The sequence below is a fragment of the Schistocerca serialis genome, chromosome 5 (genome assembly GCF_023864345.2).
Source record: "Schistocerca serialis cubense isolate TAMUIC-IGC-003099 chromosome 5, iqSchSeri2.2, whole genome shotgun sequence".
Lineage (NCBI taxonomy): Eukaryota > Metazoa > Arthropoda > Insecta > Orthoptera > Acrididae > Schistocerca > Schistocerca serialis.
This window is the reverse complement of record NC_064642.1, coordinates 745,564,429-745,636,517: the sequence shown is the minus strand read 5'-3', so window position 1 is coordinate 745,636,517 and position 72,089 is coordinate 745,564,429. Positions and strand designations below refer to the sequence as shown.

The 72,089-nt window shown below is 41.4% G+C and overlaps 1 protein-coding gene across 1 annotated transcript; it reads left to right on the top strand.

Moving 5' to 3' along the window:
- The first annotated feature begins 27,124 nt into the window (after nucleotides 1-27,124).
- LOC126482204 (uncharacterized) lies at nucleotides 27,125-71,687 on the top strand. The gene is made up of 4 exons (XM_050106183.1): nucleotides 27,125-27,143; nucleotides 35,347-35,529; nucleotides 36,265-36,438; nucleotides 71,491-71,687. Exons 1-4 carry the CDS (start codon nucleotides 27,125-27,127, stop codon nucleotides 71,685-71,687), a joined length of 573 nt encoding a protein of 190 aa, XP_049962140.1.
- Nucleotides 71,688-72,089: the final 402 nt, after the last annotated feature.

Genomic DNA, 72,089 nt, shown 5'->3' with positions numbered 1-72,089 from the left:
AGACTCTTGTGACATTATCCTGACTGCCTTGTCCGAGAATTACTTCGAGCAGATAGTTAGAGAACCAACTCGTGAAGCTAACGTTTTAGACCTCATAGCAACAAATAGACCGGAACTTTTCGACTCCGTGAATGTAGAAGAGGGTATCAGTGATCATAAGTCAGTGGTTGCATCAATGACTACAAGTGTAATAAGAAATGCCAAGAAAGGAAGGAAAATATATTTGCTTAACAAGAGTGATAGGGCACAAATCGCAGAATATCTGAGTGACCACCATCAAACGTTCATTTCTGAGGAAGAGGATGTGGAACAAAAATGGAAAAAATTCAGAAACATCGTCCAGTACGCCTTAGATAAGTTCGTACCGACTAAGGTCCAAAGCGAGGGGAAAGATCCACCGTGGTATAACAATCATGTACGAAAGGTACTACGGAAACAAAGAAAGCTTCATCATAGGTTTAAGAGTAGTCGAATCATAGCTGATAAGGAAAAGCTGAACGAAGCGAAAAAGAGCGTAAAGAGAGCAATGAGAGAAGCATTCAACGAATTCGAACATAAAACATTGGCAAACAATCTAAACAAGAACCCTAAAAAGTTTTGGTCATATGTAAAATCGGTAAGCGGATCTAAATCCCCTATTCAGTCACTCGTTGACCACGATGGCACCGAAACAGAGGACGACCGAAGAAAGGCAGAAATACTGAATTCAGTGTTCCGAAACTGTTTCACTGCGGAAAATCGTAACACGGTCCCTGACTTCAGCCGTCGCACGGACGCCAAAATGGAAAATATTGAAATAAACGATATCGGAATTGAAAAACAACTGCTATCACTTAGTAGCGGAAAAGCATCCGGACCAGACGAGATACCCTTAAGATTCTACAGTGATTATGCTAAAGAACTTGCCCCCTTTCTATCAGCAATTTATCGTAGATCGCTGGAAGAACGTAAAGTACCTAGCGACTGGAAGAAAGCGCAGGTCGTTCCCATTTTCAAGAAGGGTCATAAATCAGATGCGAATAATTATAGGCCTATTTCGCTTACGTCAATCTGTTGTAGAATAATGGAACATGTTTTGTGTTCTCGTATTATGACATTCTTAGATAATACAAATCTCCTTCATCATAACCAACATGGATTCCGCAAACAGAGATCATGTGAAACTCAGCTCGCCCTATTTGCCCAAGAAATTCACAGTGCCGTAGACACTGGCGAGCAGATTGATGCCGTATTCCTGGACTTCAGGAAGGCATTTGATACGGTTCCGCACTTACGTTTAGTGAAAAAAATACGAGCTTACGGAATATCGGACCAGGTTTGTGATTGGATTCAGGATTTCCTAGAAGAAAGAACACAACATGTCATTCTTAACGGTTCAAAATCTGCAGATGTAGAGGTAATTTCGGGAGTACCGCAGGGAAGCGTGATAGGACCTTTATTGTTTACAATATACATAAATGACTTAGTTGACAACATCGGTAGCTCCGTGAGGCTATTTGCAGATGACACGGTTGTCTACAAGAAAGTAGCAACATCAGAAGCCTCGTACGTACTCCAGGAGGACCTGCAGAGGATTAATGCATGGTGCGACAGCTGGCAGCTTTCCCTAAACGTAGATAAATGTAATATAATGCGCATACATAGGGGCAGAAATCCATTCCAGTACGATTATGCCATAGGTGGTAAATCATTGGATGCGGTAACGACCGTAAAATACTTAGGAGTTACTATCCGGAGCGATCTGAAGTGGAATGATCACATAAAACAAATAGTGGGAAAAGCAGGCGCCAGGTTGAGATTCATAGGAAGAATTCTAAGAAAATGTGACTCATCGACGAAAGAAGTAGCTTACAAAACGCTTGTTCGTCCGATTCTTGAGTATTGCTCATCAGTATGGGACCCTTACCAGGTTGGATTAATAGAAGAGATAGACATGATCCAGCGAAAAGCAGCGCGATTCGTCATGGGGACATTTAGTCAGCGCGAGAGCGTTACGGAGATGCTGAACAAGCTCCAGTGGCGGACACTTCAAGAAAGGCGTTACGCAATACGGAGAGGTTTATTATCGAAATTACGAGAGAGCACATTCCGGGAAGAGATGGGCAACATATTACTACCGCCCACATATATCTCGCGTAATGATCACAACGAAAAGATCCGAGAAATTAGAGCAAATACGGAGACTTACAAGCAGTCGTTCTTCCCACGCACAATTCGTGAATGGAACAGGGAAGGGGGGATCAGAAAGTGGTACAATAAGTACCCTCCGCCACACACCGTAAGGTGGCTCGCGGAGTATAGATGTAGATGTAGATGTAGATATACAACAACTTGTGTCAAAAGAAAAACGAAAAGAGAAATAGGTTCAGAAAGAACAATAACATTCTCCCATTTCCGAACAGCAACATTCAGAAATACATTCAAATACGCAGTAGAGTGATACGCCAGGCAAAAAGAAAGGTCAATAATAATTTCATGACAGACTCAGCAAATAAAAGCCAAACATTATGGAAAGTAATAAAGAAGAAAGCAAATAATGTCGCCTAAAATGTAAAATCACTCTGAACCATGGGAACAAGAGTGGAACTGATCCCCAACACATTGTAAACCTTTTTAGATATTACTTTGCTGATATCATAAATAATTTAATAGTCAGAGACAAAACGGATATTAGAAAGAAGCAGAAAAACAAACTGCAGTCATGTTCTTTTTCAATCGGTGTTTGTCGAGCAACTCCAGATGAAATCGTCCATGTTGTATCAACCCTTAAGGAAATATCATCCTGACTGCATCGTAAAGCAGTGTATCAACACTGCCTCTTGCAGACATTGTCGTTTGATCTTTTCTGGCAGCCACATTCCCAGACTGTTTAAAAGTTGCTAGAAAGGCCCCTGTTGATAAGGAAGGAGACAAATCAAATACAAAAAACTATATACCAACTGCCTTATTATCAGGCTTTAGTAAAATCATACAAATGGTAACGTATAATAAGTTAATAAATGTTTTAGAGAAAAACGAAATTCTCGCTGATACTCAGCATGGATTCGGGAGGAATAAATCAACTACCATGTACGATTTTATACACAATTCCCTGCAAACAATAGACAAAAGAAAGTGCCACTCTAATTTTTTAGACTTACATAAAGCCTTTGACATTCTGGACCACAACATACTGTTGGACAAGCTTCAAGTACATGGCATTAGAGGCAATCCACTAAAATGGTTGACATCGCAAACGACAAACGGGAAACAGAAGGTACAAAGAAAACATTAACTAAAGGAAAATACTAGGATATGTTTCTCAGAGACAGAAATTCTTAAAAAAATGGAGTCTCTCAGGATACACTATTGGGCCGATCGTCTTTCTCCTGTATACACGATTTAAATCAAAACATTCAGTCACAAACACTTGTTTTTGCAGATGACACAAGCATCCTTATTGCAGGAAATACTCCGCGCCAGCTATAAGTAGCTGTAAATATAACTACATCACAGCTAAATAGATGGATTGAGGGGAATAAAGTACTGATAAACACCAAAAAGTTCCTATATTTTTGTTTAAAAGGTGATGCATGCAAAATCAATGTGACAAAGTCCAACAAAATTTCACCTTCCCTGGAAACTAAATTTTCAGGCATTCTGCTTCAAAATAACTTCAAATGGCATGCACATATAAACGAAATAAGTGGAACACTAAATAAAATATGTTACACTCTACGATTACTCTCTGTTAAAGCAAGTTTTAGCACTGTCCGAATTGCCAACTTTGCTCAATTCCATAGCATCCTACTGTATGTAATTACATGCTGGGGTAATACACCACCTAGTTCACTCGTTTTCCTAACCGAGAAAAGAACTGTAAGAGCAATGCAATGTGCTCGACAAACAGATCCTTGCAAACCCCTCTTTGAAATGTCGTCAATCCTCCCACTTCTCTGTATGTACATACTAGAAATCTGTAACTATGTTAGAAAGAATATGAAACACATAAATGAAAATTTTAATATCCAAGTGCTAGATGCAAGACAAAAAGCTTCATGTCCAGTCACTACGGACATCAGCCTATAAAACTTCCACAATAGTTAGTTAGTTGCTTTCATGTTCTGTGGATCATTTTGCATGATAAATCGTCATGATGTGGAACGAGTCATTTTACATTCATATTGCAAATTAATTTGTACATTTGTTTGTATTCTAAATATCACTTAGCTTTTAAATAGTTTTTCTGGGAAAACCTAGCGTAGTTTTCGCGTCTCGTATTTCAGTGAGTGTTTCTTGATTATCAGAGTAGCTCATCAGAAGATTATCTTGGGAATTTGTCACCGTATAGAGTAGGGTAAACAGTCATGTGTAGGGACTGTGGTTGTTGTGAGCGGACGCAAGGAGAATTGGCCACTCTTCGGGGGCAGGTGGAGGCTTTGTCTGTTAGGCTCATCGAGCTCGAGGCGCAGGCGTCGGCTCGTAGTGGCGTTGGGGCAACTGTGGTGAGACCTATGCCTACTTCGGTGGCCTTGGAATCACATGGAACCCCTGATGTCGCTGCGTCTTCCGGCAGTGAGCATCTTACCGGTCAGCCATCACTCCAGGGTGAATGGCGGACAGTGGTGGGCTCGCGCGTGCCTGGCCGAAAGGCAAAGGTGGGATCTGGCCGCGTGGCAGCTGCCTTACCCCTTTCCAACAGGTACGGGGTGCTTCCTAGTGGTGATGACATCGTTTCTGAGCCACCACAGGATGCCTCGCCTGTTGGGCCAGTGGCCGATTCTCCGGCAAGGTCCCGACAGTCACAGAGGGCGGGCCTATTAGTTATAGGGAGCTCCAACGTTAGGCGGGTTATGGAGCCCCTCAGGAAAATAGCGGGTAGGTCGGGGAAGAATGCCAGTGTGCACTCGGTGTGCTTGCCGGGGGGTCTCGTCCGTAATGTGGAGGAGGCCCTTCCGGCAGCTATTGAACGCACTGGGTGTGACCGGCTGCAGATAGTAGCACATGTCGGAACGAATGACGCCTGCCGCTTGGGTTCTGAGGCCATCCTTGGTTCCTTCCGGCGGCTGGCTGATTTGGTGAAGACAACCAGCATCGCACGCGGAGTGCAAGCTGAGCTTAATATCTGCAGCATAGTGCCCAGAGTCGATCGCGGTCCTCTGGTTTGGAGCCGTGTGGAGGGTCTAAACCAGAGGCTCAGACGACTCTGCGACTATAATGGTTGCAAATTCATCGACCTCCGTTATTGGGTGGAGAACTGTAGGGCCCCCCTAGACAGGTCAGGCGTGCACTACACACCGGAAGCAGCTACTAGGGTAGCAGAGTACGTGTGGCGTGCACACGGGGGTTTTTTAGGTTAGAGGGACCCCCCCTTGGGCGAAACGATAAAATACCTGACGGCTTACCAGAGAGGACATTATCATCGTTGATAAAGAACGTCCGTCCTCAGAGACCAAAAACAGGAAAAGTTAACGTAATATTGGTAAACTGCAGGAGTATCCAGGGCAAGGTTCCTGAATTAGTCTCTCTTATTGAAGGAAATAGTGCGCATATAGTATTAGGAACGGAAAGTTGGTTAAAACCGGAAGTGAACAGTAACGAAATTCTAGACACAGAATGGAATATATACCGCAAGGATAGGATAAACGCCAATGGTGGAGGAGTATTTATAGCAGTAAAGAATTCAATAATATCCAGTGAAGTTATTAGCGAATGCGAATGTGAAATAATCTGGGTTAAGTTAAGTATCAAAGGTGGGTCAGATATGATAGTCGGATGCTTCTATAGACCACCTGCATCAGCAACCGTAGTAGTTGAGCGCCTCAGAGAGAACCTGCAGAACGTCGTGAAGAAGTTTCGTGATCATACTATTGTAATAGGGGGAGACTTCAATCTACCAGGTATAGAATGGGATAGTCACACAATCAGAACTGGAGCCAGGGACAGAGACTCTTGTGACATTATCCTGACTGCCTTGTCCGAGAATTACTTCGAGCAGATAGTTAGAGAACCAACTCGTGAAGCTAACGTTTTAGACCTCATAGCAACAAATAGACCGGAACTTTTCGACTCCGTGAATGTAGAAGAGGGTATCAGTGATCATAAGTCAGTGGTTGCATCAATGACTACAAGTGTAATAAGAAATGCCAAGAAAGGAAGGAAAATATATTTGCTTAACAAGAGTGATAGGGCACAAATCGCAGAATATCTGAGTGACCACCATCAAACGTTCATTTCTGAGGAAGAGGATGTGGAACAAAAATGGAAAAAATTCAGAAACATCGTCCAGTACGCCTTAGATAAGTTCGTACCGACTAAGGTCCAAAGCGAGGGGAAAGATCCACCGTGGTATAACAATCATGTACGAAAGGTACTACGGAAACAAAGAAAGCTTCATCATAGGTTTAAGAGTAGTCGAATCATAGCTGATAAGGAAAAGCTGAACGAAGCGAAAAAGAGCGTAAAGAGAGCAATGAGAGAAGCATTCAACGAATTCGAACATAAAACATTGGCAAACAATCTAAACAAGAACCCTAAAAAGTTTTGGTCATATGTAAAATCGGTAAGCGGATCTAAATCCCCTATTCAGTCACTCGTTGACCACGATGGCACCGAAACAGAGGACGACCGAAGAAAGGCAGAAATACTGAATTCAGTGTTCCGAAACTGTTTCACTGCGGAAAATCGTAACACGGTCCCTGACTTCAGCCGTCGCACGGACGCCAAAATGGAAAATATTGAAATAAACGATATCGGAATTGAAAAACAACTGCTATCACTTAGTAGCGGAAAAGCATCCGGACCAGACGAGATACCCTTAAGATTCTACAGTGATTATGCTAAAGAACTTGCCCCCTTTCTATCAGCAATTTATCGTAGATCGCTGGAAGAACGTAAAGTACCTAGCGACTGGAAGAAAGCGCAGGTCGTTCCCATTTTCAAGAAGGGTCATAAATCAGATGCGAATAATTATAGGCCTATTTCGCTTACGTCAATCTGTTGTAGAATAATGGAACATGTTTTGTGTTCTCGTATTATGACGTTCTTAGATAATACAAATCTCCTTCATCATAACCAACATGGATTCCGCAAACAGAGATCATGTGAAACTCAGCTCGCCCTATTTGCCCAAGAAATTCACAGTGCCGTAGACACTGGCGAGCAGATTGATGCCGTATTCCTGGACTTCAGGAAGGCATTTGATACGGTTCCGCACTTACGTTTAGTGAAAAAAATACGAGCTTACGGAATATCGGACCAGGTTTGTGATTGGATTCAGGATTTCCTAGAAGAAAGAACACAACATGTTATTCTTAACGGTTCAAAATCTGCAGATGTAGAGGTAATTTCGGGAGTACCGCAGGGAAGCGTGATAGGACCTTTATTGTTTACAATATACATAAATGACTTAGTTGACAACATCGGTAGCTCCGTGAGGCTATTTGCAGATGACACGGTTGTCTACAAGAAAGTAGCAACATCAGAAGACTCGTACGTACTCCAGGAGGACCTGCAGAGGATTAATGCATGGTGCGACAGCTGGCAGCTTTCCCTAAACGTAGATAAATGTAATATAATGCGCATACATAGGGGCAGAAATCCATTCCAGTACGATTATGCCATAGGTGGTAAATCATTGGATGCGGTAACGACCGTAAAATACTTAGGAGTTACTATCCGGAGCGATCTGAAGTGGAATGATCACATAAAACAAATAGTGGGAAAAGCAGGCGCCAGGTTGAGATTCATAGGAAGAATTCTAAGAAAATGTGACTCATCGACGAAAGAAGTAGCTTACAAAACGCTTGTTCGTCCGATTCTTGAGTATTGCTCATCAGTATGGGACCCTTACCAGGTTGGATTAATAGAAGAGATAGACATGATCCAGCGAAAAGCAGCGCGATTCGTCATGGGGACATTTAGTCAGCGCGAGAGCGTTACGGAGATGCTGAACAAGCTCCAGTGGCGGACACTTCAAGAAAGGCGTTACGCAATACGGAGAGGTTTATTATCGAAATTACGAGAGAGCACATTCCGGGAAGAGATGGGCAACATATTACTACCGCCCACATATATCTCGCGTAATGATCACAACGAAAAGATCCGAGAAATTAGAGCAAATACGGAGACTTACAAGCAGTCGTTCTTCCCACGCACAATTCGTGAATGGAACAGGGAAGGGGGGATCAGATAGTGGTACAATAAGTACCCTCCGCCACACACCGTAAGGTGGCTCGCGGAGTATAGATGTAGATGTAGATGTAATGATCCCCCCCCCCCCCCCTCCCTTCCCCGGGAAATGAAAACAAGATGTAGAGATTCAGTTAGCAATTCCTACCCACCACCTTTTACACATTACAAACATAGCAATTCTTCTACAAACAGTTTGTTCCTCAATAAACAGCGGTATACAAATTTACGATAGTCTTTCACATAAGGTAAAAGTCATATCTTTCACGCTCTTTTGTAAAATCCCAAGGGCTTCTTATAAGATCATTGCTTCTATTCAGTAGCAGAATTTTTAGAACATTTTAGATACAAGAGACTTGAAACAAGACAGTGCAGCTACAACAAGCAGTGCAAGCTCTTTTGTAAAAAAGCTAAAATTGATGCATCTACTGAAATAATACTTTATTTTTCATGTGTTGCGTTGTGTTACTGTTTAGTTTTGTGTTTGTCCTGTGTCCCTCACTCTGGAAAGATTATTTGGATGAATAAATAAAAAATGAGGAACTTCGCTGCAGAAACGAGGACGAAAGAAATTCGTAGATACTTTTGAGAAAACATGGTAACAGAACACGTTAACACAGGAGAAAACATCTATGGTACTAGAGTCGTAGAGGGCAAAAACTCTAGGGGAAGACAGATATTAAAATACAAGCATCGCATACTGTAACTGATAACGTTTAGTGGTAATGGAGAGGCTTACACGAGAGAGAAAGTTATGAGGTACATCAAATCAGTGACAAGGCCGGAGAGCAAAAAAACACCCCATTAGAGAATTATTTATATGTTGTTACAGTTATGGTTTTCATTCCGAAGTTGGGTTTGCTGCAGTTCTCTACGCTAATCCAATATGTGCATTATCTCTACATAAATGTTGGTTGAAATCTCGCTAGAGATATTTTTACATCTTTTGTGACAAAATTACCCGCAAGCAGATTGATAATCTGCAAAGAAATCTGTAGAAACCTCATAAGTGTTTTTGCTACCTTGATTCAGTACCCTGTAGTTATAAAAGTGAAATATTTACAGATTTGCACGCATGTTACCCCTGCTTTATCTGCTTCTGCGAAGAGTTTTTAGGTGTTTCTAAAGAAACAGTTGTAGTGACTTAACTGTGTCACTGCATAATCTTTTAACTGGATTTCGTTATGTGTCCGACCACTCTGCTACATTTACATACTTCTGTGGTACTCCTGTAACGCTGCTTCAGTATGACCATAAGCTGCACAGTCAAAGACGATTTTTATGCCAAAAATGGATATCATCTTCCGAATTCGTGACGATTTGCGTTCAAAAAAAAATGGTTCAAATGGCTCTGAGCACTATGGGACTTAACAGCTGTGGTCATCAGTCCCCTAGAACTTAGAACTACTTAAACCTAACTAACCTAAGGACATCACACACATCCATGCCCGAGGCAGGATTCGAACCTGCGACCGCAGCAGTCGCGCGGTTCCGGACTGCGCGCCTAGAACCGCGAGACCACCGCGGCCGGCCGATTTGCGTCGTTTGTGGTTAGGAGACTTCGTTTTATTGTAGAAGACAAATTTTGTAAGCTTGACATGGTAAACAGCAATTCGTTCGTATTAATAAAGTGTGTACTTCATGGAGTTTTTTCTTTAGTTTCTTGAACACAGCAGATAAACATACGCTGATATTGCAGCTCTGTACTTAATAATCACATAAGCCGCTCGCTCGATGAAAGACCCGTACCTATAGACTAGAAAGTCGCACAGGTCACACCAGTACCCAAGAAAGGAAATAGGAGTAATCCGATGAATTATAGACCCATGCCATTGACGTCGATTTCCTGTATGGGTTTGGAACATATACTGTGTTGGAATATTATGAATGACCTCAAGGAAAACGATTTGTTGACACACAGTCAGCAGGGATTCAGAAAATATATTGTTTATGGAGCAACTATTCTCACGAAGACAACCTTGTCGGTGGGGCAACCTCAGCTTGGAGTATTCATCTTGGGTATTGATAACCGCTTCAGCTGTATTTATTTCTTTATTATTGGGTCACTACCGGTTTCTTGGCACTAAAAGCCACATCATCAGGTGGACGTCTGTATAACAATAAATCCAGGAAGAATAACAGCCGTGAGGCCTACAATGGTATTGTAAATTATTTTAAGATTTAATTTTTTTTTAATATCAAAAACTTTTACGTGAGGATAGCAAAATGTTAATACCCACATGACTAAAACATTAGAATGGAAAAGCTCAGAATCTTTTTATCCAACATTCGTTGTCCATCAAAACAAAACACTACTATTGTTGTTATTGTTGTTGATGTTCTTGTGGTCTTCAGTCCTGAGACTGGTTTGATGCAGCTCTCCCTGCTACTCTATCCAGTGCAGCCTACATCCTTCTGAATCTGCTTAGTGTATTCATCTCTTCGTATCCATCTACGATTTTTACCCTCCACGCTGCCCTCCAATACTAAATTGGTGATCCCTTGATGCCTTAGAACATGTCCTACCAACCGAGCCCTTCTTCTAGTCGAGTTGTGCCACAAACTCCTCTTCTCCCCAATTCTATTCAATAACTCCTTATTAGTTATGTGATCTACCATCAAATCTTCAGTATTCTTCTGTAGCACCACATTTCGAAAGCTTCTATTCTCTTCTTGTCTGAACTACTTATCGTCCATGTTTCACTTCCATACATGGCTACACTCGATACAAATACTCTCAGAAACGACTTCCTGACGCTTAAATCTATCCTCGATGTTAACAAATTTCTCTTCTTCAGAAACGCTTTCCTTGCCATTGCCAACCTACATTTTATATCCTCTCTACTTCGACCATCATCAGTTATTTTGCTCCCCAAATAACAAAACTCCTTTACTACTTTAAGTGTCTCATTCCCTAATCTAATTCCCTCAGCATCACCCATCGACTACATTCCATTATCCTCGTTTTGCTTTTGTTGATGTTCATCTTATATCCTCCTTTCAAGACACTGTCCATTCCGTTCAACTGCTTTTCCAAGTCCTTTGCTGTCTCTGACAGAATTACTACGTCATCGGCGAATCTCAAAGTTTTTATTTCTTCTCCATGGATTTTAATATCTACTCCGGATTTTTCTTTTGTTTCCCTTATTGCTTGCTCAATATACTAATTGAATAACATCGGGGAGAGGCTACAACCCTGTCTCACTCCCTTCCCAACCGCTGCTTCCCTTTCATGTCCCTCGACTCTTATAACTGCCATCTGGTTTCTGTACAAATTGTAAATAGCCTTTCGCTCTCTGTATTTTACCTTTAGAATTTGAAAGAGAGTATTCCAGTCAACATTGTCAAAAACTTTCTATAAGTCTACAAATGCTAGAAATGTAGGTTTGCCTTTCCTTAACCTATTTTCTAAGATAAGTCGTAGGGTCAGTATTGCCTCACTTGTTCCAACATTTCTATGGAATCCAAACTGATCTGCCCCGATGTCGGCTTCTACCAGTTTTTCCATTCGTCTATAAAGAATTCGTGTTAGTATTTTGCAGCCGTGGCTTATTAAACTGATAGTTCGGTAATTTTCACATCTGTCAACACCTGCTTTCTTTGGGATTGGACTTATTATATTCTTCTCGAAATCTGAGGGTATTTCGCCTGTCTCATACATCTTGCTGACCAGATGGTAGAGTTTTGTCAGGACTGGCTCTCCCAAGGCTGTCAGTAGTTCTCATGGAATGTTGTCTACTCCCGGGGACTTGTTTCGACTCAGGTCTTTCAGTGCTCTCTCAAACTCTTCACGCAGTATCATATCTCCCATTTCATTTTCATCTACATCCTCTTCCATTTCCATAATATTGTCTTCAAGTCCATCGCCCTTGTATAGACCCCCTACATACTCATTCCACCTTCTTCTTTCCCTTCTTTGGTTAGAACTGGGTTTCCATCTGAGCTCTTGATATTCATACAAGTGGTTCTCTTTTCTCCAAAGGTCTGTTTAATTTTCCTGTAGGTAGTATCCATCTTACCCCTACTAAAAGACGGCATTTCATAGAAAAAAACACTCAGATTCCTACACAGTGGATCAGTCCTAAACAAATCGTACCATAGTGATCTATTAGTAAGGAGAAAACAAATGAAAACTATTAATACCTATTTATGAGCCAGAATGAAAAGCCAAGAAGTGATCTATTAGTAAGGAGAAAACAAATGAAAACTATTAATACCTATTTATGAGCCAGAATGAAAAGCCAAGAAGTGGTTGCCACACAATGGAGGCATGTTCTACCTAGAGTGTTATACTGACGGCAAGAAAGTAAATAGCTTGCCTGTGGACGGCTCGCTCATGCAGTGATGCGCGGGCTCGGCCGAATGATTGGTGGCCTTTTAGCGATTACACGAATGGCGAATTAGAACAATGAGTATTGGGACAAAAAGTACCATATTTTTTTGAAAAACAATCTGTAGAATATCAATGTGATAGTGACAGATGACCTTTTTCGTTAATAACGCCCATAAGATGTGCTAAAACTAGAGTGCAAAAGTGGAACATCGTGTAATGGTCCGACTTACGGTGGTAAATATCCAAACTGGTGTCCGTCTATCGCAGTACACCGTCGACAACGACTTAGGACTGAGCGACATGACAACTTTATTGTTTCCAACGGAATAACATCACAGGATTGCTCAATTTGCTCTCTAAGACCATCCAGTGCGTGTGGTCTCGCAGCGTAAACAGTGTTCTTGAGAGAACCCCACAGAAAGAAGTCTAGAGTAGTTAAATCTAGAGATCGAGAGGGATACTCCACACTCCCTCTTCGTCCTATCCATCTGGCAGGGAACGTACGATTGAGAAATACCCTCACATCCAAGTGATAGTGAGGTGGCGCCCCATCGTGTTGCAAGTAATAATCTTCATTTCCAAAGACAACGCTAAGACCAGGAGTTATCATTTCCAACATTTCCGAGTACTTTCGCCCGTGACAGTGTTGTCAAAGAAGTATGGCCCGATTAGACCGCCCGGTTGGCCGTGCGGTCTAACGCACGGCTTTCCGGACGGGACGGAGCGCCTGGTCCCGGCACGATTCTGTCCGGGCGGATTTGTGTCGAGGCGCGGTGAACCGGCCAGTCTGTGAATGGTTTTTAGGCGGTTTTCCATCTGCCTCGGCGAATGCGGGCTGGTTCCCCTTATTCCGCCTCAGTTACACTATGTCGGCGATTGCTGCGCAAAGAAGATCTCCACGTGCGCGTACACCACCATTGCTCTACCTCGCAAATATCGGGGTTACACTCGTCTGGTGTGAGACGTTCCTTGGGGGGTCCGCCGGGGGCCGAACCGCACAATAACCCTGGGTTCGGTGCGGGGCGGCGGAGGGGTGAAGTGAACTGCGGTAGTCATCGTGGGGTTGTGGACCACTGCGGCTGCGGCGGGAACGGAGCCTCTCCGTCGTTTCTAGGTCCCCAGTTAACACACAATACGATACAATACAATACAATGGCCCGATTAACCCTCTGGAAGGCAGACCACACTAGACTGTTACTCCTGGTAGATTAACATCCAGTACACGCAATTACGGCGGTCCCATCACGTTTAAACGTCGCCTCATCTGACCAAATAATTCGATCTTGGAAACGTTGCTCCTTCTTCACATCTGTTAGTGAACTACTCACAAAATTAGCTTGGCCTATCAGGATCATCCACGTTAAGAGCATGGAGAAGTCTTGGAATGTAAGGCTTAAAGTTCTGAGACCGCAAAATTGTATGAACACTGCTTCTGCAGATCCCAGTCTCACAAGAGCATTGCCTGACAGATTTCTTCGGCGATCGTGTGTGTGCCTGGATTAGTGCATCAACGCTCTCATTGTCTGTTGAACTTCTCTTTCGTTCACTATGTCCCTTATTCATATCGGGCACCGTTCCTTCGGCTTCAAACTTTTCTCCGATTCTTGTAATTGTTACTCTCGTCGGTGGTGGTGTTCCAAATTCAACTCTCCAACGTCGGCGTACCGCACTCACATTCTCTGTTTTCCTGTAACACTGTAACACCCATTTCAGTTGTTCAAACGATAACGCCATGTTTGCTGACTATCCTGAAACAAAATAAAGCATTGTTATGTTTTTTCTTCGTAAAAATTCATTAAAAATATTCTTCACTTTCATAGATGAAACAATCCAAGCCTGTGTGAATTCTGATTCTTATTAACAGAAGATAAAATTTTAGGACGTTTACAAAAACTTTAAAAACATACTTGAAACGAAAACGCGGAAAACCTAAGATAGACGGATGCGTGGGAGGTGGAGAGGTGAGGTGAGGAAACTGGAAAGGCCGAGGAGGAACAGAGGGGACTAAGTGAAGAAAGTACAGAGTACTAACTTAGGAGGTCGAATTTTGCCAAAATGCAACGGTGTCTCAACTCCGTTTGTCCACTCAGGATTTGGTGTGGAAAACGACTAATTGATCTCATAATTTCTACCTCCTCCATGATGCTTAAAGTGTGTCCCTTATTTTCTCGATGTAAAATACTTAAGTTACTAGTGAGAACGGTAGCGGAACGCCTCTGCTCACGAATGTGGCTACTCAAGGCAGATTCTGAGATGGAAACCCTAAGATGTTCTCTAAGCCTAGTGCTAAGGCTCCTGGCTGCATTACATTTGGGACAAGTGGCATGTTCTTTGTGCCTGTACCTTGCGCCAATGATGCTGGGGATGAAGAAAGCCTGGTAAATGTTTTTAGACCTCAACTGCCTGCCGATCCTTCCGGAAATATTGCCGAAATATGGAATTTTATGATACATGAATGATACCAATGGTCTTCCGACTATCGACTATCGGCATTGATAAGGGTGCTATCCGTTCCTGTGGTTTTTCTTGTTTTTCTGAGTACGATTAATACCACTGACAAACTCTCTGTCATAACCGCTTTTGTAGGCCATGTAGTGAATGATTCGAAACTCTCCACCAAAGGCTTCCTTTGACAACTGCACACGATGGAGCCTATATGGAAACGACCTGAAGGCCGACATTTTGTACTTGATAGGGTGATTGGAGGAGCTATGAATCACTACATCGGTGTTGGTTGCTTTTCTGTAAATATCGAATCCGACTTTAGTACCACATAAGGTAATTTAAGGTCCAGATGCGGTAATGTCATCCTTCATTGTGATGAGCAGAAAATTATATGCTCTCGTGTAAGCCATTTAACGAACTGACAACATTCCTCCCGTGTCCCATTGAAAAGAAAGACAATGCCATCTACATATCTATACCAAGTTACGATCTTGCTGGCATATATTGGAAACTGAGTCATAGCATCCGACTCGAAAGCTGTCATGAATATATCGGCAAGACAGTATGACAAGTGGGACCCCATTGCAGGACCTTGTTTTTGTAAAAAGATATCGTCCCCAAATGTGAAGTAATTGAACCTTAGAACCAATTCCGACAACTTGAATACATCATTGATTTCGTTGCTGCGTTGTCCGCCATACGGTCTTAAATTATCACCCACAATACCCTGCACCTGATCTGTTGGACTACTGGTATACACGTTCTTGACCTCCAGAGAGAGTTCCTGAGGGGGTGGTTAAGCTAGAAAGTTTTTCAATTGGTTGTCCCCTATTGCGGATGTTGAAGCGAACTGGGTGGTAGCAGTGCCAGTCGAGGTACCTTGCAATCAACTTCTCAGTGTCGTAGCCGTTGCCCACTACGTGCGTTAACAACTGGACGAGCTGGAAAGTCGTCTTTATGTGGGTTAATCAAAGCTTGGAGTCTTCATGCTACTGGGTTCATAGGAACAATATTTTTCTTTTTTAACGGATTTGGAAAGGTAGTGGTCGTATTAATGGTCTTTTTAGAATAGCCAAATATCTGTTCGTAGGGTCTACATTAGACTTAACAATTCCATTATCTACAAACAGGGATTGCACTTTATTCACATACTGATCTTCATTTAAGATAACAGCTGTTTTTCCCTTGATCGACTGGACTATTAGCGGTTAATGTTCATCAGACTTTTTTGTTAATACTGCCCGAAACAGCCTTGTCACTGTAAAGTCGTTCCTTGACTAAACCAGACCCATCGTAGTCTGTACGGCCTCGCTCGATTTTTATTGACGGCAATCTCTACTTCACTGCCGTGGTTAGGTTGGCACCATGTAGCGCAGAGACGGTGTGGGAGAGCAACGAACTAATCTGTTGTTGATTGGCCACATGATTGATCCCGTACGATGATCCTTCCTCTAAAATCATGTTTCTATCTCATTAAAAGTGATGTCAGAAAGGTTGCACACTCTAAGACAAAAGTCAAGACCACGTTCTATGACACCCTGACGAACAATCTGGTGGCCCTTATTATGTAACCTGCTTACTTTATCTTGATGTATAGCACTAGTACAATCTCGAAACTGTCCCACTATATCCTCAAGGTACTCGTGCTCCCAGTCATATTGCTGCTGTCTTACTAACTTAGAAAATACTAATTGGGCTAAATACAGTCCCTTATTTACGTGATCCTATTTTGCAGACAAACATCGTATTTCACATCGGATACAATATGTCATAACTTTGCGAACATAGTGTTCAGGCATATCCACTTTTTGTCGGAACAAATGTTTTATGTAATTTGGAACGCAACCATTCTTGAGACTCATCATATTGAACTGGACATGTGATTTAACTAAGGCTTTACTCTTATTTGAAAGTCTAAAGAAGGCTCTTTTTGCCTCGCTTGGCATGCTTCTACAGACAACCTTGTAGGTTGGGCAACCACAGCTATGAGTATTCGTCTTGGGCATTGATAACCGCTTCAGATGTATTTACCCCTCTATTATTGGATCGCTACCGGTTTCGTGGCACTAAAAGCCACATCTTCAGGTGAACATCAGTATAATAATAAATCCAGCAGGAATAACAACCCTGAGACATAGACTGGCATGATAAATTATTTTAAGATTTTTAAAAATATTAAACACTTTTGCATGAGAATATCCAAAAAGTTTGTACTCACGTGACTAAAACAATAGAGCAGAAAAGCATGTCCCAGTTTAAATTTTCATTGATTATTATCCCAAGGAATTTTGTGTATTTGGAATTTTCTGCTAGGCGGCTATCTATACAAATCTATATCTTCAATGTGTTGGTTTTTTAGTTAAAAATTTAAACAAAGTGTTTTAGAAATGTTGTTATGCAGATTTATTTGAGTAAAGCTTTGGATAACATTACTTATTTCCAAGTTGGCTTTTATTTCCAGATTTTCTGTGTTATTTTTCTTGAGTAGCAGAGTTATATCATCTGCATAAGTAATTATATTTCCATAATTTACAGTATTTGGGATATGATTTGTATATAAAATGAAGAGAAATGGGCCAGTATGGATCCCTGTGGAACAGAGAAGTGTAAAATTGTTGCTTCAGATCAGATGGCAAGTGTTTTTTCCGTACCAAAATACTTGAAGTAGTAAGAGTGCTGTGTTCGTTATTTTCTGTGTTCTTGTAGCTAGAATACACTGTCGATGAGTAGGATCGTTTTTCACTTGATACGTGTGTGGTTGCTTTTTGCAATCGGTTGTCCCATTTTTCTTCTTATGACATGGAAACTCTATTCAAACTTTGGCGCAACAACAGACAGGCTGTGCCGGTGTCGTTCTCTTCCCCTGCGTCTCCGGCTACGTTTCCCCCTCCGTTTGCGCAGTTTGACGAGCCGGCGGAAGACTGGAGGATACAAGATGACTTGGACAGGATTTGTGATTGGTGTAAAGAATGGCAGGTAACTCTAGATATAGATAAATGTAAATTAATGCGGATGAATAGGAAAAAGGAAAAAGAATCCTGTAATGTTTGAATACTCCATTAGTAGTGTAGCGCTTGACACAGTCACGTCGATTAAATATTTGGGCGTAACAATGCAGAGCGATATGAAGTGGGACAAGCATGTAATGGCAGAATTTTGGGAAGATGTGGTTCATCTGTAAAGAAGACCGCTTATAAAGCACTAATACGACCTATTCTTGAGTACTGCTCGAGCGTTTGGGATCCCTATCAGGTCGGATTGAGGGAGGACATAAAAGCAATTCAGAGGCGGGCTGCTAGATTTGTTACTGGTGGGTTTGATCATCACGCGAGTGTTACGGAAATGCTTCAGGAACTCGGGTGGGAGTCTGTAGAGGAAAGGACGCGTTTTTTTTTTTTTGTTTTTTTTTCGTGAATCGCTACTGAGAAAATTTAGAGAACCAGCATTTAAGTCTGACTGCAGTACAATTTTACTGCCGCCAACTTACATTTCGCGGAAAGACGCCAAAGATAAGATAAGGGAGATTAGGGCTCGTACAGAAGCAGTCATTTTTCCCTCGTTCTGTTTGGGAGTGGAACAGGGAGAGAAGATGCTAGTTGTGGTACGAGATACCCTCCGCCACGAACCGTACGGTGGATTGCGGAGTATGTATGTAGATGTAGACGTAGATGTAGACTGGGAGGCGTACGGACACCGCATATAGCAACACTTCCGTGCCATCCACGTGACGGATGTGGAGGTATGTCGTGCACTGTTTTTTGTCCTGTACTTTCCCGCCTCGTATCAGGTGTTGCGGCAGGTGGCCCCATTACAGGAACCTTCTCCGTTGTCTTTTGATGATTTACGCTCGTTGTTGTCCTCGTATTATCGCCGCTGCACACACGTTGTGGCCGCTAGGGTAGAATTCTACCAATGCGAGGAGCAGCCACATCAGTCTTATCCCGCCTAGGTCGCGACTCTCCACAGCCTTAGCCGCAAGTGCCGTTTCGTCACGTCCAAGTCAAAAGGGTCGTATGTCGATGTCACGGTCTGCGATGTTATCATCCGCTCTACACCGTATAAGGGGTTTGCGATGTTATCATCCGCTCTACACCGTATAAGGAAGTCCGGCAACGGTCCCGCCAATCGGGAAATCCTCCCTCGAAGAGGTTTTGTTCATTGCCCGGTCGAACGAGGTCTCGCACGCCGTTGGTCGGCAGCTGGAAGCGACGCCACAGCAGGGCAGCGTGTCTGGCGGCGCGAGCCAGCCGATCCGCCGGTTTCCGCACAGCACGTAAACACTGTTAAGGCCGGTTCCCACTAGGGCTGCCGCGCGTCAAAACGGCGCGTCAGCGGCGTGGTTGCCATGGAAATGGCGTCAGCGGCAAGGCGCGGCGGGCTCTGCGTCGCGGTTTGACCATGTCGAACCGCTTCCGCTGCCACGTGCCGAGCTCCAGGTGCGCGCCGCCAATCACAGAACGCGCTGAGCGTGACGTCAGGTACGGACCCCCGGGCCACACGAACTTTCGCCGAACCGCTGGCGCGGACGCGGCGGCAGCTATGAAATACTTATCATCCGATTCCAAGGAAACTATTCGGTAGAAAAATTTGATTCTTGGGCATGTTACAGCCTGATATCTTCTCTCGATAAAGGACCGAATTTCCTTTCGTTATTCGTCGTGGTTACTTGCTGTGTCGCATTTACGTAAACCTTTACACGAAATTTGAATGAGTGTGCAGAGGTAAAAACGCATTGCGTGGAATTTGCGTACAGTTCATTTTAGGTAATACATTATTGCGTATGAAATTTAGTCAACATATCGAAATTGTTTTTAAAGCTGAGAGCAGAACGATAGCTATCACCGTTCTCGAGATATTGGATGATATGTCGACGGACGGGCTGTGCGGTGACCGCGCGCGGGTCGCTCGCTACGCGACCGATACTTTCGTCCTGCTCGTCGTAAACCATGTGGTTGTATCAACTGCAAATTTCGTAAACGGTTCAAGAAATCGAAACGTGTTTTTTTTGCAAACGATAACTTGTAAAAACTCATGTATTTCGTCGCATGATAAATATCCAAAATCTGTTTAACTACCAAGATATGAAAGAAACTACAGTTTTTTCGGAAGGGATAGATGAATTTTTTTAAACAGCATTTAATAGCATGTGTAATGAGAACTTAAACCGAGACTAATTTGCTGGTATGTCATAAGATGTAATTTGCTAATTATCTACAGCTATTGATTATTTCCTTTGGAAGTAACAAACGTTTTTTTCTTTATCCAGTGTGCTTGATTGGTTCAAGACGCGTTTCGCCTTTTACTTTAAGGCATCTTCGGTGGAATCTAGAATGATTCAGTTTTGTTTTGATATGTGATACTTGCAGATCATAAAACAGTTCACATCTTTTTTTACGTGAATAACTGATTACTTACAGTGAATCGAGTTTTTGGCGGACATCTGCATTTCCCCTCACCTGGTCACATGCTGGAGGTTGAACTAAAACTTAGGTTATGGAACATAAGCACATTTTCATGTTCTTTTTTTTTTTTTTCTTCTGTGACTAGCTGTAGACATTTTACCGAAAACACTGATTTGAAGTCGTAACTACAGTGTGTTCACCTCATGTCCCTTCCTGTTTGGTTTGTTTATGTACATGTTGCCACCCTAAAGAATTATATGCTGAAAACTAATGTTTGTTTATTTTTGTTCTCCTTATATCTGTATGTGTGTGTGGCTAGCCAGTGATAGTTATAGAAAGTTGAAAGTGAATCCAGTAGTTGTCAGACAGTGGTTGAAAGATTTGGTGTTCAGCTGATTTCAGTTTTGGTTTAAATGTTTTGTGCAGTAGTGCATGGAAGAGTAAATTCACTGCTTACATTAATAGATAAAATAGTCGAATAGCATTTCAACAGATGATTATTATCATAATACTATCACCCAACCCCTTTTGTCCTCAATCTTTGATGCCTCATAATATGTCCTGTCAACTTACCCCTCTTCCTCCTCTATTTAATTCCGTACCTCTTCTTTAGTTACATGATCCTCTTATCTAATCTTCAGGATTCTTATTGATCACCACGTTTTGAAAGCGTCCATTGTCTTCTTGACAGAACTGTTCATCGCCCACGTTTCACTTACATTCAAGGCTGCACTCCACACAAATACCGCACTCTACACAAATACCTTTGTAAAATAGTACCCAGTCATTAGAATTTATATTCGATGTGAACAAATTTTCTTTTTCAGAACGCTTTTGTTGCTATTCACAGTCTTCATTTTATATCCTCTCTACTTCTGCCTTCTCAATTACTGCTTCCCTTTCAAGTCACTCAAGTTTCAGGAATGCAATTTGGTTTCTGTACAAGTTGTAGATAATCTTGTGGCCCTGTGTTTTGTCGATGACATCTCCAGAGGTTCAAGGAATGTTTTAATTAAGATTGTCAAAACCTTTCTCTTAACATGCAAATGCTATAAACACAGTTTCGCAGTTCTTCAGTGTGTCTACTTAGCTAAGTGGTAGGATCAGTATTGCCTTGCATGTTCAGACATCTCACAGGAATCTAACATCGTGCTTATGTTAGTTTGTACAACCCCTCCCCCTCTCCTCTCTACATATTCCTTCCACTTTCTAGCCTTCTCTTATTTGCTTAGTTCTGACTTGCCAAATGAGTTCTTGGCAGTTGCTTCTCCTTTGAGCAAAGTTTACTTTGTTCTTTCTCATTTTCATTCTCTCATGTTTTCCAAGTGCAAAATCGCATTGCAATTTTGGACTTTCTGTCAGCGTCATGTTTAGACATTTCTATTTCCTATGGCCTACTTTATTTGCTGCATTTTTATACTTTTCCCTCGTATCAAATTTAATATATCACGTTTTATCTAACGATTTCTACTGTACCTTCTTCCCGTTCACATACTCTGCTGCACTGACCACTTCTTCTCTCAAAGATATCCATTCGTATTCTAGCGGATTCCTCCCTCTGTTTCAGTCAGTCGTTGCATTACGGTAACTTTAAGATTATCGAATAACTGTGGGTCTTGACTTATTCAAGTTCCATTTCCTTAATTTGCCACCGTTTACTGTTTCTTTAGTTGTAAACCGCAGCTCGTAACCAATAAATTATTGTAGGTTTGCGTCTGCACCAGGAAATGTCTTATAATTTAAAATCTGGTTTCGAAAACTTTGTTCCAAATATGTATTATTCTTTCATGATTCTTAAGCAAGGTGCTGGCGATGATTACATTATGCTCTGTGCGAAATTCTATCAGGTGGCTTCCACTTTCATCCCTTCCCCCCAAGCCTTTGTGTTCTTACTGTTTTCCTGTACCTGCTACCGTATCACATTTTAAATTGTTGTCTCGCTTAACTATCTGAATAATCTCTTTTGTCGTACATTGTTTCAACGTGTTAGGAGATAGTGAACAATCATGAACGGTAGTCATGAAATATGTTTATGTTGAAATGAGAAAACACGAATAATGAAATATGTGAAAGAGTACATTGTACAGAAAATGAAAAATTGGTATGTCTTCACTCAACTTCGTCTTTCCTTCATGTAGGTGTAAGATATCGTTATTCAAACACACCGGTCGTTTCGGTGGGTCCCAGCCCGTACCTCAGTGGCTGTCCGTCATTGGCTACCGCTAGCGGCTGCTGCTTCCAGGTGGGAACGCCAATTCCGCGAGCCGCCGCGTCAAAGCGGAAAACGCTTGCCGCTGCCGTTGCCGCACGCCGCGCTGCCGCGCTCTAGTGGGAACCGGCCTTTAAGGCCAGTTCCCACTAGAGCGCGGCAGCGCGGCGTGCGGCAACGGCAGCGGCAAGCGTTTTCCGCGTTGACGCGCCGGCTCGCGGAATTGGCGTTCCCATCTGGAAGCGGCAGACGCTAGCGGTAGCCAGTGACGGACAGCCACTGAGGTACGGGGCAGGACCCACTGAAACGCGCGGTGCGTTTGATTAACTATATCTTACACCTACATGAAGGAAAGACGAAGTTGGGTGAAGACATACCAATTTTTCATTTTCTGTACAATGTACTCTTTCACATATTTCATTATTCATGTTTTCTCATTTCACCATAAACAGATTTCATGACTACCGTTCACGATTGTTCACTATCTCCTAACACATTGAAACAATGTACGACAAAAGAGATTATTCAGATAGTTAAGCGAGACAAAAATTTAAAATGTGATACGGTAGCAGGTACACGAAAACAGTAAGAACACAAAGGCTAGGTGGAAGGGATGAAAGTGGAAGCCACCTGATAGAATTTTCCACAGAGCATAATGTAATCATCGCCAGCACCTTGCTTAAGAATCACGAAAGAATAATATATATTTGGAACAGTTTTCGAAACAAGATTTTAAATTGTAAGGCATTTCCTGGTGCAGACGCAAACCTGACTGAAGCCTGTCAATAGGAAGAAAAGCGTTCTGAAAAAGAAAATTTGTTGACGCCGAATATAAATTCTAATGGTGGGATACTATTTTAAAAAGGTATTTGTGTGGAGTGCAGCCTTGTATGTAAGTGAAACCTGGAAGATGAACAGTTCTGTCAAGAAGACAATGGACGCTTTCAAAACGTGGTGATTCATAAGAATGCTGAACATTAGATACGAGGATCGTGTGACCAAAGAAGAGGTACGGAATTAAATAGAGGAGGAAGAGGAAATTATTGCACAACTTTGACAACAATAGGGGTTAGTTGACAGGACGTATTATGGGGCGCCAAAGAGTGAGGACAAAGGGGTTGGGTGATACTATTCTGATAATAATCATCTGTTGAAATACTATTCTACTATTTTATCTATTAATGTAAGCAGTGAATCTACTCTTCCATGCACTCCTCCACAAAACATTTAAACCAAAACTGAAATCAGCTGAACACCAAATCTTTCAACCACTGTCTGACAACTACTGGATTCACTTTCAACTTTCTATAACTATCACTGGCTAGCCACATACACATACAGATATAAGGAGAACAAAAGTAAACAAACATTAGTTTTCAGCATATAATTCTGCAGTTTGGCAACATGTAGATAAACAAACCAGACAGGAAGGGACATGAGGTGAACACACTGTAGTTACGACTTCAAATCAGAGTTTTCGGTAAAACGTCTACTGCCAGTGACAGAAGAAAAAAGAGCGAACATGAAAATGTGCTTATGTTCCATAATGTAAGTTTTAATTCAACCTCCAGCATGTGACCAGGCGAGGGGAAACGTATATGTCCGCCAAAAACTCGATTCACTGTAAGTAATCAATCATTCACGTAAAAAAAAGATGTGAACTGTTTTATAATCTGCAAGTATCACATATCAAAACAAAACTGAATCATTCTAGATTCCACTGAAGATGCCTTAAAGTAAAAGGCAAAAAGCGTCTTTAATCAATAAAGTACACTGGATAAAGAAAGAAAAGTTTGTTACTTACCAAAGGAAAACCGAACGAGGTGGCGCAGTGGTTAGCACACTGGACTCGCATTCGGGAGGACGACGGTTCAATCCCACGTCCGGCCATCCTGATTTAGGTTTTCCGTGATTTCCCTAAATCCCTCAAGGCAAATGCTGGGATGGTTCCTTTGAAAGGGCACGGCCGACTTCCTTACCCGTCCTTCCCTAATCCGATGAGACTGATGACCTCGCTGTCTGGTCTCCTCCCCCAAAACAACCCAACCAAAGGAAATAATCAATAGCTCTAGATATTTAGTAAATTACATCTTATGACATACCAGCAAATTAGTTTCGGTTTAACTTCTCATTCGACATGCTATTAAATGCCGTTTAAAAAAATTCATCTATCCCTTCTGAAAAACTGTAGTTACTTTCATATCTCGGTAGATAAACAGATTTAGGATATTTATCATGCGACGAAATACATGACTTTTCACAAGTTATCGTTTGCAAAAAAACACGTTTCGATTTCTTGAAACGTTTACGAAATTTGCGGTTGATACAACCATATGGTTTACGACGAGCAGGACCAAGTGTCGGTCGCGTCGCGAGCGACCCGCGCGGGGTTCACGGCACAGCCCGTTCGCCGACATATCATTCAATATCTCGAGAACGGTGATAGCTATCGATCTGCTCTCAGCTTTAAAAACAATTTCGATGTGTTGGCTAAATTTCATACGCAATAATGTATTACCTAAAATGAACTCTACGCAAAGTCCACGCAATGCGTTTTTACCCCTGCACATTCATTAAAATTTCGTGTAAAAGTTTACGTAAATGCGATACATCAAGTAACCACCACGAATAACGAAAAGAAATTCGGTTCTTTATCGAGAGAAGATATCAGGCTGTAACATGCCCAAGAATCAAATTTTTCTACCGAATAGTTTCCTTGGAATCGGATGATAAGTATTCCATAGCTGCCGCCGCGTCCGCGCCAGCGGTTCGGCGAAAGTTCGTGTGGCCCGGGGTTCCGTACCTGACGTCACGCTCAGCGCGTTCTGTGATTGGCGGCGCGCACCTGGAGCGCGGCACGCGGCAGCGGAAGCGGTTCGACATGGTCAAACCGTGACGCAGAGCCCGCCGCGCCTTGCCGCTGACGCCATTTCCATGGCAACCACGCCGCTGACGCGCGGTTTTGACGCGCGGCGGCCCTAGTGGGAACCGGCCTTTACAGCCTCCGCTTCCTGTTGCTGCCGCCTGCGTCTCGTTACTCCCCAGCTGTGCCCTGTCAGGCGTCCGACAGACGTTTCATCGAAGTTTCGGTTCTCTCGGGGCAGTTGCGCCTGCCGGTGGCCATCGGCGCGGCAGTTTCGCTGCTTAGTGCCCGGACATATTCAGACCTCTGGTCTCCTCTGCTGCTCCAGTAAACAGGCGCCTACGGGGATATGATTAACAGCAAATTCCCTTGCTCAGTCAGTCCACAGCTGATGTTACCTACAGATCACTAACTCGGCCTATTACCTTTATTGTTCTTCATAATGCTAGCTGTTGTGTTGGCAGAAGAGCCAACACCGTGTTACTAGAGGAGGCCAAAATGGACGCATTTTAGCTCACGCAGGCTGGTGTGAGGAGGGAAGAACGATACTGACGTGAGGTCTGGAACATGACAAGGAATTAGAATTCAGAAAGCGGACATACTAAGTTTGATACTTAACTTCAATCCATTAATGATGAACGTCGCTCTTGACAGTACATGATTCACAATGTTATCTGTTCAGAAGACACAGTAACTGAATATGGCGCCTTGCTAGGTCGTAGCCAATGACATAGCTGAAGGCTATGCTAAACTGTCGTCTCTGCAAATGAGAGCGTATGTAGGCAGTGAACCATTGATAGCAAAGTCGGCTGTCCAACTGGGGCGAGCGCTAGGGAGTCTCTAGACTAGACCCGCCGTGTGGCGGCGCTCGGTCTGTAATCACTGATAGTGGCGACTCGCGGGTCCGACGTATACTAACGGACCACGGCCGATTTAAAGGCTACCACCTAGCAAGTGTGGTGTCTGGCGGTGACACCACACTAGCTCAGCAAACCTTTCCGGATTTGATGCCTTTCAGGCCCTTGGATTTTCCTCACGAACTTAGAGATATCTTTACGGAAGTCCTAGGGTGCACCACAGGCTTTAAAGCCTACATAACCTTGAAGCAGGCGGCTCGGTAGATTCCAATAGCCCTCTGCTCCCAAATCGAGGCAGAGTTTGTCTGGCTCGCATCTCTCGGGGTCGTGGTTCCTGTTTCACTTGTTATCGTTATTAAACCCTGAGGTAAACTGCGACGTTGCGGTCATTTTAAGGTCATTGTGAATTCACTGTTCACGGTCGACATGTCTCCATTGACACGTGTCGCATCCACAGGATCTGTTCACATCGTTAGCAGTGGATCAGTTCTCCTCCAAACTCGATCTTTTCCGAAGTATATTACCAGTCACCCTCGGATGAGTCGTCGCAGCATATCGTGATTTGTAATAGGCCTTTCGGCCTACTTCGATACCGACGGTTAATGTTTGCCCCTGCAATTTTTCGATGCAATCTGCAACAGGACACGTCCATTATTCTGCAATGTATCAACTACCTGGATGACACTGTAGCTACCAGATGTACTACGACTGACCACCTGCGCAACCTCCAGGCCTGTTTTGAAAAATTTTGGCCTTCAGATGTGGTTGCAATCTACAGAATTGTAAATTTTTCCAACCCCCTCTTGAGTATCTGGGCCACAGTGTATCATGGCACAGTGTCCGACAATGGGTGGATCTGGTCAAGGTGATTACATATTTGCTACATCCCTCATCGTTGCTTAAACTGCAGGCTTTTCTGACTCAAACTGGCTATTACCACTGCTTCATACCCGTGGGATCCACCATTGCGCACCCTCTCTACCAGCCGGTCGGGGTGGCCGAGTGGCTCTAGGCACTTCAGTCCAGAACCGTGTGACTGCTATGGTCACAGGTTCGAATCCTGCCTCGGGCATGGATGTGTGTGATGTCAGGGTAGTTAGGTTTAAGTAGTTCTAAGTTCTAGGGGACTGATGACCTCAGATGTTAAGTCCCATAGTGCTAGAGCCATTTGAACCTCTCTACCTCCTTCTCGACAAGGGTGCCTCCATTATCCGGTCTCTGGCGTACAATCAGGCCTTTTCCACGCTGAAGGACCGCCTCAGGTCGGCGCCACGCCAAGCTACTTTTGATCATAGCAAACCGACAGTTTCAGCTGTGGACACCTTGCAGTACAGCAAGGGGACCACCCTCGCCCATCGGAATGCAGACGGCTTGGCGCAGCCACTGGTGTCTGCACCCAAAACTCCCAATCCGGCACAGATCTGTTAGGTCAAGAAGAAAGTTCTGGCCATTGTGTATAGGCACCAAATTTCACGTATTCTCATATGGCGCCAGATTCCAGCTCATTAAGGACCAAAATCTGTTACTTTCGTTATTATGTCCACCCATGTCTCCGATAAGGTAGCCCATAGGCTGCAGAGCTAGGCATTATTCCTCTCCAAATATCACTATTTTCGCCCACTTGGCGCCATGCCAATGCGGACACCTTATCCAGGCTGCCTGTGGGTTCAGACTGTGAGTTTGATAGAGAGGAGCTTGTGTGTTTGTGTGTTCCCAACTGGATACAGCCTCTCACCAGATGGTAGACGGCTTTCTGATCACTAGTACCCGAGTCACCAGGGCCGCAGCTTCTGACCCCGACCTCAAGCAAGTCATCCACCTCGTCCAGCAGCGTTGGCCATCTCGTCCTCCAGGGATGCTTCTTATTCGTTTTGTGACTGTTTTGTCATGCACAATCGTGTCTCATTCTTAGACAGGATCCTCCTCCTCTCCACAGATGACGCAGCTCCCAGAGTGGTCATTCAGGATTTGCAACAGGAGGTTTTATAGCTGTTGTATTAGGATCACTGGGGCTTTCCCAACCAAAACCTTGGCTTGCAGATATGTATACTGACCCGCCATTGACCAGCAGCAGAAGCATTTGGTGGCTGCGTGTCCCCAGTGTGCTAGTCAGCAAGCAGCTCATAAGGCTTTGCTTTCCCCACAGGCTTCAGCAACCCATCCCTGGGAACACATCCATGTGGAATTTGCAGGTCCATTTCTGAATGTGTTTTAGCTGTCACTGGTGTGTTTTCTCATTATCCATGTGTGGTCCAGTGCTCCTTGGCCATTATGAAGATTACTATTCAGGCTCTTTAAAAAAAAATTTCTGTGGACAGTCTTCCAGTTACTCTCATTTCTAAAAACAAGTCTCAGTTCCTGTCCCAGACATTCTGTGATTTCTGTGTGCATTTGGGCATTCACCATATTCGCTCCCCTCCCTTTCACCGAATTTAATGGGGAGGCTGAGCACATAGTTCACGCCTTTAAGACCCAAAGGAAAAAATATCTGCAGGACTTTCTTACCAAGGAGGCGCCACCGTTTTTTCTGATGGTGGCCTGCATAAGATCCCACAGCCACAATCTGGGCATGCAGCTGTAGGCACACCACAGAAGCTGTATGACTCCAGCACCAGCAGAAGCCCCCCCCCCCCCACTCTTTGATGCACACGTGGCCTCTCTGTAGTGCACTCTACTGACTGGCTGGCGGCTTATAGAGTCAGGCCCGGCCAGCCTCGCTCTCAGTCTGTTGTTCAATTAAGCTCATGTGACGAGGACTAGTTGGGCAGCCACTCAGTGGCAAGTTATTTTTCTGTACCAAAGTACTAGATACAATAAAGTGTTGTGTTTGTGTGACATGGGCCCCCTTGCCCTCTGGACATGGATACCCTAGGAATCACTAAATGTGGAAAATTGAAGGTAAATTACGAGAGAAGCAGTTTCATTTTAGGACGTATGATGGCACTCAAAAAACAGTTTAGCACACCATTAACGACAGAGAGCAGATTTGTGGAAAACAAGGAAATGTATTCTGAATTTGTAGATTTGGAGAAGGCTTGTCACAAAGTCAGCTAGAATTTTAATTCTTGAGTAGTGTAGAAGGGTAGGCCACTTTCTTTGTGCAATGTAGACAGAACTAGTCAGTAGTGATGAAATAAATACTAGAGGCCAAATTCAGAAATTACGTGATGTCGGGCAGAGCAGATTATGGTCATAGTCACCACTATCACTTAATTTTTTAACAGATGAGGCAATGAGGGAAGTAAAGGACTGTCTTAATAATCCCTAAACAGGCAGCATGCATACATAAAAAAATCAAATCATAGATAAATAGCCTATATACCAAAGAAACTGTGCAAATGGTCTGTTAACTGAGGAATTAATTATTTCGTATGTCGTGAAATGACAATAACTTTGTTTAAAAAGAGAAACAGCAGTATGTTTAGTTATGCATGATCAGACCTGTAACACACTGGTACATCAAATGTTATACAGTGATGATGATGATGATGATGTTTCGTTTGTGGGGCACTCAACTGCACAGTCATCAGTGCCCGTACAACGTCCCAATTTTTACACAGTCCATTTTCGTTTCACAATCCAGTCACAAATGATGATGATGCTGATGATGATGATGATGATGAAATGATGAGGACAACGCAAATACCCAGTCCCCTGGCAGAGAAAATCCCCAACCCAGCCAGGAACTGAATCTGGGACGTGTGATCCGGAGGCAGCAATGCTAGCCCATAGACCATGAGCTGCAGACTATATAGCAATGGATAAACGTGTGTGCTCCACAGTGGTGGATAAATATGGAAGGCATACAAGGCTCGCCCCCCCCCCCCCCCCTTGTGGGGTTGCCATCATTGCCACCCGCGCTGCCCCCACCAGTCAGTCCGCACGGTATTCGTTCATTTCTTTCGTCAGTCAACTCTACTGGATCAAGTTATTGAGCAGCTGTAATTTTCTATGTAGCACATGTCGCCATCATAGTATTTTAAACGTTTCTGTCTTGCACATAGATAGCTAACACATACCTACAAGAAGTCGCGGCCATTATAGTGATCTTAATACATTATTCTGTGTGGTATTTGTTCAAGAAAAGTTGCGAATGTTCTACTGTTTTGTGATTAAAAAGAGACTAATGGGAGAGATTCTTCAATACAAGCAAACGAACATAAACACCCTTAATGGTTGTGATTCTGTTATGCAAGCATTGTCTGTTTATCCTAGATCTGACTATCCTACTTTGCACATGACGTACAAAATATTTTCGTGTCTGCCTGCATCTACTACTACAGCAAAAAGAAGTTTTTCAACATTGCAGCATACAAAGATATGGCTGAGGTCAACAATGAAGGAGAATCGACTTCATGGCTTAGGTCTGTTGAACACTAACCCTGACATTGATTGTCCTAGTGACAATGTAATTAACCAATTTGCCAGGAGGAAGAGGCACATAGAATTCATCATTTAAGGAAGAGAATCACAATTGTAACCTTTTTATATCATAAGATGGCATTGTGTTGTGTGTGTGTATAATCAGTTTAAATAAAACTTTCTTAAACTTTGCATGTGACTTGATTATTTTTTATTACGGTAAAAGTAAAGGTAGCTGAAGATATCTTTAGCGCCCCCTCCTTGTGGTTTTTCTGTATCTGCCACTGGTGCCCCGGGACTGTTGCATTTGTTACTAGTAGGTTCAGACATCTCGCAAGTGTTATCGAGATGCTTCAGGAGCTCAAATGCGACTCCCTGGATGGAAAGTGACGTTCATTTTGAGAACCATTATTGAGAAAATTTAGAATACTCGCATTTGAAGCTGACTGCAGAATGATTCTGTTGCCTCATAAATTGCATGTAAGGAACATGAAGATAAGATATAAGAAATTAGGGCTCATATGAAGGTGTATAGATAGTAATTTTTCTCTTGTTCTATTTGCAAGTGGGACAGGAAAGCAAATGGTTAGTAGTGGTATGGGGTACCCTCTCCCATGTGCCACAAGGTGGACTGTGGAGTATGGATGTAGATGTAGGTATAGATGGAGACCAAGTAACTGGATGAGTAAAGACAACACTCAAAGTGTAGTGGGTTTGTTGAATGGATAGGCACACATGCAAAAACATTTAAGATTGATGCCAGTTGTAGAAGGAAACACACTCTCAAGGTGTGTCTTTTTGCATTTACTACTGTCTTGTGCCTCTTTTTATAGTAGTGTCCTCATATACATGGAAAAGTTAATGAAAAAGCTCAGTTCTGCCTACTTTGCACTCACAAGTCTCTATTGCTTTGTTCACCTGCAGATATTGTTGTCAGCATACTTTGCATACTTTAACATAGTTGTTCCCTATGGCATAAGCTCATGGGTCATTACACCTAAGGAGAAAAAAAGTGTTCATTTGCAGAAGCATGTGATAATGACATTGTGTAAAGTTAATAATTAGACATCTTGCTGAAGTCTTTTCAGGGACTTACATGTTCTTAGAATTACATGCCAATGTGTATACTCCCTATCGGTGTTTGTGGTTGATAACTATTACTCCAGAAGTTTTTAGTGATGTCAGTACCAGCCACAAAAGCTTACATTGTATGAACTACAGTAAATTTAGGATGAACCCAGTAATTCACAACTGCCGTACACAAAGAAATACTTTCCATGTAAACTATGCACCCCTCTCTAGAGTTCACAATAGAGTTTTAACAGATTGCCAGTGGCCATCAGGGAGGAAACTGAAAATTCCCAAAGATTTCAACACAACATAAAGGATTACATCATTAGCCACTTCATCTAGAATGTGTCTGAATACTTGGGAGTTAGGAATGTAAGTTCTGCCTGACTCTAATGTTTGTGTCGGATAGATCTAGATTTTACCAGTATGTAGATTGTTGGTAGTGGTCTGTGTAAAGTTGAAATGGTTTGTTTGAAGCAGGATGTCAGATAATAATGGAAACTGCATAGTATAGAAGAAGCAACAGTGGCTTTGTTTTCAGAATAGCTGTTTTTCTCCTAGTTTACATATATAAAGTAATTATCTTAATTATCAGTTTGAGTGTATTAGCACTGGTCATAATTGGTTACTAACCTCCACCCCAAACTTTCCACCCTCTGACACCCTCAGAACACAGTTTATCCCTTATTACAGTTCTAGTGCACTTAGTTGTGGTACAAACATTTAAAATTTGTTCTTAACCCACTTAGGTTAATAATATATGTTAATTTTATACCATTAAGACACAATTTTTAACAATCTGCAATTTTTCCATCCCCTGCAGTGTGGAAATTATTAATTCTAGAGAAACTATGATTAGGACCTTTTTGCAGGAAATTTAATGTAGTTTTATTTTGTATTGGGTAAGATTTTTGCTAGAAGCTGCAATCTTTTAGATAATCAAGAAAAACATGTAGAAAAAGGCTTTTAAATGCCCATCTCCCCCTCCCACTTCCTCACCTCCCACAGCCCCTCAAAACCCCTCCACACTCATACCCATACAGTCAGGATTTTTGGTACATTGTTTACTGCCACTGTCGCTACACAAACTTTTTCCTCCAGTTGATATGAAGAACAGAAACGTACAATTTGGTGTAGGGAAGGAAGGACTTAGGTGTCTCAGTTTCTATGTATATCAGTTTCTATGCATATCAGTTTCTATGTATATGTGAATTGCATTGAGGTACACTTAACATATTTGCCTTACCATTAGGCCAAAACTTTGTATAGATGTTGATTGGCAATTTTTGCTGGCTGCTCATGACAGCTAATGTAATTTAAAAGTAGAACACCAATTCCCAATGACTAACATAATGTGAAGAAAGACTAGCATTTACACTCTGGTTATTAGCAATTGGAGAAATTTACATTAGTGATTGTTTTACCTTTTAATAGCTGCTATATATTAGACAATTTCTAATTCTGCAGTGACATGTGTTAAGTGCTTCATGGATTTTATTAAAGTACATACACTATCTGGTCACATTTTACCCAATCAAATTAATGTACTCACCTGTCAAAAGCCTGAACAACTACCTTCTGCAGTACAGACTGCAACAAGATGTGCAGGAAGAGAGTCGGTGAGTTTCCAGAAGGTACCAGCAGGGATGTTGAGTTATTCTGACTCCAGTTCCATGGCCAGATGCACAATGTTACTCAGTTGAGGATCTGTGGCACATATAACCCAACTGAGGTGGCCCCACAGATTCTTGATTTGGTTTAAATTTGGGGGGTTTGGTGGCCATGGGACTATGGTAAACTCATCCTGGTGCTCTTCAGACCATGCACATACACTGTGAGCTATGTAACAGATTGCAGTGTCCTGTTGGTAAGTGCCATCATAAGAAAAATAAACTGAATGTAGGTATGTACACTGTTCCCAAGGATAGATGCATACTTGTGTTGATCCACTGTGTCTTCCAGAATGACAAGATTAACCATGGAATGCCACAAAAATATTCCCCAGACCATAATGCTCTCTCCTCCAGCCTGAACCCTTTCAGTAATTGTTGCAGTGTGTTTGCTTTCAGTCCTATGGAGCATAAAACATGACTCATCTGAAAATGCCACCTGTTGCCATTCAACGGACGTTCAGTTACTATATTGGTGTGCAAATTTCAGCCATCATTACCAATGTATAGCAATCAGCATGGGTGCAAGAACCAAGCATCTGCTGTGGATGCCCATACAAAGCAAAGTTCGCTGAACTGTTGTTGAGGAGATGCTGTTGGTAGCCCTTGTTTCATGTGGGTGGTCAGTTACTCTACAGTTGCACATCTGTTCACCTTAGACATCTCCACAGCTGTCATTTACCCTTGTCATCTGTGGCCCATGGTGTACTGCAATTGCCTTGCACCAGTTTCGGATAGTGCAATTTTGTGATGCACAGTATACTTTGTGCATGGCAGCACAAGAAAAGGTTTAAAAACTAAGCAATTTTGGAAATGCTTCCATCCTTGGCCCAAAAGCCAATGATTACGCTCCTTTGGATGTCAGATAAATTGCTCCATTTCCGCAATAAGACAATGACTGCACTGTGTTCCTCATCCCCTGACAGGCTTTATATGCCCTACACAGATAGTGCTGCCACCTGCCATCTGTGAGTGGTTATTGCATGTTGATGCTGAAAATAGGCAATGATCACATCAGTGTGACTGGATCATGTATAAGGAAGATAATGTCAATAAAAAATTATTAATGAAATGTGGCATACATATATGAGCTGTCACACAGGTTAAATGATAAAATCTTCTGTGGTATATAGTTTGCTACAGAACAGATAGTACGATGTAGTGTAAACCACTTTTATTTATCATCAAAAATATGTAACATAGCAGTGATGCATCTGCCATGAAATTATAGACACTGTGAATGTGAACCGTAAGATGATAAGGTCTTTCTATATGTTTAATCAGGGTAATAGATGCATGTTCACACATATTTACTTTCAAGGAAATTTATTGTGCTTTTTCTTTTTAATAAAAATGATTACTAAGCTTGTACTTATTCACTCTGTTCCAGCAAGATGAAGAGGACTAATGAATTTAGCCCCTTTCTCGCATTCTCACTAGATGCTCTCAATTTTTTTCCAGTTTTCTACTAATTACATTTCTTTTCATTTGAGATTAGTGCTGGGGATCTTGTTGGATCTCTGATGCATGTATGATATCTACATTCTCCTAAGTATTTGATTGGTGTACATATTTCCTACTGTGGTGTTCCTTTCAGTGTTTATTCTATCAATTTCTAGTACTCAGTAAAGTATTGAATAAACTAATTCTGAGTATTAAGGTGGCACCTTTAATGTAAAAATATTAAATTTATACAGATAAATAAAATATAGCTTTCTTCTTCTTTGTCATCACCAAGATGAAAGTGCCACCCATTGCACTGTCATAAAATCAGTGTCTCTCACCTTCCAATAAGGCCTCTTTTTACATAGCTACACAACAACATTTCTGTATATTTTAATGTTACTTAACAACTAGAGAACTTAGTTTAGTTATAAAATCATTTTATGAATGTTAATAAAATGATCACCTTGTCAGGGGCTGTCTTGTGCTTACCAATGAAAATATTCTCCTTTTATGTTTCAGAACAGACCAACAACACTACCAGTCTAATATGTCCCTCTGCAACCACCAATATACCTCTATTCAGTCTTCCATGCAAAAATGATGGTGACTGTAAAGCATTCAAACTACAATGCTGTGAGGTACAAGGTAAAAGACGATGTCTGAAGGGAATTCCTAGACCAAAGCCAGAGCCTATTCATAAACGTAAGTGGCTTTAAACCTCTTACTCACAAACATTTTAGGAAAAAAACTGTTGAACATTTTATGTAAGATGCTCATTGTCTTACATTTTGTATTATTTACTTCAGTTGTTTTAGATTTTCATCATTCAAATATTAATATCACAGTCACCAAAAACTATTCTGCATGGTTCCAAATAGTTGTGTGTTAAAGAATGTTTCTTTGTTTTGTGTCCAGCATATGGAACATGGTGATGCAATTTCCATGACTGTAGTATTACTTGGAACCAAATGACAGCACCACTTGCACTTTTTGTTTTAGATTACCAAAATCAATCTTGACCACCAAGGGCATTTTCTGGTGGTTATACATCTATTTTATTTATTGTTGCAGAAGTATATGGAGATACAAACATGTACTCCCACAATGATATAATGCCTGGAAAATGGCCTTGGTCACAGAAACTGGTCACAGTAATCAAACCTAGAAGTAAAAAGGCAGCTGGTCGTATCATTTGATTGCAAATGTTTCTTTGTGTTTCTAATGCCAGTAAGGTTACCTATAGTACCAGTCACATTACCTTGTGTTTAGGTGTGCATAAATAAGAGACACAAAGTAGAAAAGAGTCACAGTTTTAACAAAGACTCATTTAATAATTTTCAATTGCATTTTATATTAATCCTTAACCCCCACAAACTGTATGATGCTCATGTACCAAACAAGAAACAGGATTCAAGATCTGAATGCATTGTCTTTCAGCTTTTCGTAATGGTGTGCCACGAAATTGCCCCAAAGAACAAATGGTTGAGCCTTTTCCAATTAAAAACTGTACCACTGATGAAGACTGCTGGCCCCGTATATGTTGCCCAGATGGGCAGGTCAATTACTGCCGTATTCCTTTACCTGAATGGAGCCAAGTTCCTCAACTATCAGGTAATAGCATAACAGTAAAAGCAATATAAATTAAGTGTATAGTGAATTTTTAATTTTCCCCAGTGAATTTTCCTTTTGATAAATGATGAAGTAATGAGACTCAACATACGTAAATGCTTATGGTATTATTTGATTGAAATGGCAATTGAAATTTTGAAAAATTAAAGCTGTTTGAGATGCACACACAAGCTAAACTATTGCCTGACAACAGTGAGAAGATTAAAATATTATTAAAACTACTGAAACAATGTCTTAGAGACAGATTTAAGAGGAATGGCAATCATGCAAATTAGTCCATAAAGGTACTATAAAAATTAAACAAACTGCAATTGTAAATTACAGATCTGCAATAATAAATGGATTAATATACGTTAAAATGAAAAATAAAAATGCTACAAGGGCTATTCAGAAAACAGGACATAATTTTGTATTCCACATAGATGCTCTTACATTAAGGCATGAGTTTTCCATGTTTTCATTATAGAATTTTGCCACCTGTGAGCTAGCCCATGTTCTGACACTCTCCTTTATCTCCTCATCACTTTCAAAAAACTGCGACCCTAGCCATTTTTATATCTTTGGAAACAGGTAAAAATCACTCAGTAACAAATAAGGGTTACATAGAACATGATCAAACTATTCCAAGTTGAAACTGTTAAGCAATGTTTATGTGTGTGCATCTAGTGGTATTCTGCACAAAAATAATGCCAGAATTCAGCATCTAACATCTTTCATTCTGGACTGCTCTTCTGAGATTGTTCAGCGTTTTGCAATAAATGTTAGAGTTTTCTGTAGTGGCTCTTCCCATAAAAGCTCCCAAAAAATTGTCATCACCGATTTTTGTGCAGAAAATGTTTGGCTACACTTTAGTAGAGGCCTGTGTGGCAAGCTTGTGTGACCACACTTCACTGACTGGATTCTGACATACCAGTATGTAACCTATTTTTCATCCACTGTCATGATGTGATAGAAAAATTCATTTTCATCTGCTCTGTACCACATCAGAAATGTTATTGCAGCTCCCAACAGCTTCACTTTGTAGACATCAGCCAGAATCTTCGGGACCCCATATGCACAAAATTTGTGATAACCAAGCTTAAAAGTCACACAGTTCATACCATGCTGTCCTTATAGAAAACTGGCTGATTATTCTGTAATCATGAACTGAATCATGCAATATCCAGTATTTGGGGCATTTGGATGTGACAGTAGTCTGATGTTGGACTGCACAGGAACGTGCAAGTGAGCATATTTGTCATCAATGCTCCTGTCAAACCTGTCTGACCACCACAAGGGAAGGTCGTCATATTGTACACCAAGCACATCAAAACCCCTTCCCATTTGCATGTGCAATGGACTCCAAACAACATTCTGTATCATTGCACACCATTAGTAGGAGAACAGCAGCAGCCAGTGACCATTTTCCAACAGAACACTGTTCACTCACCTGTAGCACTGGTCTCTTTCAACTGCCTGCATGATGTCTGGGTACTCCCATTGCGAGTGAGTTCCCCAGACCAGAGCCCAATAGAACATGTGTGGGACCATCTTGGATGTCAACTCCATCCAAGTGCCAGTAACCAGGATATGAAGGACCATTTATAACAGTTGTGGGAATGTTCACTCTGGAAGAGAATACAACACTCATAAGTTAGTTTCTTTCTAAATTTGACATATTTTATAATCACTGAAATAACTTTGCACATCTCAACCCGTGAGGTTTCATTTCATTCTGTCCTTCCTTTCTGGGTGCTTCACATTTTTATCAGGCAGTATATTTTTGAATGTTAACTGTTATTTCCCAACTATGATTGATTTTTGTCATTTTTCCCATAAGGGATTAATGTACTGTGAGAATGTTGCCAGTAAGTCCCACTCTTTAAAGAGCTGTCTACAAGAAGTTCTGGAGTCAAATCACATATTATCCTTATTACACCCTTCTCTGTAAGAAACATGCTTTTCTTCAGTGACAAATTGCCTTGGAGTATGATGCCATAAGACACCATAAGACATTAGTGAAATACGTAGCAAAAATGAGCTTACTTTTAGACATTTTCATCTCTAAAATCTGATGTTATCTGTAACACAAAAGCTACAGAGTTTAAATCTTTAAGAATATTGTAATATGTGACTTCCAGTACTGGATTTTATTACTGTAAACACTTAAGACTCTACAATATTCTGTTTCACTTATTGATTTACTCTCATGCATTATTTCGAAAGGTGTGATCAAACTTTGTGCAGTGCTGAATTGCACGTATTGAGTTTTATCTAAATTCAGTGACAGCCTATTTGCAGAGAACCAGTTATTTATTTTAAAGAAAATATTATTTGCATTTTCAAGTGTTGAAGTTGCTCCCTTAGGCTTGATTCAAATACTTGGATCATTAGCAAAGGGAACCATTTGTGCTTCTCAAAAGTACAATGTACAATGATATAATAGTCATGAAAGGTTCCACAACTTTGTTAAAATTTGAAATTTATAGTTTATTTCTCCAGCTGAATTACACATTTATTTTCATTACATCATACATTCCGAAGATGCTGTTTCATTGCATACACTCCTTTAGTTTCTTAACGCAACCTTCCGCACCCTTTTAGTTAGACAGGATGAAAAGCAGTTATCCAAGATCTCTAGTGTTTTAATATTGGAGATTCTGTAGCAAGGTACTGCTAACTGAACAGTCAAATGCTTTAGACAAGTCAGAGAAAATTCAGCTGGCAATATTTTGTCATTTGAATTTTGTATAATTTTATTTATGAATTAAAAAATAGCATGTCCAGTAGAAAGGCCCTTTTGAAATTCAAATTGAGATTAAGTATCTTATTTTGAATGTGGTGTATTATCATTCATACATACATAATTTTTCCCAGTATCTTTAACAAGAAGGTAAGTAGTGATACTGGTCAGAAGTATCTGTCTTACTATTTTTCTCAGTAAACAATCTAACAAAAGCATATTTCAGTGTGCCAGGCAACATCCCCTGTGATAGTGACATGTTGCGTACATTGTACATATGTTAAGAACATGATTTTAGGCCCTTACATGAAATATGGTGAATTATTCTTTTGGTTTTATTGGGTGAATTTTCGTTTTGATATATGGTGACTCAATTAGACTCAACATACAATTTTTATGACAATATTTGGTGAAAGTGAAATTTTCAGATTCACACACAAGCTACATTTCCTGACAGCAATGGGAAGGTTAAAAAATTATTAAAACTATTGAAACAATGTCTTAGGAACAAATTTAAAGTGAAAGGTGACCGCACATCATGGTCCGTAAAAGCAATATGAAAAACTGAACACATTGCAGTTGTAAATTACAGATTTGCAATAATAATGGAGTTAATAATTTAAAATACAAAACAATAATATTATATTATGTCATGCTTCATAGTCCAGTAATTAGTTCTAGGTAAGTAGATAGATATATGTAAATTTTTAAAGTAAACAAGACTGAGTATCAGTGAAATTCATTTTTAATCTCTTCAGGGATATTGGCACAATTGTGATCATTAACCTAGTGCTGAATATATTGAAGAAAATGAGGTCCTGTAATGGGCAGTGGTTACATTTGTAGCCATTGTGTTCCTGTAAGTTGGCTACCTTGTCCGTAGTTCATTACCTTCGACTGTTATGGGGAGAGATGTTTTTATACCTGTAGATAGTCAGTGGCAGCCTGTTGTTCAGTACGTGCATCATAATTTACACTTTTCTGCAAGAGAATTTTTCGTCTACAATTTTTTATTGTGTGCTTTGAACATTTATTATCATAATGTTGTTGGTAAGGCGGGTACCAGGTTGAGATTCATTGGGAGAGTGCTTAGAAAATGTAGTCCATCAACAAAGGAGGTGGCTTACAAAACACTCGTTCGACCTATACTTGAGTATTGCTCATCAGTGTGGGATCCGTACCAGGTCGGGTTGACGGAGGAGATAGAGAAGATCCAAAGAAGAGCGGCGCGTTTCGTCACTGGGTTATTTGGTAACCGTGATAGCGTTACGGAGATGTTTTATAAACTCAAGTGGCAGACTCTGCAAGAGAGGCGCTCTGCATCGCGGTGTAGCTTGCTCGCCAGGTTTCGAGAGGGTGCGTTTCTGGATGAGGTATCGAATATATTGCTTCCCCCTACTTATACTTCCCGAGGAGATCACGAATGTAAAATTAGAGAGATTAGAGCGCGCACGGAGGCTTTCAGACAGTCGTTCTTCCCGCGAACCATACGCGACTGGAACAGGAAAGGGAGGTAATGACAGTGGCACGTAAAGTGCCCTCCGCCACACACCGTTGGGTGGCTTGCGGAGTATCAATGTAGATGTAGATGTAGATGTGATATCTGGGAACTATTTTGTATAAATTGACTGTTTACAAACATACACATTTGTGGACACAGTGCAATAGGTAACATAACCTGAAATACAACATAACCACCAGTGTCTCAATTATAAAATACCGTTTTTGTCATTTTGTTACTTTCATTTATGTTACAGTTTCTCTTACAACATTATTAAAAATGAATCAAAGGAAAGCATTGATCCCAGAGGAAATTTTACTCATTTTAGATTCTGTTGATGATGCCAATTGTTCTGATTTGGACATAATTACAATTGATGAAGACAGTAATATTCCTGATGATGATTCTGATGATGATAGTGTTGTTGGTGATGACATTGTTGCTAGTGGTGATTTAGCTGTTGATAGTGCAATTCATTCAATAACAGTGCAGACCAATAGTGCAACTACAAGTCCCACAGTTTCGAATTCTCCAACATCTTCCTGTATTATATGGTATCCAAACAAGGACAATGACTCCATTGGTAACATTCCTGCATTCTGTGGTGTTTACAAAAGTAATGGTGATCCTTCAGTACAAAGACACCATATTTTTGCTACTGCAACATGTTCACTCCTGAAGCACTGGACGTGATAGTTAGAGAGACAACACGATATGCTTTTTCAAATGGTGAATGCAATTTCTCTTTCTCAGTAAGTGAAATTCATTGCTCCTTAGTGATTAATTTGATTATGACATATATAAAATACCCAAACTATCATATGTACTGGTCAAGTAACCCAGCTTTGAGAATGGATCTTATTGCTGACATTATGTCACTAAAGAGATTTGAGAAAATAAAAATGTATTTACATTTTGTAGACAGTGATGAAATCCCTGAAAACAACATTGAAATGTTTGTGAAGGTGAAACCCATTTTGGACGTACTGAAAGAGACATTTTCAGGGACAGTAACTCCTACTGAATATCACTCAATAGATGAAATGATTATCCCTTTCAAGGGTAGAAGCAGGGTAAAACAGTATATAAAGCCTAAATTCAAAAAGTGTGGATTCAAAGCAAGGGTACGCTCTGACTCAGATGGATATGTGACATTTTGTAAGATGTACCAAGGGAAAAGGCAGGAACAGAATAACACACTGAGCCCTAACTTTAGTCCTATTGGGGACGCTGTTGTAAGATTGTGCCAGGGGCTGGAAGGAAAGAATCACAAGATTATTATTGACAATTTATTCACAACAATCCCATTGCTTTTGTATCTGAAGCAAAAGAAAATTCATGTATTGGGAACTATAAGGTCGAACAGACTGAAGGATGCACAGAGTATATTGACCAACAGCAAAGCTCTAATTAAATCACATCAAGGTTCAATGTCTATTGTTACTTCAAATGACAATATTACAGTTGTGCAATGGGTGTATAGAAACATCGTCCGCATGGTTATCTACCTTTGCTGGAGGGACACCAACAGATACTGTCAAAAGATGGGACATGAAGCACCGTCTTACATAGATATAGAGAGACCATATGCTGTAGCATGCTACAACAAATTCGTGGGTGGAGTAGCCATGACTGACCGGATGGTTGCACGCTATTCTCACACAATGAAAAGCAAGAAGTTTTATTTGAGAATATTTTTCCACTTTTATAGTGTTGCACTAGTAAATGCATGGATTCTTTACAAAAGAGATTTCTGTTGTGGAATTCAAGGCATCAGTTGCTGCAACAGTTATAGAATTGGGAAGCCTGCAAAGGAAGTGTGGCAGACCATCAAACATCCCTGACCATGCTCACTTGAAGAAAAGGCAACACACTGGATGTTCTGCAGATATAAGAGTGGATGGAAAAGCCCATTACCCTGAAAAAAAAAGGAATTTAATAATCCCCCTAGGTGCAGAGATAAAAACTACAAAAGAAGAACAAGATAGTTCGTATTGATCATGAAATTTAATATCTGTGAACTCTTAAGTGCTCTGTTGAGCCTCCATCTTAACTTTACTTTAGTCAGATCTTTGTTATTCTTCAATCTGTACAGACACGGTGTCAAGTGTAAATATATATGAGCCACGACATATATAGGAATTAAGTTTTCTATATCCTGATTACCGATCCCATTCCCATAGTGGTGACCCCACAGTTCGTTCGTGTGTCGCATCTTCTGTGCTGGTGTTTATGCAACAGGTTATGTGCACTATGCAATGACCACGTCAAACAATGCCTTGTTTGAAGATGTGGAAGCACAACTCTGCTCTCCAAGTTTCGTCATTTCTTCACCAATGGCGTTTCATCATTTACGCACAGTGATTCACGTTCTCAACCAATTCCGTGTGCTAACCTCATTAGTTTTCAATGGTCGACAACTATGCCGTTAGAGAGAACAATGGACTCAGGCTTCATGTCACTGGATTATGCCCATCTGACAGTGAAATGTGAACTGAACAATATTTCGAATTGTGTCTCTTCAAATCAAGTGTTTCAAGAACAGAGTGATCTCCATTAAAACACATGTTTAGCCATCCACCGGCATGCTATATCAGTTACTGCTGGGCCACGTGTAACATCGCCATTACTACAAACTGCGCCGTGTCCGTTCCATGCATGTGGTGTTCCTGTTGTGTCCAATTTACATGCACAATTCAGTGTTTCGCATAACATGGACCCATTACCTTGCCTCGGTGGTCCACCACATGCACTACAGGCATGTTATGCATCAGATAGTTTCCACGTGGTAGGCGTTCTCAACCTCCCCCCCCTCACTTGCGGGGGTCCCCGTTTCCAGTCGCTCAACCACTTGCTGCTCCCACAGCACTGCCTGTGTCTGCCACACCGGTATCTTGTCCTGTTCCGGAAGCGGGTCGTTTCCATCCAGCACTCATCACTCACGGGTCCAGTTTCTGGGCCCCCCTCATGTGCCGTCCATCAGCCTGTTTCCATGGTACCGTCCATGCCTGCCATGCCGTGTTTTCATGACACACAGTCAACTATGCAGGTGCCGCTACTACAGATTCGCTCACCTGGTTTAAATCCAGGCCTACCACGCTGGCCTCTGACTTAACCTCAGTTCAGCTGCTACCCCAGGAGACACCAAAGCTGCTGTGGTCATGCCCTGCTGGCCACCTGCCAAAGCTTAGGAGGACAACCCGGCATCGTGGTTCGCGCTCATTGAGCATCTGTTTGAGTTACATCATGTGTCTGACGACAACTCAAAGTTTCTCTGCTTCGTCACACACCTCCATGACCACTCGGATTTGATTTGTAATCTGCTCCTTTCGCTGCTGCCTGCACCAAAATACGAGTTTGCAAAGAAGCCTATAATGGAACGACTTGCCTGCTCGTCATAAGAGTTAATAATCAAGATTCTCTATGAGGAGCACCTGGGGGAACACACCCCCTCACAACTCTGGTGCCACCTTTGATTACTCATGAACGTGCATACCATGTCTGATGCCACACTATGGGCTGTGTGGTTTGCCAAACTACCTACTGATCTACAGATCCATCTATCACCACACTCGTTCAAGTCCATCAGCTCCCCCTATGTATCGCTGACCAGTTGTATTCGCTGCTGCAGCAACATCAGCCAGTACATTCCACACCATTTGTCGGCACAGCTGCCCCCGCATACCGACCTTCAGCCAGCAGAGGCAAGGTTCGCTCCGCCATCACCTCACCTACTTCTCCTGGCAGCATCGGCTCACTCTCTCCGCTGTCCGAGCACTCCAGGATCGCCCACACACCTTACGTACCGATCTATTTACTGGAACAAATCAACAAGGACAAGCTGCCCCCATTGTTGCAGTCTCCAACTCGTCCTCACCATGCTCACCCTTTCTGCTGGTACCACAAAGTGTTTGGCGACGACGCCAAGAAGTGCAGGGTGCCATGCCAACACCCAAACACCGACCGCAGGAACTAAGAGACGCCGAGTCCTGTGGGGAACCTAACAGGCATCCTCTTACATTACACTCCATTCACTTGACTGCCCGGCAGAGTGGTCGTCTCTATGTGACTGACATTGCATAAGGCCTAGCTTTTCTGGTCGACACTGGAACTGACATGTCGATCATACCTACTTCGATGGTTCCACCCACTTCTTCACAGACGAAGTCACTTCTATGAGCTGTCAACGCATCAACGTTACCTACCTCAGGCTCAGTAAAGGTTACTCCATCTCCTTCTCTACGTTTTCCATGGACATTCTATATTGCCGACATTGATGAACCGATCCTCGGTATGGATATTTTGTCACATTACGAACTATCTCCGAACATCATACAGGGTTCAGTGATCCACCATCCTAGGAACACTCACATACTGTGCACCTGAACCTATGTCCAACGCTCTGTTTCACCACAACATATGATATCATATGCAAGTGCTCCACCCTCACAGGCAACATTGTGACATTGTGACCTGCGATACCGACCTACTGTCAGAATACGACTCAGCGACGCAACTCCACCAGGACAACGAGAAGCTAAAACAATGCATCACATCCACTTACAGTGAGGTCATCATGGCTCATACCTTGCTTCTGCAACTACAGTCCATGGCGCCACCACCTAAACAAAATTGCTTGGCCAAGCCTAGCTTGAAGTCTCACCAGGTTAGTCCACAAACTTTACTTGCGTGTGACATTCCAACCCCCCCATCCCACTCGCCTCATCCAGTGCTGTGTGTTTCAAACAGTGCTGCTAATGACAGTTGTGTGTGCATTGCGACCATGCCCACCTCTCAGACAGCTACCGTGCATGTTGATAAACATTCTCCCTTTCTCACTCACCGGCCACATGACCGAGCGGCCACTGTGGCCCCACGTGCAAAGCCAGCACTGCTCTTGCCCGCGCTGGTTGTCCAGTGCAAGGTTAACAGCAGACAGTCGCCACCCATTCACCTTCGCTTGGCACTGCGTGCGCACCAATCCTACTCCACACAAGCACACGCCGCGCTCCCATAAGAGACATGTGACTTTCGTGCTACCTTTCCCCACTCGTGCTAACGGCTATGCCTCATCACACCCTACTCGTCCGAAGACTCAGTGCCAGAACGTTAACCAATCTCATGTGCAGTTCTCAATTTCTACCGTCATTGACGGAACAACATACAAGATAGTTACCACTGACAGCCCTCCTATTAGGCATAAGGTCCGACACCTCAACCCTATTAAGTTGTGTGCGGCCCAGCAATAGATTAATGAACTTTTGGCAGTAGGTGTTCTGCAACCTTCAGACAGCAACTGGTCTTCACCAATCCACCTCGTTCCCAAATACGACTGATCTTTTCGAATGTGCGGCGATTACTGATGCTTAAACGCTCATACCGTCATGGACAATTACCCAGTGCCGAACATCAATGACTTCACTCATATGTTATTGGGCGCCACAATTTTCAGTGTTACTGACTGTAAACCCGCCTACCTCCAGATTCCCTTGGTGCTCGAAGACATTCCTAAGATGGCTATTATCACGCTGCTTGGTTTATTCCAATACCACTTCAAGTCGTTCGGCCTAAAGTATGCGGCACAAATGTGGCAACGTTTCATTGACTCTATCTTGTGACAGTTCGAGTTTTAGTTTGCTTATCTGGAGGACATTCTCATTATCAGCAGCTCAGCATAGGAACATGAAAATCATCTGTCTATGGTCCTCCAGACCTCGAACTCCAATGGTGTCGAGGTCAACAAAGACAAGTTTCAGTTTCGCCACGCGTCAGTCTCCTTTCTACGTTCCACCATCTCCACTGACAGAATACAGCCTCCCAAATCTTGTGTGCAGGCTATCACGTCTCTGTCGCCCCCAGCTACTTACAAAGAGCTACGCCGTTTCCTCGGCACCATCAATTACTATCGTTGCTATCGGTCTTCTGCCGCCGCTGTTCAGGCACCCCTAATGGACGCGCTATCAGGCAAACAAACTTCCAGTATGAAACCACTCTCTTGGGCTGCTCTGATGCTAGAGGCCTTCAAGGTTCTGAAGACTTCTTTAGCTCACGCTGTGACATTCGCCCACTCCGACCTCTCGGCCGAGTTATTCATCACTACGGACGCCAGCAACATCACAGTGGGGGCAGTGTTGCAACAACGCAAGGGCAACACAGTTTCTCCCCTTCATTTCTTCTCCAAGAAACTATCTACACCTCAGAGAAAATATTCTGCATTCAATAGAGAGCTCCTTGCTGTTTACGAGGCAATCAAACATTTTCTCCCCAACGTCGAGGGACGTTTGTTTTTCGTCCTCACCAATCACAAACCACTGGCAGAAGCGTTCTGCAACCCACCTGAGGACCCACCCCCTCGATGTTACCACCACTTTGACCTGGTTTCTCAATTCACAATGGACGTCCATTACATCAAGGGTGCAGATAACATTGCTGTGGATTTCTTCTCGCAGATCAGTGTTGTTTCCCACATTGTTGATCTTTCCGATCTGGTCTCCCTCCAAGCTTCTGACGAAGATTCTAAGGCTCTCCTACAAGGCCTACAAATATCACTTGTTTTCACAAAGGCCAATTTCCTGGCGTTTCCGACGAGGTGTGGTGTGATTCTTCGACCGGCACCCTATGACCTTTACTCCCACCCGGGCTGCGCCGACAGGTTTTCGATGCCCTGCATAACCTAGCCAACCTGGGCATTTGAGCCACCACACGTCTCATGTCAGAAAGTTTTGTTTGTAAGAATATCAAATGGGACTGTTAAACCTGGGCACACAGCTGTGTCACTTGCCAGTGCAACAAGATCAGCTGCCACACCTCCCCGTCTCTGGGCAAGTTTGATGTTCCTGTAGGACGATTCCATCACATACGTATTGATCTGATTGGGCCTCTTCCTCCTTCGGAGGGCCATAGATATAGCTTATCAACTATCGACTGTTTGTCTCACTGGGTCAAGGTTGTCCCTCTCCCTAACATTACTGCCAAGACAGTATCCAAGGCTTTCATTGGCTCATGGATTGCTCATTTCAGGTGCCCGATCACTATCACCACCACTCTGTGCTTTCCTATCGAACAGCAACTATGTATTGTACCAAGTGGAAATAAAACACTGTGTACAGAATGCAGTGCAGTTAGTAATGACTCACTAGTATCGCCCATAATGTGAAAATCCTTCCACATTGATAACCCCAAGTCGTGAACACGTGATTTGCATTTGTGGTAGTGATCACTCATATCTGCGTCAAGCTTACTAGAACTCCATCTCATTGAACATTCGCTGTACATAGGTGTGAGCACCATGGATGTGTGAAGTGAGATTGATTACTAACGTAATGAACAGAATGAAAGTTTTGATCAACATCAAATTAACAATGTATCTTGGGTATTGACAGTGATAACTTGCAACAATAGTTACTCTACAGGTCCAACAATAGGAACACTACATCAGTGTTCAATGTATGCATCAATGTAGTGCCCTCACTGTATAGAAAATGTCATGCAACATACCTCACCTTGACCATGTCACCAATGCAGGCCACACAATGACAGCAATGGGCTTCGACACTCACATTGTCAACTGGTCTCCTTCCAACAGCAACTACCACTGGCACTGACCTCAATGGCATAATTTTACAAGCTGACTGTGGTGATTATCCTGCATTTCAAGTTTCCATGAACTCACCTCAGGTGGCATTCTGTATCAAGACAGAACAATAGCAATTGGCAAACAGTTGTGGTGCCATGTTGCAATCTCAACCACAGTCACCTTCCAGCAGACAGCACAGCAACTATATACTACAACATGCAACATGCTCACATGGTGTCAGCATGCCATGCACTCTGCCATGTCCAACATTAAGCTCCAGCCGTTCTGCATGGATGAGTTGATGTTATTGTTTGCTACAGTGGAACGCTTTTTTGCACACTGAGACATTACGGATGACTCATAAAAATTCATCATTTTACTGTATCACTTAAGCAAGCACACCAATTAGCAAGTGACATCATCCCATCACCACTGCCCTCCAATAAACATGAGACAGCAAAACAAATGATTCTTAGATGACTTGTGCACCCTCCAGAACAACAACTACATTAAGTGCTGTATGAAGCACATCACAGTGACAGCACTCTGCCACAGCTGTGATGCTGCCCCCGGCACTCGACTGACACAAAGGTCAAAACAGTCACACATTGTGGACTGTCTGGCTTGCATAGTTGCCAACTGAAGTCTAGACTGCACTGATAGTCCACAAGCAGCAACCGAAGGAAGATGGACTCACACTGGCCAACAGAACATACACCTGCATGTGTCGGGACAACCGCCTCTCAGACAGACCACCCCATGACAACATGCCACCCCGCAGTGCCTGTTCACCACAACCCACTACAGCACAATGTCTGAACTGCCCCAGTACAGTTGACGTTCAGCCAAATTGGACAATTCTGACGCTGTGCACTGGTACCACTGAACTTTCAGTGATAAGACACAAAAATGCCAAACTTCGTGCCTGCACCCAAACACCAGTGGTGGCAGGAATAGACACACTTGCCCACCATGCTGCAAGTTGCCTTCCGTCCATGGTGACTCCGACAGGTGAATGCATTTTTGTCACAGACTTTATAGACAATACCCACTTCCTGATTGACACAGGGTCTGAAGTCAGTATAGTCCTGCATCACCATGCCTCAGTGCAGTCTACCTCGGAACATCTGCAACTCCTGGCCACCAATGACATTCCCATATGGGTATGCGGCGCCACAAGCAGAACAGTGACTTTCACCAACAGTGCAGAACACATGTGGATTTTCTACATAGCCGATGTGATGCAACCAGTTCTCAGAGTGGACTTCTTGTGACACTTCAAACTTTACCCTGACTTGCAGCAGTCTGCATTGTACCACCATGACATGCACACATCTAATACTATAATATCGGGATGTGCCACCAATGGTCCTATGCCTAATGCAACAAACCTTGGCTGCACTGGACAAGTTAACTGTACACCACACACAGCTCCTGGATGCGTGCAAAGAAAACTACTAGTTGTGCCTCAGACCTACCAGAACCACGCTCACAGCCAACCTGAGCAGACAAGTCAACACTGGTATGTACTTCTGTACTCTGCGCCGTCTGCCTCCTCAGCCCATGCCAGTGTCCCAACAACACTGTATTTGTGTGACATACAGAACATAATGGTTCATAGGATTATTGCTATACCAGGATCTGCAGCATGACACGAGGTGCATAGATTAGATCCTCAAAAACTCAATGCTTCAAAAGAAGCAGTCAATGTTGTATGGTGTGCTTAACCTGACAGCCCATGGCCCTTGCAAGTAAAATTGGTTCCAAATAAAGCCAGATCAGTCTGCAAGTGTGGTGATCATTTTACATTGAATGCTAGAACTGTGCATGATTCCTAACCAGTACTAAAAATTCAAGACTACCCACAAACTAGCAGGAGCTACTGTGTTTACCATCGTTGGTTGCAAGAAAGCACACTAACAGATTCTCATGCACCAAGACATTATTCAAAAAACATACATCATCGTGCCTTTTGGTTCATTCAAGTTCTAGGTAATGCCACATGGACTCAAAAACACCATGCAAAAACAAGTTCATGGTGCCTTAGAAGAAACAGGGGTTGAAATCAACAAGGACAAATTACAGCTTCACCAGAAACAAGTCACATTTCTAGGTACACCATCTCCACTTCAGAAACATATCTCCTGGATGACCAGTTGGTGATCATATGAAATCTTCCAAGACCAAAAACATTCCATGACCTCCGGTAGTATCTCGTCACCGACGCCAGTGAGGTACGAGCAGGGGCAGTACTCCAACAAATTATCAATGATCAAGTTCAACCACTCCAGTTTTCCTCCAAAAAGCTGTCAAAAGCCTCATCACAGTATTCCACATTTGACTGAGAACTTTCAGCACTCTACAAGCTGTCCACTATTTCAATGAAGGTATTGATGGGCAAGTGGTTGTGATTTATGCAGACCATAATCTAGTCATGGAGATGATTTGACATCTGACAATTTAGATACTTTTATATTAAAAAGGAAGAAATTCTTCCAGCTGTATTTAAGGTGTCAATTTTATTTTGACAACTAGTTTCAACATTGTAACAACATCATCTTCAGGCCCATACACTTGCTGACGTCAACTGCGTGCAGCTGATATTAGAAGTGAGTGGTGAGATAACTAACCACCTTCCACATGGAGCACGTCCGTATCTCACCACTGACTTCTAGTATCAGCTGCACTCAGTTAACGTCAACAAGTGTATGGGCCTGAAGATGACATTGTTACAATGTTGAAACTAGTCGCAAAAATAAAATCGACACCTTAAATACAGCTGGAGGAATTTCTTGATTTTTAATATAAATTTATACCAGCTGACGTCCCACGGTCCTCCATTTCAACTATGGATGTATGAATATTTAGATACTTGGATCATATTTCTCAGTTTACTATGTATGTACACTACTTATGGGAAGCAGATGACATTCTGGTGGACTACCTTTCAGGGGTCAATACCATATCACTTCAACTGTAGCATCACCAAATGGCATGGAAACAGATGTTGGGTCCATCCATATCACAGATGTTGGGTCAATTACAGCACCCTCTTCTGATCCCGCCACCACTCTGAAGATTGAACAATGTCAGCTACCAGAGACGGATGCAGTTCTACTCTGTGATACTTTGCTTGGAGGATGACAGCCACTGGTTTCAGCACCCTTTCGTGAAGCTATTTTTCAGTTGTTGCACAATCTCTCCCATCTAGGAATATGACCCACAATGAAGCTGGTCACTGACCATTTCATGTATGACCAAATGTTAAAAGACACTGCAAAGTATCGAGACACACATGCACTGCCTGTCAACAAAGCAAAATTGACCATGATGTGCAACTGTCACTAGGCCACTTCGCAGTTCTGTGTGGACAATTTTGTCACATTCATTTGTACCTCATCAGCCCCTTTACCAGAATCATCAGGACAAAAGTAGACCAACTCTGTGATTGGCCACGTGACACAATGGTTGAAGTGAGACCAAAGACTCACCGGAAGCCACAACTACAGCATTTGTGCATACGTAGATCGCCCAATTCAGCTGCCCAATTACAATAAAGATACACCAAGGACAACAGTCTGAGGCCTTGCTGTTTGAAGCATTATGCAACATGTGCAGCATCAACTATTGGCGTATGACAGCATATCACCTACAGAGTAATGGTTTTGTCAAGAGGTGACACAGAACAGTGAAAGCAGCGCTCATGTGTCACAATGGCACATGGGCAGAAGCACTCCCTTGGGTCTTGCTCTGGGTGCACACCACTGCAATAGAGGATATATGGGCATTGTTTGTCAAATTACTATTCAGAGTGACACTGTGATTACTGGTGGACCTTTTCATGCCACGCACGGATGACGACCCACAGCCGTTATCTTAACTACAACAAGTGGTACAAAGAAGAATTAAGGGCATTGTCATTCAATTGCCATTGCACCACATAGCACCGCCTACCTTCATACACAAGGTGCTGGTCATGATGAAATTCACCATACAGTGTGATGGCACAGTTCAACTTGCACTCTTACCTCCTTAAAAGGGTCCATACCAAGTCATCAGCTGCAGCAACATCTCTTGAATTGATGTCGCCAGCAAACTGACAATGGTGGCCATCAACCATCTGAAGCCTGTGTGGATGCTGGAAGGTCTCGCCGCATACGACAACAGAACATGAATGACCAGCATCACCCACAAAACGGCCAGCGACAGTGGATGAAGAAGTGCCCCACCTCCCATGTCAGTGTTCAGCAAACCACAATGCCTCCTGCAAAAAACATCATTCTTTCTTCTGCTCAGTATGGTTTCCAAGAAAATAAAACCACTACTGATGCCATATACGAATTTTTTGATGCTACTCTACATCTTGTTGACAAGAAATGTCCAGCTATAGGTGTCTGTCTTGACCTCACAAGGGTTTTTGACGTGGTAAATCACAAGTTGGATTCTTACAGGATAAGGGGAACTACCCATGGCTGGCTCAGCAGTTATGTGAAAGACCAAGCACAGTATGTTCATATAAATAACGTCAGTCAATCAGGAATCCTAAATGAGGTGCACTCATCTACACAAGTTATAAAAAATGGTGTGCTACAGGGCTCTATTCTAGGTCCCTTGTTATTTCTACATTATGTAAATGACCCCCCTTCCACCGTACCCACTAGCAAGGCATTTCTCTTTGCTGATTATACTAATATCCATATATCAAATACAGATGAATGTCTTCAGTCAGCAGTTAATAGAAATACAACCCAGCTAGACTCATGGCTTGCATCAAATAGACTAGTCCTAAATCCCAAAAAGACATTATGCCTAACCTTCCACACCATTCAGAACAGAATTCCACACAGCCCAACAGTAACACTAAGTGACAGCAATGAACAATTTGTCAATGAAACAAAATTCTTAGGGATTGAAATCACTGATTCATTCACATGGAAAAAGACACACTGACATGATTAGTTCCAGACTAAGCAAAATTTGTTTTATGCTCCACTAGGTGAGGGACAAGCTAAATGCCAGCACATTGGCATGCATGCGAAACCTGTTAGTCCAGGAAAGGTAGGATTCAGTTACGATTGTGGACGGGGCCATAATCAATTATTATTGGTTGCCTTTTACAGTTACACATAATTTACTTTAAACCAGTAATTCCAGACTCAACAATAAATAAAAATACCACACATTATTAATGAAGGAGTAAACAATGGTGTAAATAATAGGGTTTTCAGTGAGTTACAATTTAGCAAATCACTATTAAATACAGATACAGAAGATAATGTTTTACAAGCAAGCCACTGTGATCTGGGCAGACAGCCTTACATGCCAGGAATGGCAATACATTAAGAATTGTTTAAAACTCGCTGCAACTCACAAATTATGTGTATTGAAATATTAAGGCAAGTCACCACAAACACAGCAGAAGGCATCAGACCACCAGGAATGGCAGTAAATAAGGTTTTAAGGCTCACTGCTAAAATACAAATACCAAATTAGAATTTTAAGACAAATGACCACAATCACAGCTGAAGGCCTTACACGCCAGGAACGGTAATAATATAAAAAAATTTAGAAACCTGCTGCTAAACAGAAAATACACTAGCAAAGGTTAATTAAAAAAACAAGCAACTGATCACCAAATGGGTGAAATAAGATGATGGTAAACTTTATAACACAACCCTTAACATCCACTGAACACTACACTGCTAGATTTATTCCAGAAGGTAACCAGAACTATTAACTAGACATGTATAACCTTTAATGTAGGCATTACAAGGCATTGTAATAAATAATACAATAACAAAATATAAGGACCAGTACATAGGTTCCGTAAAGGGTACTGAGGCAGATTATACCCGCAAAAGACGTGGGCTGAAGGAGCGTTACACTGAACTACCAGCCATCAGACCTCCTTTTAGAACACAAATGTCTTACAAGAACCAAGGGGTCACAGACTGTGCTCCAGGAATTGACCTCTGAGAAGGTCCAGCAACAAACACTTTCGCGAGTGATGAGATAGGCAGCCAAGAGATGCATTCACTTCACAAGATGGTAATTTAGACTAGTGGCAGTCTAATGAATGACTAATGATAATTTTTCTGAAGCTACCTGATGTCCAATAAAACAAATGCAATGATGGAACGATAGGCCAAAGCTGGAACCGGCAGTCTGCACTATGACCCCAGAATACTGTGTTTAGAGTGCCAAGAATGAGAAAGGAATCACTACCACCAGAGTAGAAGAAACACTGACCAGCCTACAATCAAGAAAACTGTAAAACTACACGCCTTATTGGACAGCAGCGGCAAGGCGAGGAAACGTACACTGCCATTACATACACTAACCCCCAGGGCAGGTAAGTGGGGTGTTAGCAGCCACCAGGCAAGAATAATTACTGCAGTTTGAACTTAACAAATTGTAACAAGTTGAACGCAGTAAATAGTAATAAGAAGTCAAAGAAAGCTAATCAGATCCACCTTCCCAAAGAACTCCACTCGCTGTTCTTTGCTTCAGTGGCACTAAGAGCAGTAACTGAAACCCAAGTCACTGGAGAATCACGAGATATCACAATGGTGGAGTTTTCTCTACTTGGACGGAAATGTACTTGTCTTAAAGCTTGCTGGATCCAGTTTACGATGAGGTCGTACACCCTCATGACCACAGCCCTTCCATCCGGCTGTCCATGTGTGCCGCCAGTGGCCCCAGTGTGTTCTGGCACTGCATAGACCTGGCTCTTCCTGAGTACCCAACCGAACTGGCCCAATCACATGACCTGGAAAAACAATGACCTCGGCCCAAAGATAGGGCAACAGTTACTACATACCGATAACAGCCGCTGCTGCCACTAGCGGACAGGACATGCTTGCAAAACCATGTGGCACCAGTCAACACAAGACAAGACAAACAACCACAACCATGCCAACTAAACGACACCGTCTGGCCTCCAAGAGAGGGCAGAAACCTACAAGCAGCAACAACGCGAGCCGCAGCATGGCTCAGGATGTATTATGCTCTTTTCCATTCAGTACTATGCTATGGAATTGTTTTTTGTGTCACAGTACTGAATCAAGGAACTTATTTATACTACAAAAAAGCAGTTGTTTATTTAAAAGCAATCAGAATAATCCTGAACAAAAAGCAAAGAGAAATATGTAAAATACTGTTTAAAAAAATATATATTTTACCTTGTAAGTCTTTCCGCTCCCGGGATTGAAATGACTCCTTACCCTCTCCCTTAAAACCCACATCCTTTTGTCTTTCCCTCTCCTTCCCTCTTTCCTGATGAGGCAACAGTTTGTTGCGAAAGCTTGAATTTCATGTGTGTGTTTGTGTTTGTTTGTGTGTCTATCAACCTGCCAGCACTTTCGTTTGGTAAGTCACATCATCTGTGTTTTTAGATATACATTCACATATCATTTGATTAACTTGTCCCATTCATGTTGTACACTTCTGTACATCAAATGATTGGGTGGATCAATAAATATACAAATACAAATACAAACATCATGCCAAAGTCAATCTTTGGCCGCAGAAAACTGTTGCCAGTGTAGAGCTGTCACAAGATGCACCTGTTTTGCAATATAAACCAGTTAAACTGTGGACAAATACATTAAGGAGTAATTCACATGGCATAGTGTCACTGAGCACCGGTAAGGTGTTTTGAGTGAGGAGGAGGACCAGAAAACCAAACATTTCAGGGAAATTCAGTAGGAGGACTAAGTAGGACTGTCAAATTTTTGTGAGTGGTAGTGCTGTAAGTGGTTTTCTTGTGTGAATAGTTTTGGGAGTATGTTTTATGGGAATGCATAGGGAAAAATTTTGTTGCAACGACAAAATTCCAAGAGTTGTTCTAAAATAAGCGTTAAAAAACGAATGGATAGGCAGATCAGATACCAAGCATAAGAGTTTAATAGAGCCATACCATGTTTTGTTAAAACTTATATGTTAAGGGTAATACATAAAGAAAGAAAGAGTATTATTTTTATTTATAAGTGTGGGACGCAGAGTTAAAAGTTGTGTATGTGTAAGCATGGCTGGAGACCTAGCAGTGAAATATCTTTTGTAATATTAAAGTTAACGGGGAGGGCAAAGGACTCTTGAGAGATGTTGTGAGATTAAGAAGTATGGGCAAGAGACGACAAAGAAGATTCTGGAGTTTTTAAGATTGGGGTAGCAACTGTATAGCGTTTAAGAATAGCCATTCAATTAGTGTTTATTTGTCCTTAAAATTAACAATAGAAGTAGTTACAATGGAGAACAAGGCCTGAAGGGGCCAGGTCTTCTCCATGGAGGGGCACAGTGTGGTGTCACTACCAAGTCTTGAGTGAAATTAATATGAAGTCATAAGAAAGGCGTCATGAAATACTCCAATGGCAGCCACAGGCTGACAGCCATGTTGTGACGACACATGGGTCAGTATAACATGCATGTAGAAGGGTTGCGGGATGAGCTAGCTGCAGTCAGTTGAAAACTACACTGCACAGCAGTAATAGTACTGAAGCTGCCAAACAGTTAATTATTATGAATATATGACCATGTACTTAATGGATGAAAGGCCATCGGTTTTTCTGCTGTGGTTTTGGGGGTATTTCAACACAGTGCAGCTGTTCTGAGACAGAATAGTTAATGATTGAAAATTTTTTTGTTATTAAAGACAACAAATGTTGCAATATACTAGCTGATATGTATTTCCTATTAACACACAAATTCTGAGGCAGTTGCTACCTTCACCTTACATGTTTAATTACATTTATATCTTTTATTTGTTGCTGATTTTAAGTACTTCATCACACGCAGTGATGATGGTTAACATTCACAACAATCCTCACTGCAATCCATGGTTGTTGCTGGCTGACACGGTTGACACGAAACACATAATTCGGTACTTGTCAATTTCGGTTTTATATCAGTCATGATTCTGTATTGATGAGGGTCAACCCACGATGATAAGGGGAAGCTCTCATTTGTCACACTCCAGTGAATATACAATTTAATCCTCACTCGGCACATCCGCCATTGACACTGTACCCAACTCGACTGCCATTTTTTCTTTTCTGTGAGTCTTCCCAGTACTGCTTTCACTCGACACTAATCTCCCTGCCTCCTACAGTGCTCAATAATCAACTCCTGTCTGCTATTGACCTGGGTGTCGGATTTTAATATCTATGTTTGTGGGATCATGGATCCCTTACAATGGGTCAATGTCACCACACTGGGGGAAGACTTTTGTTACAGGCTACATGACTGGGTGCCAGGATTTGGTGTAACAAATGCATGCCAGAGCCATAAAAATAAATCTGTATTTAGGAATAGAGAATTTGGGAGTCTGACAGTACCACCACAGTACCAGGGCCACACTGGATGATGAGAAGACTGTGTGTCACCAGTAGCAGCAAACACCCAGTTCCTCGTTGGACTCTGTGCCTCACGCCACTGACCTACCATCCGAGCTGCCCACCGTATGACTCCCACCAGAAGGTGGCAAGTTGCGTCCTGCACATAGCAGTCTCTGTGCGCTGCTGCAGTAAATGTGACCAGGGCCGAGTCATGAAGAAACCCCCCCAGAGTAATACCATCACAGCACTACGAGTAGTGCCACTGGCATTGCGGCTGTGGACTACCAAGGCTGCCGGGCAACCTCTGGCATGTTGTCAGCATCACAGGGTGCCTACACGAGCATCACCTTGCTAGACAGAAGTCTACCCCAGCCCAGTCAGTGGAGTGAGATGTGTTTAACTCGCTGTGAAAATGATGTGATGTGTTAATTTAAGTTGAAAAAATGCCGAATGCAACCACACTTATCAACGGTATAAATGCTTTTCTATTAAATAATTTTGTAGGATATTCCTGAGGGCCTGTATTTTAGTTTTGTCTTTGATCACTTGTGGAAGTTTGTTGTATCATTTATTTCCATTACATAGTACACTAATTTTGGTTTCTGTTTTATTTTTTGTGTTGAGCTGTAAGTAATTGCTGCATCTGGTCTCATGTTCATGTAGAGACCTGCTGTTTGGGTACAGGTCTTTATGTAGATTACTGTTCACAAAATGTTTTTACACAGAACAGACAAGCTCCCCACAACAAATTTAAACATCTTGATGCAGAGAGTTCTCTTGCTACTTTTTTTATACTTTATATACCCCTCTTCAACCACATTCAGGAGGATGATGGTTCAATCTCGTGTCTGGCCATCTTGATTTAGGTTTTCCGTGATTTCCCTAAATCGCTCCAGGCAAATACAGGGATGGTTCCTTTGAAGGCGCACAGCTGACTTCCTTCCCTAATCTGATGAGACCGATGACCTCGTTGTTTGGTCTCCTCCACAACCCAACCCAACCCAACCCTCTTTGACAGAACTAAAAGATTGTTTACATACTCTGTTCATTTTTCCCGAAGAAAGTTATAGCATAACTAATTATTTAATGAACAGATTAAATACAGGGTTAGCACAAAGTCTTGCCATGATTATAACAATTTATTACAGAATAACCGCTTGACATAATAATTTACATTTGATTCTGATACATATGTTAGTGTTACTAGTTGGCTTTTTTTTTTTTTTTTTTTTTTTTTTTTTTTTTTTTTTTTTTTTTCCGAGGCAGTATTTCAGTTCCCCCCTGGTGTTTTGTAACATGGGTTCTGTCACAGTACCCACAGCAGCTTGTGTCCTAGCCTTCAGTTCATTGACGTCATCAACTGATGTGATGAAGCCACAGTCCTTGATATAGTCCCAGTCCACCGATCCAGAAATGTTTCATCCAGGAAATCATGCCGCACTATCAAAGCCCAGTGGGGGGAGCGGGAGGGGGAGGGGTGCTCCGGAAAATTATCCATGGTTGATGTTCTTCTAACTGTGGGGCAATGAACTGTTGCAAAACATATAAGTAAATGTTAGCAGTAATGGATTTTTCCACACAGACAAACGGTCCAAAAACCTTGTTATGCATGAGACTGCACCAAACATTCACTTTCTCACTGTCCCGCTGTAACTGTATTGTAGCATGTGGAGATTCTGAACCCATATATGGACATTATGCCTATTTACCATTCCAATAACATGGGTGGTGGATTCATTGGTAAAGCATGTGCGATGTAAGTAATCATTAGTGCCATCAATCATGTTGAGAATCTCAGTTGCAAGTTCAGCACGTGTGAGCAAATCATTGGGTTGCAAGGCCTGCACAATTGGCACTTTGTAAGCATGCAACCTAAGCCTTTCATGAAGAATCTTCACTACACTTGCTTGTGGTATTTGAAGTTCACGTGATGCTTGATGAGTTGATTTAGATGGACTGCACTGAAATGATTGCCAAACAAGACCAACAGTTGCACCACTCACATGAGGCCTGGCACTTCAAGGATGATCTTCAATGCTGCCTATTTTGTAAAACTTTGCATTACCATCACTTTATTGATTTAATGTCAGGAGGGCTGCGTTCATAAAAAGCCCAAAATTTACACTGAACACTGATGGGCGATTTTGTTTCGTGAAACCGAAGCACACATTGTGCTTTCTCCTGCTTCAACGCCATTTTGCCAGCAACTAACGTGACCTAACAGATCAAGTCAGTGTTGTGGAGCACTAGCGCCATCTATTGGTCACAACAACTAGTAACACTAACCTATGTAGTGGCATAAAATGTAACTAATTATGTGGTGGTGGTGGTTAGTGTTTAACGTCCCGTCGACAACGAGGTCATTAGAGACGGAACGCAAGCTCGGGTTAGGGAAGGATTGGGAAGGAAATCGGCCGTGCCCTTTCAAAGGAACCATCCCGGCATTTGCCTGAAACGATTTAGGGAAATCACGGAAAACCTAAATCAGGATGGCCGGAGACGGGATTGAACCGTCGTCCTCCCGAATGCGAGTCCAGTGTGCTAACCACTGCGCCACCTCGCTCGGTAAACTAATTATGTCAAACGGTTATTCTGTTATAAATTTTTATAATCAAGGCAAGATGTTGTGCTCACCCTGTATGTTATTCTAGTGCCTGAGCTACTAAACACTGTATTTATTATTCTAAGTGCATAGCATGCTGAACCTATTCACTCCCTGAAGGCAATTATGTGATCGTACATTTTAGTTTTGTGTCAACATGCACCTCTAGAAGTTTTGTTCTCAGTACACATGCGATTGACTTATCTTTCAGTTTTATATAATTACTGAAGGGTTTTTTGCCTTTTTTGTTTTTGTACACTTTGCTACTCATCACTGATTAAAATGTTACTGTCATCAGTTGGTAGTCCTTTCTTACCACACTGACAAAATTTTTGGTATATATCAAGAACAGTATTGCACCAAGCTCACTTTCTTGGGGGCTCCAATATTGTTGTGCTGTATTCTGGGTTTAAAAGGTGTTTATGGTACAACTGAAGTTAGTCTGAGAGATCTTCATGTACTATGCTCAATTTTTCAGATATGTATGAAACCACTTACTTGCTACCCTCCTTATACCTAGTACATCAAATTTATTTAGCAGAATTTTGTAGCCAACTGTATTGAAGGCTTTGGTAAGGCCAAGGAAGATTCCTGTTATGCGACCTCCTTTGTCTAGTACTTTCAGAACAATATTTGTAAACTGAGTTATGGCTGATCCTGTGCTTTTACCTGATCTGCAACAGACTGTTCTTTACATAGAAGACCATATTTTGTTAAGTACCCTATGAGTCTGTTTCTCTTTATGGTTTCTACTACTTTTAAGAATGATGACAGTAAAGAGGTGGGCCTATGAATTCATTATTGTTTAATCACAGAATAATGGTTATTACCTAGCTAAGTGAATTGATGACCAGGACAGATGGCAGAACCATCATGTTTATACCTGAAACATGGAGGGGAGGCCGTGAGGGCATGCACTCCAGTAGTCTTAGAAATGGAGTACTGTCATCCACTACACATCTGTGTTATGTCAGTAGTCTTAGAAATGGAGTACTGTCTTACACTGCACATCTGTGTTATGTCAGTGTGCTGCCTGGCAAGACCTGCTCAATATTGTAACACTGAAAAGGGTGTAGTGAGAAATGTGTGGTGTTCTATGGCAGCATAGAGCAAATACAAGCAAATTAGGCATTGTAAATGTCTCATAATCCACCTGAAGATGATAGAATGATCATAACAATGCATAGCGATGTTAGAAATATAAGTGACTGAAGCAGTGCACCATTAATTTTTTGTATATTACCTAATAAGTTGTAGCATTTAGCAGGGAGTCGTTTTTGGATGATATATTTGAAAGTAATTTGCTCAGCTTGATACACAAAATGAACAATGTAAAGTCACATCTACAACTGCTACATGAATTGCTTCCATTTTGCAACCCACACACCACTTAACACTTCCAAACATGTCCTTGCAGAAACTCTAGACGTTCTTAATATGCAACAATAAAGGAGCAACAGAACAAAACTCATCCACAACAACAGCCAAGATAATGCACCTTGTCAACAATATATGTGGGACAACTCTACTGGCTTAGACAGAAAATAGCTGATTCGAAATAAAACCTCTGCTCTTCCTTTTGCACTCTCAGCTGTTGTTTTAATCTGAGACTACAAAGTATTTATTTAGCTTTACACAGACCACTGTCCACATGTTTGGTTATCAAATTGACACAGTCCTTTTATTGCACAGTTCTGTATAATAAACAGTTTTTTGACCATAGCTGCATTGCCCCAAAATATTATGCCACAGTAAAGTATTTAGTGAAAATGTGTAAAGTATACTAGCAACCTCATCTGCTGATAAACACATTGGGAGAGATTTCTAAGTGCAAAGAGGCAGAACTTAGCTTTTTAGCTGCCTTTTCCACATGTTGATCCACCCTTGGTTTATTATCCATTTGCATAACTATGAAATTCACACATGAAGTCTTGTACAGTGTGTGCCCATTCATGTCTGCTTCTGTCACCTGCAAATCATGTTACTGAAGTGCATAATATGAGTCTTTGTAAGATTAAGTGTTAAACTGTGTGCTGTGAACCAGCTGTAACCCTCTGTTTTCTGTTGATAAGATAGTACTCCATTTATGCAATAGGAATGCTTCTAAGGCTATGCCTTTTCTGATTGCCTTGTAGAATTTTGTCATACACAGAGTGGAAGGACTTGGGAAGCTCAGAGCAAATGTCAACAGACTGTACAAGAAGTGATTTCATGAAATCAAATATTGCGTTTATGGAAGCAAATCTGTGCTACTGTTAAAAGTCTATTCTTAGAAATTTGGTTATATGCAGAGGAATCCAGAAAAATGTAGACACTCTTTGACAGTTAATATATTTGAAAGAAAATGACATATCGTTGGAATTTTGTGTGGTAGCATAGTCCATTGTTTCCTCAACAGATCTCAGTGCGTATTGTCCATCTGATGACAGTGTAGCAACAAACAAAGTAAAGTTGTTGTTTGAGCAATGCAAGACCATATTGAAGTGGTACTGGAAGTATGAAAACATTATGGAAGTACAACAGCAATAGTGTAATGTGTATGGAACTCAGCCACCAACAAGTGTGACAATTTATCATATTGGGGTAAATCTGAAACCAATGGTACTGTTCAGGATGTGCATAAGGAAAGGTCTGGCTGACCAAAAACATTAAGAAGTCTAGCTTCCAGTGCTGCTGTGTTGCAACAGTTTACTAGATCACCTCAAAAATCTGTGAAGCAGGGCGCACCTGAAAGCAGCGTAAGCCAGTCAAGTACGTGATGAATTCTGAAGGCTGCAAAGTGGTAAGTGTACATGCTGAGATCTCTTCACACTATGAATGGCAATGATCTGGATCAAAGGCTGGAGTACTGCAAGTCATTTGAAGACATGTTTTGTAAGGGTGAATGGTTTGCAGGGATGGTTATCTGGTCTGACAAGGTGTAATTCGAACTGAATGGTACTGTAAACTGCCACATTTGATGTAGTCAGCTCCTGAAAATCCTCACATTCACTTGGACAAGCATGTTAATTAGTAATGTGGTCTGCTACTGTGCAGTTTGATTAGCCCATTCTTCTTTGAAGGTACTGCAACTTGTGAGATGTATCGCCAGATACTGCAAACATTGATTTTACCTGCCATCCAAGAGGTGTTTGGAAATGAAAGACTTTACCTGCAACAAGATAGTGCTCCACCTCACTGCCACAGAGATGTGAGAGTGTACTTGGATGAAAATCTACCTGGATGATGGATAGCTCCAAGAGGAGCTGTTGGGTACCCATCACTGTCTCCATACCTTACATCTCTTGACTTCTACCTATGGGGAACCTTGAAAAATGAAGTTTATCAACAGAAGTCAGCTACACTGAACGAGCTATGAGAAACCATCAAGGCAACCTGTGTAGCTATTACACCGACAACAATGACAGCCATAGTTCGGTCAACACGTCAGTGGCATCAACATTGTTTAGCTGCTAATAGAGCCACCTCGAATGCATAAAATAACCTTTCCCCTGTGCAAGAATTGTAATGGTATGTCATTTTGTTCCAATGATACTGACTATTATGTGTGACTACATTTTTCTGGAACTCAGCGCATAATGTTGTAAACTAGCTTCAAAAACCATACATATATCTCCTGTCTTAATGAACATTTTAAGTTAATATTGCTGAACTCCAATACTTTTGAAAGGAGAGATGGGATAACATCAAAATGTAATGTGTCTCTACTAATGTACACATAAAACTGTGCCAGAATAACATAAACTAATTTATGTTTGTGTATGAAGATCATCATGGTGGAACTTACGTGTGTTCCAAAAATATCAGTATCAAGGAAAAGGTGTAGTGGATGAGTGGCAGTCAAGAAGCAGGCAGAGGAAGCAGCATGCTATACGTGTAGTGGATGAGTGGCAGTCAAGAAGCAGGCAGAGGAAACAGCATGCTATACGAGCACATTAGTCAAATAACTCAATTTTAATATGCCATTCCTACAGAAGGAACTACAGAAGCTAAGCAAATTGATTATCATTAACGACTCACATTGAAGAATGTACTATACTAAGAGAAGCAACTACGCATCTGATGATAGCTGTAAATTTGTACACACTTACATGGTAAATAATGGATGTTGCCTGATAGGGTGCACATACTAATTGCACAGGTGGCAAATGAACTTAGAATCACTTTGATGGATTGACTGATTCTTTCACATAGCGTAGTCGGTGACGGCCACACTTTCTGATTAGAAAGCAATGAAAAGTGGAAAATTGAAACAATTAGGCTCACAGACAGGCTAGATGCCACACCCACTATGGACTGTCCTAGTGCTGGTGATGGTGAAGTCACTAAGGCAATGGTAAGACAACTGACTCATTTTTGGGAAGACTCTGGTGTGATTCTCCTTATGGCTGTCCAGATTTAGGTTTTCTGTGATTTTTGAAGGCAGTGAACCCTGGCCCAACTGAAGCTTGTACTCTCTCTTTTTCCTAGAGTAGAAAGTGGCACCAAGCAAAATACAAGATGACTTGGATTGCAGGAACCAGAATGTCACTATAGTGGAGTTCTTAGGCTGTTAATGTCATCTGGAACCATTGCATTGCATACCAAACAGACAAACACTGATTGATGATTTTGATCCAGAAGTGGTTATATGACGAGATGAGATCTTTACATTTAGTCTGTTCGATAACAAGATAATTTTTTCACTTACAGATGAATGATTATTCCAAAAATTAAAACTTATATTGACTTTTATAAAATTGATTCAAGGGGCTGTCACACACAATGTTTACTGCACATTACTGAGTGCCATGCAATAATACTGACCATCTCAGATCGGTACTGGTGGGTTTGCACAGTATACTGAAGAAGATTGCAGACCTTTGAAATTTTGATGTTCGCTCAGTATATTCTGCAATACAATGTACCATGTTAGGTTGGTATCGCACAATTCATGGCAGTTACTGTTGAGACAGAGAGAAGCTTGGTTCACTGTCAAAAAATTTGTCCAAAGAACTGAAAAAGTAAATGAAAAAGGAAGTGGGCCAGAAGGTGTGCATGAACACACTGTTCGTTACACTTTGAGAAATAACATTCCTCATTGATCAGGAGACACCAAATACCTCCTTCTCTACAATAGCAGAGGAAACATGATTGTACTGTCAAGACAGTGTGCATGTTGCTTGTAGCACTCCCAGAACTGACGAGTGGTTGGCTGTCTAGTAGTGTATGTGTTTATTCCTCTTGCACTAGTTGCCACAGCACAGAGTTAACATCATGTAAGCTTTCAATCAGCATAATTGTTTTATTTGGTTTGCAATAGTACATTAGTGAAATACATAGAAAACAGCATATGTACATGATAAATTTCACAGTTCACTTGTTTAATTTGTGATTAGTTTTCATTGTGGTTTGCTAATCTATTCTGCTGTGAGTAATCCTGTGGTCCTTTGAAATGTTCACTGGAAAGTTTTCAGACTTATTTTGTCCATCCTACTCAATTTCTGATTGTATTTTCAAGGCAAGAAACTCGATTGCAATATGGGTGAGATCCATATTGTCGAGTGAGACATGTCCTCTATGAAGGCAGAGTTCTAACTGTTACTTCCCAGATGTAAATATTGCACTAGGCAGTTGGACCATCCTTAGGTGAAACATATTGACACAGGGACCACTTTAGACAATGTGAAATGTTGGGCTTTCGTACATTTGTTGAAAACTCCACTAACAATGTTACACTGGGAATTCTCTGGGAAAAAAGATGTATTTGGAAAAGAAAAGTGTTTGCTCATAGTAGATAATACATGTCTATTGAAAAACTAAATGTATTCAGTGTTTTTTTTATAACCAGTACATTTTGACAAAGTAATCACAAAAATGAGTCACTTGTGGTTCTTTGTCATGGCTCAGAAATGATCTGAATTGTGTGTCACAGGACGCTAAAGTGCTTAATGAAAACACAGCATGTGCAATGCAAAGATCATTTATTTCTGTGTGTTATGGGCACTGTTATGTTTCCTATATATTATTGAAATTTCTTACAGTGACACACACTGTAACTACTATTAGTATCTGAACAATCTGTAATTGTTTCTGAATGCCCCACTATAAAATCTAATGGCAGTTATAAACTGCATCAACAAAGCTCTTCAAGTGGCCTACAGAAAATAGAAACTAAGCTGAAAGTTATTCAACAGCAAGAAATCCTCACAGTTCAGCAGCTCACCAGTCCAGTTAGGAGTGAATCCTTTCTAAATGACCTCCATGACCGAGGTCACCAACACAAACTCGTGTGACGATGCTCGAACCAGTGGTAAGCCGGGGTTCAAATCCTGATGATGGAAAACATTTTCACTGCTAGTGTTTGGCCACAGGGGGAGGAAAGGTGGTGTTGTAAAGTTCCTGATCACCAGACTTTGCTCCAATGTCTTGGTTTAAATACAAAAGCTCTCCACCGCATGTCACGAAGTGAGGGCATGTGACACTGCTGACAGTGATCTGTCCACCAGATGTGGACATTGAGCTTGTCTGTCCCCTCGGTGATATTTGCAAGGAGTGGGCTAAGTGCCAGCACCAGGTTTCACCCTCTCACTGCTCTCATCATCTTCATAATCATACAACAGAAGGGAAAAAAGAAAAAAAATCACACACACAGTACTGTAAATACCCTAATGGAGCATCCTGCAAATAAACAAACAAACAAATAATATAGCTATCCCTTTCTGTTACTCAGTTTCAGGTCTGTTTCTGGAAGGTATATGTACCATTCTATGTTTTACAAAAGTGCAAAAAACTTTCTTCTGTATATTCCATTCCATTCCATAATGGCAGGTGCAGCAACAGTAGTTAAATGATTCAAATGCGTGTACAAACTCCATTGCAATTATATATTCTTTTTATTAATTCCAGTTACACATTTCATGTGGTTAGTAAATCATCAGACTGGAACAATAAGTAAATAATTACAGCTCAGATGCATGAATCTAGTGAGCAGCACCATCTAATATTTCTAAAAGGAGAGTAAATGTGGAAAACTTTAGAACTTACTTGGTTAAAATGTTGAAGGCATTAGGTATGGGGCCCAGCTGTCATGTAAAAGGATAGTAGAAAATACCCTTGTAAACTGAAAGTTAATGTAAGAGAACCCTATGAAAATGTAAAAAAAGATAAACAGCAAAAACACTGTGAATAGCAAAGTAGGGAAGGAGAGTGGTGGGAAAGGACAAATAAAATATAAAAGTAATAAAAAGAGAGGGTACCATGTAATTAAGACTCACCATAGTAACAGAGAGTTCTGGTGCAGTGGTATATATACATTTACAACCGTTAAACTGAATGAGGTGGAACTGTAGTGCCCTTGCTGACTGTAAACAGAAAATAGTTATCACAACATTATGCTCTATCCTACATGAACCTCATGTCACACTATTTTCTCTTTTATCCCCCTTTGTTTCCTATTCTTTCACGTAAATATATAAGGTTTCCCAAATATTCAACCTCTTCTCCTTTTCCCTCCCCCCACCCCCCTCCCCATTCGCTCATATATCATTTACATTTTTGTTGCTCCAGTGTCACCCTGTGGTTGTTCTTCAACTTGAGAAGTTCCCTGTCCTTAGCCTGGGTGTACCACTTCCATGTTTACAGTTGGTGAGGACACTGCAGTTGCACCCCATTCAATTTGGTGGTTGAAAACATGTACCTACCACGGTACCAGCTCTTCCTTCTGTTATGTTGAGTCTTAATTACATGACACTTCTCTTTTTATTACTTTCATACTTTATTCATCCCTCCCCCCCTCCCCACCTTCCTAATTTCCTAATTTGATATTATCAGTGTTTTTGGTGTTTATCTTTTTTACCTCTTTTCAAGTTTCCCCTGTGTTAACTTTTAGTTAATCTCAAGGATGTTATCCACAGCCCTTTTATATGATGACTGGGCCCATACCTAACACTTTCAGCATTTTAATCAAGTAAGGTTTAAATTTTTTCAAATTTATTCTTCTTTTTGCATATTAGATGGTGCTGCTTGCTAGGTTTATATGTTTGAGCTGTAATTATTTCCTTATTGTTCAGTGTGGTGATGTGCTAAGCATGTGAAATGTGTAAATGGAATTAATAAAACAGTTACATAATTGGAACAAAGAATGTTCACTCATTTGAAACTTTTCTTCAGATGCATCAAAAAGAAAATGGTTCTTGTTTCTAGTTTTGCCCATGTCTATAACTGTAATGACATACAAGAAGATTGAAACAGGAATAGCTTTCAGCACCTTGACCTTATCATAAATTCCTGTGTGAAATATTTTGCCAAGAATGATCACATTATCCCTTATTTATTTAAGGCCCATTTTATCACATTCATGATACAGGACTTGTCAAAATACAAGACAGTAAAAAACTTTAGGTATAAGTATGTACAAAATATAGGCAAATATAAGTCATAATTTAACATCTAGACTGGTAGCTGTCTTATTAACACATCTTGGTTCATCATAATAACATATAAGAAAACAGAAATTTGTGTACACACATATAGACACAAAAGACATACAGCTGAAAACTTATTGACACATCTTAACTGGCTGTACTAAAGAAAGCAATATTCTAGTTAAATATGTATAAAAAAATAGAATTTCACATGCACATAAAAGGTCACAAAATACACATAACTACACACATTCGTAGGAGTGTATTTGTAAAAGATCTTTAGTTTTATCTAAAAATATTTTGATAATTATAAATTGCCAAGTAGAGAGATTGTCAGACAGAACCTACAGATCTGAGCAGTATTCCAAATATCAATTATAGCTGCAGAAGCTGTGGATCAGCAGTAAATTTTTTAAATGTGTGAAAGTTTGGTATTCTTTTGATCTTATCTAGCATTGCGCTGATGAGAATTTTTTGTTTGTGTAATACATTGTTCTGGTGTACATAAAGAGATCTCTACTAGCTACATACAACCTTAAGCTGGGCTGATTTTGTTTTAGTTACTCATTTTTATGGTTACGACCAAGTAAGAAGATGGATGCATGGTGTATTTACAGCATAGAGAGATGGGGGGATGCTTTGCAGCATGGCTAGTGTGTTCCTTGCATTTGTCCCATGCCACACACTTCAGCCATTGCCTACTTCAGTAACTGATAACATTGGGGTAAACACCACACTGAGCCACAGTTTCTGTTTATGGTATTCCATAGAAAAATTGTGCTCTCAGAAAAACTCTCACAGTCACTTGTTAGTGTAATATAATGTATATACTTTACGCCAGCCAAAATGGATATCACAGATGCCAAGTACCTGTCTCTGACAACTTGGTGCCGGAGACTGCAGTCGTGTGTGTGTGTGTGTGTGTGTGTGTGTGTGTGTGTGTGTGTGTGTGTGTGTGTGTGTGTATGTGTGTCATTTATTTTTGATGAAGGCCATGCTGGACAAAAGCTTATTTGTGACAGTGTTTTTGTTATGCATATCTGTGATTCAGCATCTCTGCTATATAGTGAGTAGCAACATTCCTTTTCTAATATTATCATAGGGTATATGTTCACAAAAATTTCCTCTCAATATTTCTGACATACATTTTAACTCTTTTTTTCTATTCTCCTCTTTGTAAGTTCTGATCACATGTTATAATATAAGTAATTTATATTTACATGTAATGTCTTTAATTTTCCAGTAAAATATGTATGTCTACATTTCTAATTGAAAGATGTGTGGAGCAATGTAAGAGATATACATGAAGCTTAAGACTTTGCTACAACTGCAAGGAAAAAGATAAATAGCAAAAATATGTGTGGTACTTACCTAAATAAGGGGACACATAGCAGATGTCTACAACATGTATTCTGCTAAATACTACTAATAATACTAACAAAATCAGGCAAAGAAGAAGTTGATTGGTCAGTTGAGCCTAATTTCTATTCGAGAAGAATCCTGGCATAGTTTCTGTGGTGACTGTTGCACATTTTAATCCAATGATAATCTGTTTATTGATAAGCAATATCACAGAAGGGACCATTGTGGACATAGTTGTCTTATGGCAGTGGATGTACGATCCACATATGTCAATCCTAGAGTTTGGAATAGGAGCACAATGCACTCAAAGATATCAGGATGCCATCTTAAATCAATATGTTTGCCTTTTAAGTCATGTGGGGAAATTAGAATTCATGTAAGAGATATCTATATTGCATGGCCACTACTTATGACTGCTTGGAAACAGGAGCTATAATGTGGATTGAGTGGCCACCCTACCCCTTATTAATATGTATGGTGTGTGGATGGGCTACACTTGTACAATTTGTTCTATTGTGGAATGGTGAATGGTAAATTGGTCACCCCTAGTATAGTCACTATTTACAGTAATAGATATGATGCCAAATCCAGATGAAATTCGTAGAACATACATGACCCAGCTAACAGTTCACGGCAGAAGTAATAATCTGCAACAGTCATGTATACTGTTTCAAGACTAGTACAATGTACTCTGATACAAAGAGACAAACATCTTAGTAATAACAATTCACTTGTGTGATTCACATGCCTTGGAGATGGAAGATCAGGTTTTAAAGTCTCAACAATGACACAGTAATTAGTGAGGAAGCACAAGCTCAGATTATGGAAGGATGGGGAAGGAAATGAGGATGGGGGGAGGGAAGGGGGTCCTATTGAAAGGAGCCATCAGTCTCTGGATTCTGAATGGCTGGCCAGGCATTTGAACTGTCACCATTCAAAAAGGCCATGCAAAATTTTGACGCTTATTTGCAATACGCTATCAAAACTAAAAGCCTGGCAGGAAGATGTAAGTTAAGCTCTATGGGAGCTGAGGTCAGTGTTGGTGGAAAAGTGAGATGCTGAACCATGAAGACAACTGGGTTGTGATCAATACATCAATAAGCTCTAATCAACACATCACTGTTTTCTAAGCAAATTTAAACTCCTTTTTCTCTGCAAAATGTATTGTTTCCTATCATCTATGTTACAGTAATTGTATTGATTACTTTTCAGACCTATTAGTGGCTAATTATATGTGGTGTTCTGTGCAGTTGGAAAACTTTGATTACATGCTGATATAATAAAATGTTGTATTATTAATGATTTTTAATATAGAGGTGAAAGTGTGTTACTTACAACTTGTTAAAATATTGTTAATAGTAGAAATCATTGACTAATGCTTTTGATAATTACTTTTCTGCACTTTTATGGTCATAAAATATATGGTTCTATGTTCTTCATTAACTTTGTATGTTGCTTTTGTAATACCTACTGTAATGTGTTAAGTAAGAAGTAAAGTTGACACATAATAATTATTTATTTCTCCTTGCATCAGCTTTAATGAACATGGTGAGCTACCTGCAATGCTCACCACCACCTCAACGGCTGTTATTTAATCTTCCACCTAAGCCATGTCAGACTGTACTGGATTGCTTTCCTAACCTGTGCTGTCAAGAGAGAGGAACCAAAGTATGTCGTCAGCCTAAAAAGTCAATTCTTCCACTGGTTGCTTCAGTCATGCAGGTACAGTAAATTATTGCGAAATGAAGAATCTTACTATATACTAAGTTATAAAAAAATGTTGTAAATGAATAACACACATTGCCCTTTATAGACAAACCCATCCAATAACTAACCACTGAAGGAACAGCAACAATTAACAGTAATATGTAATATTGGAGGATAGGCAATATCAAACATAATATATGCCTTGTCATTCCTTGAAGTTAAAAGTAGGAGAGATAGTTAATTGCTGTTGTTGTGATCTACAGTCCAGAGACTGGTTTGATGCAGCTCTCCATGCTACTCTACCCTGTGCAAGCTTCTTCATCTCCAAGTAACTACTGCAACCTACATCCTTCTGAATCTGCTTAGTGTATTCATCTCTTGGTCTCCCTCTACAACTTTTACCCTCCACACTGCCCTCCAGTACTA

Excerpts from the sequence above, each read along its gene's own strand:
- LOC126482204 (XM_050106183.1), top strand. Across the intron at positions 35,530-36,264 it reads GCCAGAGCCTATTCATAAAC|CTTTTCGTAATGGTGTGCCA; the intron begins GTAAGTGGCTTT and ends ATTGTCTTTCAG. Across the intron at positions 36,439-71,490 it reads CCAAGTTCCTCAACTATCAG|CTTTAATGAACATGGTGAGC; the intron begins GTAATAGCATAA and ends TCCTTGCATCAG.